The following is a 71,155-nucleotide window of genomic DNA, read 5'->3' as shown; positions in this document are numbered from 1 at the left end:
ACACGAAAAATCTCTAAGCACACGCATACATATCCATACAATACAATACAAGACTTGAATGTTCATCTCTTCTACAACACTTACCTAACTTTTCAAAGCAAACCCACAAAATCCCTTTTCCCCAATCCATAGGGTTTTACCAAAAATCCAATTTGAACCATTGAATTTAGCCCCAAAACGATAAAGTTCAATCCTTTTTAGTGAAACAATCGCAAATTACTTTGTGGGGTTATGGATGATGATGTTGTGCAGCGAGTATTGCAAGAAGGTGGCCGCGATTACTACCAACAACAGCCTTCTACTTCATCTTCTTCACCTTCCATTCTTCAATCGCTTCCTCTTCATGTGGTATGCTTTCCCTTTTCGTATCTTGAATGATCGTGCTGATAAGCTCGGACCCTTGTGTATTTGTTTTGGTATTTGAAAGTAGTTTTTTTAAATTTTGAAATGTTGCAGTCATTTGATCATGGATATTACTTGTTGGTAAAATCTATTCAAGAGCTTCGTTCTAAGAAAGATGGTCTTGTAACTGTTGGCATTGGTGGACCAAGTGGGTCGGGTAAAACGAGGTAAGCTTTGTTTATAGTCAGTCCTCTGTTTGCTTGTCATTGAGAATGGTAGACGCGGAGTGGAGATTTTATCTATTGCTTGGCATAATCATGTGAATTCAATCATTTCTGAAGCTTAGCGGAGAAAGTAGCATCTGTACTTGGTTGTATTGTTGTGTCAATGGAGAATTATCGTACTGGAGTGGATGATGGGAACGATATGGATTTAATTGACTTTGATCTTCTTGTCAACAATCTTGAGGTATGGTTTTTGTTCCATTTTCCATCTTTGTTTATTGAGGTTGGATTATGTATAAAAGCTCTTTGCTTTGAGGCCCAAAAAGGGTTTAACTTTTTTTTTTCTGGTTTAGGATGATATAATTTTTTTGTAAAGTTCAGTTGTCTGTAGATTTCAGTCCCAACAACCTTGGAATATACGATCTCCTCAACAAATTGTTCAATTGGCCTAATAATTTTGAACAGTTCACTTCATAAAAAAAAATACTGTAAATATTTTTAGAATAGTTTAATCTCCTCAAATTTGTGTTGTGGTCCTTTATCTGATCGTTTGGGCAGGACTTGATAAGTGGCCGTGATACATTTATCCCAGTGTTTGATTTCCAAGGGAGAAGACACATTGGTACCAAAGCAATAAAAAGCAGCTCATCAGGAGTGGTGAGAATGCTTACTATTTGTTTCCCAGTCCTTTTTATATTTGTATGTTGATGATCATTGTTTCTATAGGTAGTAGTTGATGGTGCTTATGCTTTGCACGCTAAACTACGGTCTTTGCTAGATATACGAGTTGCTGTGGTAAAATCTAATGTCATTTCATGCTGCATTCTGTTTAACCATGGAGCAACTACTTCTATATGACTTAATCAAATAGAGTATACTGTGTACCTGTCACTAGGTTGGCGGTGTTCACTTCAGTCTTCTTTCTAAAGTGAAGTACGATATAGGAGAATCTTGCCCGCTGGATTCCCTAATCGACAGTATTTTCCCTCTGTTCAGGAAGCATATTGAACCAGACCTTCATCATGCTCAGGTAAATTTGAAGTCTTCCATGCTAATTGTTCTTCTTGCAAAATCCTATTCTTGATTCCCTATGTATTTATGCAGATTAGAATTAACAACAGTTTTGTGTCATCATTTAGAGAGCCAATCTACAAGCTCAAATGCAAAAGTGAGGTATGTAAGGTTCACTTCTAATTTCTAAATGTTGCTCTATGGAATTTAATGGTATGAGCTCTTACTTCCATGAGGGAGATTGTCTAGTCCACACTCCTGAATATGTATGTCATGCTGACATGATCGTTGACATTTTGTGTCCTCAATGTTGCTGGCCCTGTACAACATTTTCTTGAGCCTAGGGTCTTATTGGAAACAACTTCTTACCCCACAAAGGTAGGGGTAAGGTTTGTGTACGCCCCGCCCTTCCCAGACTCCACTCGTGGGATCACACTGGGCATGCTGTTGTTGCATTGTTGCTGGCCCTGATACAATTGGAAATCTTGTTAAGCATTTATTGATGGTGTTGAATGGTAGTTTACCCCCTTTCCAATGATAACACTTTTTCCGTAGCTGATTTGTGCTTTTTACCATGGCTGTGCACATGGTCTTATGTGTAGATTATACATTTGATCATTCAAAGCTATGTGTTCAGTTAATAGGCTTCTTTCTGAATCACTAATGTGATAATCTTCTACATCCTCTGTGCTGTATTGTCATCTGGCTTATGTTCTTTATGTAGCATTCAAAAATAATGACTCTACAAAAAAAAAAAAAAGTTTTTTTACAACATATGGCCTTTTAGAACTTTAGTTGACAACATCAGTTTCAAAAAAAAAAAACTGTTTCAAATAACTTCTATTGACATCAAGTTACTCACTCATTAAATGTATAACCTATCCAACTTAGGGGATTAATCTGATAATTCAGGAGGCAGTGTTTGGTTTGTAATATATACCTCCAGTTCGGGAGACTACTATCTCCCAAATAAAGGGCATGCTTCTTAGGATCATTCATTTTTCGACCTGTATTTTTAATATGAAGACGTGTATCCTTGTTTGATGGTGTAATCCAAGAAAGATTCCTGCTTAAGTTGTTTGAACTTTTCATAGTTCCTTAGAGTACTCTACCTTTATATACTGGCTGCGTTTATAATATAAGAAACATAAATCTGGCACTAATTAAATTCCTCTAGAGCAGCAAATCGAAGATGAGCATGCATCTCATGTATTTCATGGAAAGGAAGCACAAGTCGATAAGTGAGTTCTAGGCTCTAGGTTCTTCCTAGCACTGTGGCTGAATTATTTCCTCCATAGTGCTTGTACTTTTCTTTGTAATGATTAGTCACATCTGACTTTCTGGAGCTGTGTTCATAGTTTTATTGAGATGTACCTAAGACCTCCATCTGCCAGTGAAGAAGCACGCATTAATGATTGGATTAAGGTACGACAGTCAGGTATCAGATACTATCTATCTCTGGGCGATCAACGGATAGTTGACAAAAATTTCATCATTCGTCCCAAAGCCGAATTTGAGGTAAGTGGTTTATTCTGATATTCGAGTAATGATCTATGCCTCAATTTTAAACTAGTTGAGATTAGTTATACAAATCATCTATATGTGTTGTATTCTATCTAGATTCATTTTATTCCAATAATAAACAATTTGTTTTTTTCAGAAAACATGAGGTTCTCTAAGTAAGAGGTTCTCTAAATCTCTCACTTATACTTACACAAATATACAAGTCTATTTACAATAAAAAGGTCCTTATTTTTGAATAAAGAGACTTATAGAAAACACCAGACCTAGTGTAAGTGTAAAAAGAACAAGCAACAACAACAACAACATACCCAGTGAAATTCCACTAAGTGGGGTCTTGGGAGGGTAGAGTGTACGCAAACCTTACCACTGCTTTGTGGAGGTAGAGAGGCTGTCTCTGAAAGACCCTCGGCTTAATTGCATCAAACCCAAGTAAAAGAAGTAGAAAACAATGAAGAACGCATAGCCATATATAAGAAAAGCAGTGTAAAGTCTACAAGAAAGAAACAAGCCTTAATCAAAATTGTTGGTATTATCTGAGCTTAGTCCACACTGATTTTGAGATATTTTAGGCCGTTTCAGATTTTCTACATGATCTTTTTGATAGTCGAGAAATCCCCGAGGCCAGTGTGTTCAAAACTCATAGGATAATGGGCCAGCCTCTTAACCTCTTTACCATTCTTCACTTAAATACTTGACTTTTGTTTGCCGCAAGGTTTGACCTTCGATGTGCAGCTAACCCACATATCACAGACTGATCAATTATACCAAATCCCCGGCGGCAACTCCCCGTGTGATTTTAGGTTTACTTCATCAATATTCACCGCGGTCAATCATCATAATATCACACACCTGTTTACCGTTGCTTATAAAGTTCTTATTTAGATCAAATTATGAGGGTGTCTGGATTGACGTATCTTAAGTGCTTTTGGCTTTTAAGCACTTTATCTTTTTTTTGTAGTGTTTGGGAAAGATAAAAAGTGTTTTTACTTTTAGGCCAAAAAGTACAAAAAATAAGCTAAAAGCTAAAAGTTGGGTAGTCCCAACTTATGTCTTTTAGCTTACAAACTATTTTTTATAAGCCAATCCAAACATCCTCTATCTCAGGTGACCTCTAGTTTTATCCTCTAATTTGTACTACATGGACCTCTAATTGTGGATTTCACTGGGTATGTTGTTGTTAAATATTTGCAATAGCTCGAGGAGGAACCTTTTCTAACTTGTGGCCCAAGGAAACTGTAGTCACCACTTGCAATTAAACGCAACTAAGGAGTGATCATATACTAGACTTATTCAACTGCAGCAAAGCTTTCATGAAAAATAAAGGTCTGCAGAACTGAACTGTCTGGTTCATGGATATGTTGTTGAGCGGACTGTGGTAAAGGATTTAGTTTTAGTTTCTCATTGCATTAGAGTGATCCTAATGAACTTTAATGAACTCAAGATACATCTCTTTCAAAATTAATTGTCTGTCATTACCCTTCTCCATCGGATGATCTAGGTTCATTAGTTGCCTTAATATTTCATGTTAATGTTTCTTTGTGTAATCCTTTCTGTTTATTGCCTAAAAGCATTTGTCATTGTTCTTACTCTTACTATATTGAAATTTTTGTAGGTTGGACGGATGACTCTGGGTGGATTACTGACTTTGGGATACAATGTAGTAGTAAGTTACAAAAGGGCATCAACATCAGTTGTTGAGGGCAACTTCTCACTTTCACTGGAAACCATCGATACGCTTGGCGAGACATATCTAGTTTTGAGGGGAATAAATCGAAAAGTATGTATTGTTTTACCTCATTCTCTGAAGTGCCTGCTTCTAGGATGGTTAACCCATTGTATTCTTCTTCTTTGTTTTCATACTGTCTTTTTAGATGGTTGGAGCTGAAGCATCAAGGATGGGTGTTAATGGACCTTGGATTACTAAATCATATCTAGAGATGGTTCTGGAGAGGAAAGGTCATCTCTTGGATGCAGTTTCATTGTTGTTTTGTTTCTCCCACTGGTTTAAGAGTAGCCCATTGATTTATCAGTTCAAAATTTAATCGTTTGAACTCTTGGTCAGTTATAGTAATGAATCTGGCAGAAAATCTGGCTTTTTTACTAAGATAGTTAAACGTGAATTCCAGAGTGCTTGTGAATGTATAAGAGATTTTTGAGTTTGATTATGGTGGTTAAGCTGTTGGGTTTCCATCTTTTCAAACATTATGTTATAGATAGGACTCCATAGTTTTGGGTTTTGGTGTAGCTTTTATTAGCAATGACAAATCTAACAGCGTGTATGCATTTTTTTTAGGGATTTTCTTAGGAAAGTAATGGTGGGTGAGGGCATGCCACCTTCTAATCTTTTGACTGTTGCTTGCTTGTGGTGGCATCAAGAGCTCTTTGATATTGACTTTATACACAGAATTTCTTTTAAATCCGTACCTTGTGCAACCAGAGAATGTGAATGACATGACTCTTCTTTAGAAGTAGGGGGTGATGACATGTATCCTCTACTGTGCCCTTGGCATGCAAGGGTCTATGGAGCGCTAGAAAATTTATATTTCTCCAAGGAAAATGGTGAAAAAGGAAAATTCATTGCAACAATTGGATAGTATAAGCAAATCCTAAGAAGCTGTCATTCCTGATATCATCACAGGCTAGAATATCATGGATAGGGCTAGTGCGTGTTGCCTAATTATGATTCCTGGGATCCACAAACTTAAACATGTCAAAAGTTTACCTTCATTGCATCTTCTTGATGCCTATTTTATAAAATTTCTTTATCAAAAAAAAAAGGTTTGCCTTCATTGGTTATTGACTAACTTTAGGGTGACTGTGTGACTCTTGTACATAATTGGTGATGTGACTTCAACAAGCAGATATTTGTGTTCTGATAAATTATTTTGCATTCGTAGGGGTACCACGTCTGAATACACCACCATTGTCTAATGCACCTAATGCTGTTTTAGCCAGCAACCAAGAGAGGCTGTTCACAGCTCCAAAGCCACTTCGTGTGAGTTCAAACTCAGCTAACCGGCTAGAAGATTTATCCCAGCCTTGGACGCGTTCCCCCACGAAGTCCAAAATGGAACCTGTGTTAGCAACATGGCAATTTGTCTCACTGGATCCAGCACTTGCTCATGGCTTTGTTATTGGTATGTTTGTCTTACTGGCAGGAAGCAGTGACCTACATGTCATCTATTGTCCATTTGTTTCAATTCCGCTTATAAAACAGCAACAGATCCTACTTCTTCCAGGGATGCCATGCAGCTTGCTCCCATGCCTGATTCATATGATTTAGACAGAGGATTACTTCTTTCTGTTCAAGCAATCCAGGTTCATTTTATGGGATTAGCCATTTTTAACATTTTCATCGAATCCTGAGAACATCTGCTCATTCTTTTCACAAACAGAAATTTAGTTTTATTACTGGTTTCTTTTGCAGGCTTTGCTGGAAAACAAGGGTCTTCCAGTTATAGTTGGAATTGGTATAATGAACAACAAAGTTCTCTCCTTTCCCCCTCTCCCAAAATATACTGAAACTCATCCTAACTGAAGTTACCGTGATTTCTAATTATCCAGAACTGTTGCACTAACAAATTTTCTCCAAGGATAAGGATTTTTTGTTGTTCAAAAAATACTTGTTAGCTATACTGAAAGAAGGAAAAAAGTGTAATTACCCCTATACAGATTTTGGAACTTCATTTTACCTCCCTGTTTCATACTTAAACTGCAACTGCACATTCTATTTCCATAAATCATCATCAAACTATCTAAATATTTTTTAGATAGAATTATACGAATTGGACAAAAAATAGCTAGAATGTATCCTCAAATAGAAGAGAATTGCTTTTGGAGGGTATTCGGGCTTTTATCTTAGTTTTTGCATATAAAATGTATTCAATGTATACATGTAAGAGGGTGAAGCAACTGATGGTTTTCAATACAGAAGGTGTCTCTTAACTAATTTCCATACCACAAGGAGGCAATATGCTAATTTTAGAAACCCAAAAGGAATAACATGCTTCTTTTCCCTAATTAAAACGTATCAATGTTTTAGTTTGATCATGAAAAAATATAGTTATTTAACATTGAACTTTGACTAAAATGGTAATTTGATTTCTAATATTGGTCCTAGTAAATATAGTTTTTGCTATACTGCTACTGGATCCTTTGGTTAGAAATAAATGTTGAGAAGTTTTATCTTCAGTCAAAATTGTCATTCGCTATCTAAAATAAAAAAGTCAATATGTTTTATATTGAGTAGCATCTTATTTAGCCTCCCTTTTTTCCCCTCTTTTGTTGCCATTATAGGAGGTCCGAGTGGATCTGGGAAAACAAGTTTGGCTCGTAAGATGGCAAATATTGTTGGCTGTGAAGTTGTTTCCCTTGAAAGCTATTATAAGTCTGAACATGTAAAGGACTTTAAGTATGATGATTTTAGCTCACTTGATCTCGGTTTGCTGTCAAAGGTACAGCATAATCCTTCCTTCTCTTCTGCTCTGTAATCTTTTCTTGAAATTGATGCTCCGTTTGTTACTTTGAATGAAGATGGAAGGCGAATAAGGTTACCAACAGAGTCCTTTTTTCTTTTCTTTTTTCCCCTACCAAAGTCCTTCAAATAGATCAGTAAATTATGTTATTAAGAAATTCTCAGTTCCTGAACTTGTTTTTGTCATTTGTAGAATATCAGTGACATCAGAAATTGCCGAAGAACGAAAGTACCTATCTTTGACCTTGAAACAGGCGCTCGTAGTGGCTTCAAGGAGCTTGAAGTTTCTGAAGAATGTGGAGTGGTATGATATGCAACAATCCCCCCCCCCCCACACCCCCCAAAAAAAAGTAGAAGAAAGAAATAAGAAGAACAAGACATGAAAAATGAATGAGTGGTGGTGTTATGCATGAATTTTTTCTTACTTCTACTAAGTCTTTGTACGATCTAAATAAGAAAAAAGAGGGTATAGGTCAAATTAGGTGAGTAAAATTGATTTCCTTCTAAAAGTTGTGAAGTTTACTGTGGGTTTAGCTATTAGCTTTTGCTGTTTAACCTTCTATAGTAATTAGGCAAGCTAGGTTTTTCTTCTTGTTTTTGTGTTGGAACCAATTTTTGGAGGTCTCCAGCATGTCCTTACTGCTGATGAATACAACATTACCTTTCTCCAAAAGAAAAAAAAAAGTAATTTGGCAAGCTGAGTAAGATCTGCTTAATTTGGCTAGGTCATCTTTGAAGGTGTTTATGCTTTGCACCCCGACATCAGAAAATCACTGGATTTGTGGATTGCTGTTGTAAGTATGATGAAGTTATACATGATAATATTGAATTTGCTTCACTTTTTTGTGAAGGCATTCAGCTAAGAAATTTATCACCAATGATTTTATTGCCTGTTTTGGAACAGGTTGGAGGTGTTCATTCACATCTTCTCTCTCGAGTTCAAAGAGACAAGAGTAGAGTTGGCTGCTTTATGTCCCAAAATGAAATCATGACAACTGTGTTTCCAATGTTCCAGCAGTACATTGAGCCACATCTTGTTCATGCACATGTTAGTCTATTCTGGAAATACGTTTACTTTTGACATTTTTTACATAGTATTCACTAGATAGTTTAAATTTGGACATAGTTGGGCTTTGGAATTTAATCATCATCTAAATCAAGAAGAATTTGCTACTAGAAATTTGAGTAATTGTTCTTTTGTCATCAACTCTTAATAATGTTAATTTTGCATGGCTACAATGTGGAAGTTTATGTAATTACTTCATTTTTTTTTGGTGCTTTATGTATGACTTTATACTTCATAATAAGTAACAGTGCATGAGATAAGTCTTATACAATATCATGTGATTGAAGTGGCTTTTGACATAAAGTGGCAATAGAAATCCGATTATCTGTTATTTAGTAAATTGCTAGCAATATTCATGGTGCTCTGCCTTTATTGTTCTGCAGCTAAAAATCAGGAATGATTTTGATCCTGTGCTCTCCCCTGAGAGTTCATTGTTTGTGCTGAAAAGCAATAAACAGGTCTGTTGCTTCCTTTCGGCTACTAGGAAGGACCCAGAATAATTTCATTTTATTACTTTAACTAGCAAACTGTTTACAGGTGGCATATCAAGACATTTTGAGAATTCTTGATCCTACCAAGATATGTAGTTCCGTCCAGAATTTTATTGATATATACTTGAGGCTTCCTGGAATACCTGCCAATGGCCAGTTAACAGAGAGTGATTCCATTAGAGTCAGAATATGTGAAGGAAGGTTTGCATTGCTAATACGTGAGGTGTGTGGTTTGAAATGCATACAAATGTAATTATCAAAATTCAAAGGACATGCTGTACAGTTTCTTTTTCTGAAAATTATGTGCAAATGCTTGACCATACTGGCTTATGTTTTCTACTGCTACATATGAAGCCTATAAGAGAAGGAAATTATATTATTCAGCCGAAAGTGGACTTCGATATCAGCATTAGTACTGTTGCAGGACTCCTTAATCTTGGGTATGTGGAATATTTGAGAATGGAAGCTAGTTTTTATTGGGCCATTTCTTGCTCATGCATCCCTTCATTTCCATGTTTCATAATTTCATTTGCTTTCCGCAGATAATGAGTATACTTTTGTTGTATCAATAGTTCAGGGCATTTTAATCTATCTTTTTCTCACCAATAGTTGGTCCTAGCTTTATTCTACCATTTTCTCCTCTTACGATAATGAGTAAATAAATTACTTGTTCTCAGAAATAGGACACAATCTGATTGCAACCTACTTACTGGATAAGCCCTCAAAATTGCATGGAGAAAGCAAGAAAAAAAGAACAAGATACAGATTGCCAAAAGGACAACAAACCCAGGCTCACTTTTCTCAAAATGACCCTAGGAAATATTGAATGTCTCTGCAATCCGCTGCTCTATCCATTTTCTTCCATCTAACACTTCTTTGTTTCCAAATAAAGGTAACCATGTTTTCACACAAAAAACTCATCATTCGAACTGTTGAGATGGGATCTTACAACCCACGGTGGGTATCTTCAAAAAAAATAAAAACATAATGGTTGCCCTACAAAATCAACTAAAGGTTCTACTTCCTCCACCATATCTTGATTTAGCTATGATTTAGATCATTGAAGCCTTCCACTTACCACCAATTTTCAAACTTGAAATAGGATCTCTACTATTCCCAGTTTCCACATTCTAGCATAATAGGGCTATGATCAGATATGCATGATATTCTTAAAAGTTTCTTCTCATTCCATGGAATAGAGAAACCTATGCAAGCTGCACTGTGATGATTAACCCTCCTTCCATTTGACACTTCTTAGTCCATATTGTCCCAATTTATATGACCCGCTTTCCTTTTTAGTTAGTCCCAAAAAGAATGACACATTTCTATATTGAGTAATAATTCAACACTAATTCAAATGTGAATTGGCTCTTATTATGCAGTTTTATCTTTTGTAGGTTATTTCCTAGTCAGTCTATTTTTAATCAAATTCTTATGCTTCACAACTTCTGATTTCAGGTATCAAGCAGTCGTGTATATTGAAGCTTCAGCTTATATCTACCAAGATGGAAAGGTACTCCCAGTTTTGTGGATACTTTTTATCATACTGAAACACACTAAAGACTTGTCTATTGTCTTCTGTGAGAAATAAGTGAAAAGGAAGATGTATCCATGACTTAAATGATCATGGAATATAAGACATCTGTAGGTGTGAGATATAATTTATATCTTAAACTGACGAAAGACCAGCTTAGTAATAACACTTGGGCTAACTCAAACATTTTGTCATAACTGGGTTTAGATCATGGAATACAAGGCAAATAATCTTCTTGAGAACTTCTTGAATCAGTTTCAGCTTTAGATCTTTGTGGAGTTTATTTTGTCATAACTGGGTTTTCAAAGCTCAATATGTATTTGAATGCTTATCCAATAAGTAGATGGATGATCAGTGATTGCTTTTAGCCTGTAGCATATAGTAGACAGTTACGATCCATATGTGACTACTGATATGAGTTCTTTTAGTTGCTATTGAAGGTCTTCAGTAGTCTTCCTAAGTGTTTCACAGTAATTTTGTTGAACCTGATTTACCTTTTATCCGATGTGCTTCAGGACTGATTCCTGATAATTTAGGTTCCCTGCTAATATGCTGCACTCTATCTCCTTCACAATTAGTTTCAACATTAAACCCTTTAATATATTCCGTGTTATATATAGTTGATCTTACCTATTAAGGTACACTTTTTCATATTCGACTTTGTTTCTGGGAAGTAAAGGGTTCTTCTTTTCAGATTCTTATAGAGGTTGATCATCTACAAGATGTTCCTAGTCCTTACATACAGATTAAAGGGATCAATAAAGAGGTTGTGGCAGCCGCTGGCTCAACACTCAAACTAGATGGTTCATATACCACAAAGGTTTCGACTTCTGGCTTCTTTTTTTTCTTTTCTGATTTGACATTGCTATTACTATCAGACGGATGTTCTATCTGACGTCAGAAACAGTCCAAACTGATAGCTTAATTTTCTAAACTTCTTCACAGAGTTATCTTCAACTAGTTCTAGAAAGGTTGCCTGCACTAAGGGGAAATTCAAGTGGTATCCATTCTCAGCAGGCAGCAAGGCTGCATGAACTTGTGGAATATATACAATCTCAGGTAATCTTATTTGGTGGGCTGGCATACCTCAATTTTTTGGTTTCTCTTGATTGATGCATTGATATTAGATAAATGTAGAAGGAAGCTTCAGAAGCACTGAAGCTTGGTTTTGCTTATACGCGTGATAATCTATGCCCTTTCCTGTTATGGTGTAGTAACTTGGAAGTGGCCGAGGCCAATATTTACTTTGATCATTTGTTTCTGAGTTTCTCATTGTTCATGCATTTGCTGAGACACATTTTGTGTTTAACTATGCCGTTAGTGTTACTTTCCACTCTTACAAATCAAAATGGAAATCGTCAAGTTAGCATTTGATACAAATATAGGATTTCGTCAACAACTCACAAGATTTGACTTAACCTTTTGATCTGAAAACTTGATTAGGCTGTTGGATTAATGATGGTAGGGCCACTGATTGACTTGGACGATGGTCTGGACATGGTTGTTGCCTTGTTGGAAATGGTTTTTCTTAATTAAAGAAGAATGGTTGTTGAAATTGGTTTGCACTAGAAAGTCTGCTGATAGTTCGGTCTTCCTCCAAGCTTGAAAATCTTCAAGGCTATCCATGAGGTTTCATTTTCTTGTTTTGTTTTGTTTTATTATTTCTCTTTTTTCTTCAAACTATATAAAGATCCTTCTTGGTGAACTGTTCCTTTTTCTTTTAATATGAAAATTAATATCTTTGGTCCTTCGACTATGGTTTCTTTATGCTTTAAACCTTGAGCATTGTTTGTTTCATTTTTGTTCCTCCAACTAAAACAATTTGTTCATTTTTTATGCTTTAAACCTTGAGCATTGTTTGTTTCATATCTGTTCTTCCAACTGAAACAACTTGTCCAGATTTGTCCTTTTACTCAATTTTTGGGTTAAAACCCCAACTCAGTCCTTTACTTAAAGCTATAAACTTCCTAATCCCTCATTTGGTTTGGTTTGGTTTGGTTTGTGATTAGCTGATGCTTTTTCACTATTTTGAGGTATGATGGGGTTTTATGCAATGCTACTATTGTTTGGTTCTTATACTCCCTCTTTACCAACTATGATGGTGCAATCACTCTTTTGGTAATCAACAGTAAATATGAGTTTTCTAACATTTTAAATATTGAAATTGTGTTACATACTTTTTAGTACCTTTAATGCCTGTATATTGATCCTCGTTCTTCAAAAAAATAAGGTGCATTGACCCAATTAATAGCAAAATAAGGTGTTCAAGTTAATTTAAATTATTTTAGAAATTGATGTCCCAATTGATAGCAAAATAAGGTGTATTGACCCTCAGTACTTCGAATATCATCACCTTTAGGAAAGAGGGAGTACACATTAGGGTACATTATGCACTAAGAAAAGTTGAGAATTGCCTTTAGATGTAGGTATCATTTGTGCGGCCACATGTCTTGTTTTCCAATCTACCTTGGAGAGAAAAAATCACAAGTGGGTTGAACTTTGCCAAATGTCTAGTACCTAGAAAGGTCCTTTGGTGGGTGTTGGAGAAAAAAGTTCATAAATATAAAATTCCGTAAAGGACATGAGGGAGTCATCATTAGCTTGAGAATGGTAGTAGGGTATACAAAAGCGGTTCCCATAACCACCTTGGGTTGACACCACAGATCAGCATTGTGTGAGTGCTTCTTAACCTTGGATGGATGAGCCAACTAACATAATACAACATGAGACTAACGGGATTGCAATGCCCAAAGAAACAATTCAGATAGCTAGGTTTGTTGTTCCAAGAGAATGGAATAACAAATGAAGATGTATGAAATGAATGTCTTGACTCAAGAGTGAAGGATAAAATCCCAGGCATAATGTGTAAACTGGACATAGAGAAGGCATATGACCATGTTAACTGGGAGTATTTGCTTGGAATTCTACATAGTATGGGTTTTGGGAGGAAGTGGATAAGATGGATAAGGTTCTGCATTAGCACTGTCAAGTTCTCAATACTAATAAATGGTTCTCCTGAAGGTTTCTTTCCGGCAAGCAGAGGCTTGAGACAAGGTGATTCACACTCACCTTTCTTATTTTTGCTAGTCATGGAAGGCCTGAACAGTATGATTAAAACAGCGCATATAAATGATTGGATAAGGGGTTTTAATGTGGTCAAAGAGGTGAATACTAGATTGGAAATCACCCATCTGCAATATGCAGATGACACTTTGATTTTTTGTGATGCAGAAGATAGCCAACTAAAAATTTTGAGGATAGTTCTCATACTATTTGAGTCAGTATCAGGGTTGCACATTAATTGGAGAAAGAGTCACATCTTTCCAATCAATGACGTGCCTAGAATACAAAATCTGGTGGATATTTTGGGTGTAGAAATAGGACAGTTACCAACAACATACTTGGATATGCCTTTGGGTGCCAATAGCAAATCCAAAGAGATATGGAATGGAGTAGTGGAAAGATGTGAGAAAAGATTGTCTAGGTGGAAGTCTCAATATTTATCAAGAGGTGGTAGATTAGTGTTAATTAACTCAGTCCTGGATGCATTACCAACTTACTTAATGCCAGTTTTTCCCCTTCCAGCAAAGGTGGAAGAAAGAATTGATGCTCTGAGAAGGAATTTTTGGTGGCACGGTGAGAAGGAATATAAAGGTTTCCACCTAGTCGAATGGAAGACACTGCTACTATCCAAGAAGCAGGGAGGACTGGCAATCAAAAATCTTAGGAAGCAGAACAAAAGTCTTCTCATAAAGTGGTTGTGGAGATTTTCTTTATAAGAACAATCTTTGTGGGGTAGGGTGATCCAGGCCAAATATGGGAATGAAGGACCCTGGAAGACTAAGGAAGTGACATCCACATATGGAACCAGTTTGTGGAGATCAATTAGAAACTTATGGCATGGTTTCTATGCAAAAACTGAATGTAATGTGAACAATGGGAGGAAGATAACTGGTTAGGGAATGGAAGCCTCAAACGCTTGTTCCTAGATATTCATCACTTGAACCAACAACAAGAGTCGACTCTTTATGAAGTTTGGTCTGAACATGGATGGAACCTTACCTACAGAAGACTGATGCAAGACTGGGAGGTGGAAAGATTAGCTGAATTTTATGGAACACTTGAGCAGTTCTTAGGATTCAAGGAAGGAGAAGACACTCTTAAATGGAAATGTCATAATAAAGGTTTATTCACTGTTAGTTCTGCATATAGAAATATGAATCAGATGGGATCCCAAGTTAACTTTCTGCCTTGGAAGCTTATATGGAAGGTTAAAATACCATATAAAGTGGTAGTTTTTACTTGGTTGGTGGTGAAAGAGGCTGTACTTACACAAGAGAATCTTATGAAGAGGGGAATACAAATGTGCCCAAGATGTTGTTTTTGTGAGCAGGTTACAGAGACAATTAATCATCTGTTCTTACATTGTAAAGTGGTTGGCCAGCTGTGGAATTTGTTTACTAGCTTCAGAGGTATAAGTTGGACTATTCCAGGGAGAATAGGACAGGCTCTAGAAAACTGGAATATGGAGGGCAGTGGCAGCACAGACAAGAGTAGATGGAAAATTGTCCCAGCTGTTATTTGGTGGACCATATGGAAAGAAAGGAATTCTAGGAATTTTGATAACAAGAGCAGCCCTCTGCATAAGATTAAAATGAACTGCATTATCACTTTTTGCTATTGGTGTAGTTCAGAGTATATAGATGACCCAGTGGCTATTGTAGACATTCTAGGGTCCTTATAAAGGTGAAAGGAGGATCTAGGGATAGTTATCTTTTTTCTTCTTTCTTTTCTTTATCTTTTGTTTATGCCCGACACACATGTATGGAGGGAGGATATGATGTAAATTTTTGGATACCAGCTTTGAGCTGATGATTGATATACAAATGTTACCTTTATCAAAAAAAATAAAATCAAAATAGGATGGTTAAAATGGAGAAATGCTACCCAGGTGTTGCGTCATAGAAAAATGTCTACCAACAACGTTATATGGTGAGTATTGGAAGGCTAAGGTCCAATACATCCACAAGATGAGTGTTGCAGAGTGTGGATGCTATATGCGGTCATACAAGATTAGAGAAGATTAGAAATGATTATATTTGCTAGAAAGATCGAGTAGAACATATCGAGGATAACATGAAAGGTCGCTTGAGATAATATGGTCATGTCTTGCGTCGACCACCAAATGCACCGATATGTAGATGTAAAATCATGGTGAGTGAAGGTATTGAATAGAGACAAGGTAGGCGTGAATCATTTTGAAGGAAGTTGTCTCACAGGACCTGCAAATTGCAATTTCTTGGGATCTGTACAAATTTAGTGAAAGATAAGGCACAAGGAAGAATAAGATGTATATAGGAGATCTCTACTTTATGTCATGCTTTGCTAGGAGTTGTTTAGCGTTCCAGAGATTTATATGCCTGTAGAAAATATAAAGAATTTTTAGTTTTTTTTTTTTTAATTTTAATAAATATTTGCCGAAGGAGTCGCTAGTTTTAACAACAAAAGCCATATGGATGACAGCCTGACAATTTCAGTAAAGAAGCTCTTTCTCGTGCTTCCATTAATTCATGAATCATATATGCCTTCATGTGATACACCACCTATTTCCCTCATCTACTAGTTTGACATTATGGTATGCTTTTACAGTGTTATAGTATATAGATTGAGCTCACTCACATAATACTCCGACGTTGTGGTATGTTTCTACACGGTTATAACATCTAGGTTGAGCTTACTGTCGGAAATCAAGTGTAGTGATTAGTCAGTCTCTTAAGTGTTTTGTGTATTGCAAACAGGGAAGCAGTTCATCTTCAGAGTCCTCACCCAGTAGAGAGATTTCACCTTTGGATGGTGTAATTGAAGACATGCAGTCGAGAATTAAAAGGCTTGAACGATGGCAAATGATTAATACGGTACCTATTTCCCTCGTTTTCTTGACTGCCCCCCTCCCTCCCTCTCTGTAAAACTTTTAGTTCTGACTTAAATTCTATTATGTAATCACAGGTTCTATGGACATTTTTTATGTCTGCTTTTGTTGGTTATTCACTCTACCAGAGGAAGAGACAATAGTAAAGGTTATAGAGTTGATTCAGCAAAGCTACTGCTTGACACCATCAGTGACTGACTCATTTGAACATTAATTAAAGAACAATCTCATATCTTTTTGTGATCGTCACATTTTTATTGGGTGACTGATCTCCTTCTAATCGACTTTCGATTTAATGCCCTCTAAATGTATAATTTGTGACTCCATCTTTGTAAATACTAATCTGTAACTGATCAACAAATCCCAGTCATACATAGTATAAGAATCAATCTTGCAAAAGTTTTCTAATCAAAAGTGATTTTTTTTGTGTCCTTGCCACTTGTATGTGTTTTAATGTATGATTCCAGCTAACTTGCATTCATTGACTTCCTTTATTTATAGGGTAGTCTCTAATTCCTTGCTATACCATGTACAAGTTTTAAACGTCATGTCGAATGAAATAGAACCTAAAAATATTTATATACATCAATACATACCCAATGGAATCCCATAAGTGTAGCTTGGAGAGGGTAGAATGTTCACTAACCTTTACCACTACCTCGTAGAGGTAGAGAGGTTGTTTCCGGAAAAGAAAAAGTTGTACTTTTGGATACATTACAATAGCTTTGGTGCCAATGTACCCCAGTCTTAGAGAAGTTTGAATTCACCATAACCAACAAGAAGAATAACTATTCCTTTCAAGTAAAATATGAGGTTGTTTAAACAAATTATTTGTATTGATATGAATAATGCTTTCTTAGCTAATGTTTTGGTTGTACAATTCAAGTATTGTAGTGAATCTAAAAGGTGATTGATAGAACCAAATAGAATTACAAAGCTTATACAATAGAAGAAAAATATCAAACATGTTCTGGTATTTGATACTTTACAGTTGAGGAAAGTGAAGCTACTGCTTCATCAACTGTTAAGAAAAGGACACCTGGTCTCATCAAATTTTTGGTTTCATCAGCCCTTTGTAGTTTTTCCATTACTTCTCCTATTGGATTCACCAACACAAACTGCAATAGAATAGAAAAAAGAAAAGTGTTAAAGAGTAGTTTGATTTCATCTGGAAAGTAAAACAGGTAAAAAGTCGTAAGTAGATAGTACCATACTTTTTACTTTTAACTTATTTTTAAACTTTTTTAGTACTTTCCTGAAACTAAAAAACTACTTAGAAGTCAAAAACATCTAAACATAAGTTAATCCAAACGGGCACTTAGTGGTACTTGCCTCAAGTCCTTTCGTTTCCAATGCCATACTTAAATCCTTGAACAATGAGATTCCACTTGTATCAATAGCACTCACAGCTGCAAATAAGTTTTTGTTATAAGAAAGAGGACAGTTGAAGGAACTGTTTCCTGATTGAAGGAAGGAAGAACTTACGAGACAAATCGAGGACCACAACTCTAAGCCCAGATTGTTTCTTGGCTCCCTCCTCCTCGTAGTCTTGTATCCATCTTGAAATCCTTTTAATGGCAAATACATAAGTACGGAAGGAAGAAAAATGTAATACGATGCAATGCAATGTAATGCGATGCAGGGCAGGGCAGTTGTAGTACTAACCTTTCTTTAAGATAAGTAACATTGGCAAAGTTGATTGGAGCTTCAATACTTAAAATGAGAAAACCAGCAACACTCATAGCTTCTTTATAATGATCAACATTTCTATATATTCCAGTACCAGGTATATTCCCTAACATCACTGTTTTTGGCCTTGTAATTTGCATTAACACCTTTAAAATTGATATGCCAATCTGAAAGAGAGGAAAAAACAGAACAAAATAAGGCTAACAACACTCGTAAAAAGTAAGTAATGAACGAAACAATGAAAGGAAGAAACTTTACTGCAATGGCAAGACCATCTTGAACAGAAATGAATATGACACCGAAGAATGCACATAACAAGACAAGGAAATCAAATTTATCGATTTTCCAGATTTGAAAAGCAGCAGGGATGTCGATAAGTCCAATAACAGCAGTAACGATGATGGCTCCGAGCACAACATTAGGAGTGTATTGGAATAGAGGCATGAGGAAAAGTAGTGTAACCATCACTGTCACTGCCATTACTATGTTAGACATTGCTGTTTTACTTCCTGCATTGTGATTCACTGCTGACCGCGAGAATGAACCTGATCACAAGTAACGTTTGTTACAATATATACATACATACACACAACAATTTCGATGAAAAAGGTCGAGCATGATCATGTAAATGTACGTACCGGTTGTGACATAGCTGGAAGTAGTAGAACCAACCATGTTCATAAGCCCAATAGCAATCATTTCTTTGTTTCCATCAACTTGATAGTTCTTTAAAGCAGCAAAAGTCCTTCCCACTGCAATTCCTTCCTATATATATATTTTTTTACAAACACATCAAGTTTCGCCACGATACTCTCTCTATTCCATTTTATGTTTACACCATTTGACTTGACACGGTATTTAAGAAAAAAAGGACGACTTTTATATCTTTTGGTCTAAAACAATTGTTAGATATTTGTGTGTCTGAACATCCTACTGCGTGACATTCTTTTCGAGACAGACTAAAAAGGAAAGAGTAACGGTACACAATTTGAGTGTTCAACTTACAGTTAGTGAAAGAATGCCAGTGACAATTCCAGTTTTGATTACAAGTCCCAAGTAGCTTCCACTAAAATGTAACATGTTCCATGATGGAGGATTTAATCCTTGGTGCAATTTTCCAATCTACCAATAAATGAAGATATTGATTAAACAAATATATATATAGGTAAATAAATAAATTGTTTGGTTTTTTAGAAACTTACAATGCTAATGCCATGATTTTGACCTTTGATTGAAAAGACAATTAGGGTAGATATAATGACAGATAAAAGAGGGGCACCTGCTGACACCCAAAATAACTTCGGCTTTCTCATACCCTGTTTTCAAAAGCGTTACAACTTTGAAATCGCAGTTAATATGATATGTTTCAGATCACAAGATTTAAATGACGATACTTACAATGTGTCTGGTCAATAAGAGGAACACCAAGAAGCAAAATCCCATTAATATAGTTTGCCATGACCACTGCACATACAATATTACATCAGTCAAGCCCCTCAAACTAGTACTTTTCCCATTTCAATTCAAGTGTGTTACTTTCTTTTTTTGTCTGTCCTAAAAAAGAACGTCTCTTTTTTAATTAATAAGTTTCCCAATTTCAGTATCTTATATGACAAGTTAAGATTTAAATGACTTTCATTGTTTCTTAAGTTAAGTGCTCAGTCAAACTAAGACCATAGGACGGACGGAGGGAGTAATAAATATGTAAGTGAAGTGAAGCACCTACTATCTTTTCCCTTTAAAATCTTTTTGGACTCAAAGGGTCAACCCCTTTGACTTCAAACAGTACAGTAAAATTTTTATATTCACAATGAAACTACTCTTTCCATCTCAATTTAACTACCTTTTTTTATCTCTTTCTATATTTAGTAAATTTTTCAATCTCAATATCCTGATTGTTAAGTTTAAGACCACAAAATCTAAAAGACCACGCACATTAATAAGTCAACACCACAAATTCAAAAACAAATCTTTATTTCTTAAATTCCGTATCTAATCAAACTACTTCATTTTAGAATCTTGATTTCACGTGATTGCATTAAAAGCCAAGTCAGCATGTGAGGATTCTTTTACTAAAGACGCACACAAATACAATTCTATGAAAATTTGTGCCAAAAAGCTGAAAGACTAAAAGACAAATTTAGTTTTATATAATCCCAAGACAGGCAAATTAATACAATTATCAGTTACATTGACTATTAAACTATAGATTAAAAGGGGGTTAAAAGATAGAGTAGTAATTAACCTCATTAATTGTGTGGAAAACAGAACTTAAAACAGGGATAATTGCCATTTGCTTGGTAAAATTAGTGATGCCAAGAAGACCCTTGAGTTGTTGTAATGACACTATAATAGCAGCTCCAGCCATGAATCCAATCAATGTTGCTTTTGAAAGAAAATCAATAATAAACCCAAGTCTGCAAAATTCATAAAAAAAAATATTTCAGCAAAACAAAAAGAAGAATTTCAAGTATTAAAAAAAAGTACTTCATTTGTCCCTATAACACATTTCGAATTTCGAGATTTCATTTTAAGAAATCTAAAGATTCTATCAGCAAATTCTCGATCAAACTTAAATTGTTTTGACCCTCAAAAAAACGAAATGTGTCACATAAATTGAGACAGAGCCACGGGGAGTATATGATTTTACCTTAAAAAGCCTAAAGAAGCTTGAAATAGTCCAGCAAAAAAAGTAGATGAAAAAGCAAGTTGAAGGAACAAGATTGGATCTTTAGTTGGAGACACCACTTCTCTCAACATAGATCCTAATACAAGTGATGCAATTGAAACTGGTCCTACTGCTAAATCCCTTGAACTTCCAAGAACAGCATAAACAAGAGGAGGCACAAAGCTCGAATCTACAATATCAGTAAAATCACATAAGTGAGGTCTGAAGAACGCATAGTTACAAGTGGGGTCTATGGTCTGGTAGAATGTACAAAGACCATACACCCCTCTCTCTGCTCGAGTACAACATATCAAAATAACAAAAAATAACAGAACAGTACTCACAAAGACCAACAATTGGAGGTAAATTAGCCAATTTTGCATAGCTAATCCCCTGCAACTCAAAAAAAAAAAAAAAACAGAATGTTAACACATGTATCAACTTTAAAACAGAGAAATCATCAAAAAATGGAATGAACCTGAGGAATTGCAAGACTAGCAATGGTGAGTCCAGATACAATATCAGATTTAAACATGTTGAATCCATAATTAGGACACCATTCAAGTATAGGAAAAAAATACTGAGCACCAAGAATCAGTTTTTGTTTCATTGTCTGTCCTTTAAATTGTCTTAAAGGATCATCAGGGAAGAAAGTTTCTTTAAGCCTGTTTTTGAGTTTCAACAAAGTGCTTCTATGTGGTGGTGATACAACTTTATGCACCTCAAAACTACCTGTTGTTATATCTATAACTCTATTTTCTTCCATTTTTTGACACAACAACAACACAAACTAGTACTAGTACTGGTTAATTTATATATATAGTAGTGTTGAAACAGACTTAGAAAATTGAATGAAATGTAAAAGTGTGGAAAATGGGGAAATGAAAATTTTCATTAAATGGAAGGGTACACTTATCTAAGAAGGTTATGAAATTTATATAAAAGAGTCAGAGTGAGAATACTAAGGTCGGTATGGCGGCAAAACTACTCTCATTCATTTCTGTTGTTCCATCTGTCTTAATTTATGTGGTATAGTTGGACTTAACGTGAAATGAAGAAAGATTGACTTATGAAATATATGCTACAAACAAGTCATAGATGATTGTGTGACTATATATGAAATTTATGGTAAACAAGTCTGATGGGAGTATGTCATTAGGGATAAAATGGATAGTTAAAATTAAATTATTACTAAATATAGAAATATGTCAATTTTTTTAAAATTGACTGAAAAGAAAAATGAGTCAATTTCATTTTTTATTTTGTTACCTAGTATTTTTCTAGAGTCAATTTTATTAATTTTCAAACCTAAATTAAGTTATATTAATTTAATATTTTGAACTAAAAATTTAGATATTCAAAAATTATAAGACAATATTATAAATTATATTTTTTTTATAACAATATAATTAAAAAGATATATTTTTAAATATTAGTCAAAATTCATTTAATTTGATTCTAAAAATTTTTATGACAAGTAATGTCCTACTCAACTTCTTCGACTCCTTTGAACTATAGATTTTACTAATCTTAAAAGTGGTAATAAAATCTTTTGACTCAATTGGATTATAAATTATTTTTAGGAAAAAAAACTCAAACCCAAAAAAACCACAAATCCAGAGCATCAAATATATGCAAATAATACAAGTATGATTCATATTTAGCTAATTAAAATAAATTAATAGTTTAATAAATTGGATGAATTCTTGAATTCTTTTTATCCATTTTACCGCATTAGTTGATCTCAAGTTCGAATAATTACAGACAAATACATCAAATAATTTGTTCACATATGTTTAAATTTTGGTAAACAAAATCATACTCTATATACCGATATTAAATAACATGTATTTGATAAAATAATCGAAACGGTAGCAAATTATTTATAACACCACCTTGATAACAAAAATAAAATGCAAATATCCTAATTATTCCTAACCAACTTTTTGGAGTTTAAAGTTGTTTCACATTATTAGAACCCATAAGTCAAAGATGATTAAAGCTAATTATAGGCTCAAATAAGATACTAGTTATTCTAACTTTTTGATCAGTCACGAGTTAGGAAACTAAGAGACATCATTTTGAATATAAGACAACTTATACACCAAATTGGCACATTCTCTATACTTTAATTTGTTATTCAATAATAATTAGTACTAACTTTATCCTAAATATAAGAGAAAAGCAAAGTTAGGTGTCCAAATTTGAAAGTAGCAATGGTTTCATTAGGATAAAGATGCCTGAATGTGAATGTATATATCAAAATATATGTGATTAAGATATGGAGGTATGAGTTTAAATACACCTTTGAATACTAGCTAAACCCCCTATTCACTTGAATACTAAGATAAGTGCATTAAAAAATAAGATTTGAATACTATATAATTAAGATTTGCTTTTTTTTCAAACATCTGAATATATAAAATTTGTCTTTATTCAAAACATAATAATGAAAAAATTTAAATAAAATATTAAATTGACATGATATTATATCAATAAAATATTTTAGAATTTTTATATGACAGTTGGTGGTGGTGATGACTAACCAGAGCCGGACGCACCCCTATAGATGAGGGTGCACGTGCATCCATTAACTTCGAAAAAAATCATGTGTATATATGTATATCTATCTAGAGAAAATTATATCCATAAGGAGCATAGGAGTGTCATTGTGCTATTGGTAAAAGTTCGAGGAACCACTCACAAGACCTAGGTTCAAGTCCAACTTGAGTGCTATTTCACTATTTTTATTTTAAGTTTATTTTAGAGCTCATATTTGAGCCAAGGTAATATTGGTGCACCCGAAGTCTTCAAATCTTAGGTTCGACTCTGTGACTAACGATGGTGATTGTGTGTTGATTTGGAATGGTGTTGACTAATGATGATAGTTTAGATAATATCTAATGGGGTATTGGTTGATAGTAGTGATCAACCATAGTTGTTGTCATTTTGGTGATGATTGCAAATGATTGATAATGGTCATGAGTAATGATTGATTTTGGTGATTGACGATAGTAATGGTAGTTGTGGTTGGGCTGAGGGTGGTGATTGTGGATGGTAGGATGGTGATAAACTATTATTGTGGGTGATGTGTGAAAACAATTAGAATAACGATAAACTGTCATCTTTGTAGAAATTCTTAAATAAGTATGTTAATAATATTAAAATTTTGTTATATATCTAATCATTCAAACTTATTCAGACCAATTAAATTATTGTAAAAACAAAAACAAATGTATTTAATCATTAATATTCAAATCTTAAAAATAAACCGACTTAATAATTAAAATTAAGATCTTCATTATCACACATAATTAAAATTAAAATCTTCATTTAACACGTATAATTAAAATTAAAATCTTCATTTAACACGCAATGTGAAGGGAATAAGCTAATTAATTAATGGAGCAAAAAGATAAATAGAGAGTGGATCACATGGGCACAGATTGATGTTCTGCAATTATTAAGATAAATATTTTCATACATTATACTCTATATATAAATAAATTGTTTTTCATCAAAAAATTATACTCTATATATAAATAAAATATTATATTTTATACATATAATAAACTTTCAAAATATCCTTGATTATGACCCTACTTAAATTTGTCACTAAATAGTGAATCCACCTGGACTTTGGTTTTTTCCAATCAATAATATTGGAGTTTTTGTTAAAGTAGCAATTTTATTTCCTCTCGTGATACCTCGCAGCTTGTTTTGTACTCTGTTTTTCCCTTCTGATCACTTTGATCACTTTTTAAATTAATCCTTTAAGATTTGAATCATTATGTGTACACACATTATATTATTATATTTGGTTGTTGCCAATTCAATTTGATTTGATTCGATTATTAAGCATATATAAAAATAAAAGAAATAATCCATTTAATAAAAAGAAGAAGAAAAAATTCATTCAAAAGGAAATTAATTGTTTATGTGTCATTCTGAATCTTATAATTCTTGTACCAAAACTCCATAACTTTATTTAATTGATTTAATTCAAATTTTCAATTCGGATCAATTTTTACCTACCTATGAACCCCCTAATACATTGCACAAGTATTTAATTTGGAATGAAATCGAATCTGACAGTATATATATACTTTTTGTTGGACTATTGGAATAATAATGTACCTTTGTCCAATTGTGTATGTTTTGTTTCAGTTTAATCATAATTAATATTCTTCTATCTAGTCTAGCACATATTTCATAATTTAAATATTCTACACATGTCTTTCCCTAATTCATGAATAAAACCATATATATACATGGTGATCTACACTTTCTAATTATTATTTTTCAATTTATCTTATATATAATATACGCTAATATTCATGGGCCATTCCCACTTTTTACTGGTCTAAGGTACATGTTATGTCTTTCTTCCCTTTTTGTTGGCTTAATTTGACGCCAAAAAAGGTCAATAGTTCCACTATATGTCATTCTTATCCATAAAAATATAAAGTTGCTTTCATTTTTTAGACATAGACCCCAAAGTAGGAGAATTGGTTTATTACATCACTTAAATTATTTTCACTAAAGTTATGTATTATGACTTTTTTTTATAAGAGATTTTTATTTTTACACATTAGTAATCTGAAAAACTCAAGTTTTGACAAGAGAAAGTTGTTCGTATGATAAGCATCCTTTACTTCCAACCTAAAGTTGTGAGTTCGAGTCACCAAGAGAGTAAAAAGATAGGAGTTCCTGATTAGGGGTTAAAAAGGAAAAAAATAACGTTTTTTTTAATTCAATTTGTAAGTGACTAAGAGATTTTATTTTTGTGAAGCTTATTATAAGGTTCAATCATTACTTAGTACTAACCTAAAACTCAACAAAGTAATTATTGAAGGCATGGAACAAAAGATAAAATTAATGGTGTCAAACCACAAAAAATAACACTAAAGTAAAATAATGATTAGTAATATGTAGTGGTTGAAACTAATAAATAAAAGTAAGGTTGGTAAAGTAGAATTTTGAAAATGATATGATGAAGATGATGATAAACCTAACTAATAAGGAAAATCCTTATCCTGATCTTATGTTATCTTCAATAAAATTGATTGTATAGCTAGTGCACCTTTCGGTTTCAAAATGTGGCTTCTGTTCAATGCAGATTCTTTGTGTATATCTTGAGAGAGGAAATAGGGGAAAAAAGATTGTACTTGGTATAGAGAGCAATGAGCATGTTTGTTATATAACACATGTTGTAATTAAGTTATTTAAGTAGCTCAAGCAGATAACTTGTAAGTAGTTTCTGAAAAATCTTGTATAGTTTCGTCAGACTTTAATGAAGCATACAGATTGCAAGTAACTTAAGTAGGTAGGCTATAAGTAGTTCAAGCAACTTCTAGAAAACCTTGCAACAATTTCACCAGGCTTGCAATCAAGTAGGCAATTGCAAGTAGTTTAAGCAGACAATTTGAAAGTAATTTTTGGAAAACCTTGTAGCAGCTCACTCGGGCTTGCAATCAAGTAGGCAATTGCAAGTAGCTCAAGTAGACAATTCGTAAGGACCTTTTGAAAAACCTTATAGCAGCTTACTCGAGCTTGCAATCAAGCAGACAACTTGCAAGTAGCTCAAGTAGACAATTCGTAAGGACCTTTTGAAAAACCTTATAGCAGCTTACTCGAGCTTGCAATCAAGCAGACAACTTGCAAGTAGCTCAAGCAACTTCTAAAAAGTCGTGCAACAGAGGCAACTTGCAATCAAGCAGACAATTACAAGTAGCTCAAGCAGACAACTTGTAAGAAACTTCCTCAAGCTTGTAATCAAGTAGGCAGTTTGCAAGTATTTCAAACATACATACTGTAAGTAGCTGAGGAAACTTCTAAAAGGCATTGCAACAGTTTCTCAAGTAGCTCAAGCAGACAACTTGTAAGGAACTTTAGAAAAACCTAGTAGTTGCTTCGTGGAAATTTTCACAATAACTTATAATTTTTTCTACAAATAAAGTCAGTTCACTTTATTTACATATCAATTCAAAGTTGAATAATATATCAATCTTTCTATATTTATCTCTCAAAATATATTTACTTTGTAATTTTTAATTAATTTTATACACATGGGATGTTGTATATAAGTATTATTCAATTTCTATAGTGGATTTTGTTTTCTTAAAAGGGAAAAAGAAGAAAAATATTCCTTCTAACAGGTATATGTGTGTGTGTTCTCATGGCCAAGACAATGGGACATGCAACAACTAATTATTATTCAACAAAAGATATTTGTTTAATACTAAGGTACGTATGCATATATATAGGTTCTTAACGAACGTGAATTGTGATGCAGTGGTGAAATTGTTTCATCATTAATCAGAAGTTTTAGATTCATGTCCTGAATATGAAGAAAATCATGCTGGGAGTGTCATCCTCAAATGGGCCCTGTCATGCGCAATTCAAATTTAATCAAAACTCTAATGCAGACACCAAACACCGAATGAGAAAAAAAAGGTCTTAGAGTAGAGAAAATCCCACAAGGTTTGTGTGGTAAGAAAAGAATAGTAGTAGACGTCCTACATGATTAATAAATAATTGACGTAATATATGATATTATAGTAATTGATTTAATTAGAAAAAGGGTTATTGTGGTAGTCAATTTTGAGAATAAATTCTTCCAAATATATATGATATTGTTCTTGACAGACTTTTCACCAACTTAATTAGTTGTTTCATGACCTTTTTGCCCAATTAAATGATCATTTTAGCTAATTAGTTAGGCAAAATTAGATGACAATGGAAATTGAAAGCTAACCAAGTAAAGTTAGATAAGTTTATAAAGAAAAAACAAAATTAGGCAATTTGAATGATCAATTATTATAAATTGAGCGATCGTTCAAGACGAATATTGTTGAAGGGCTATTTTGGAATATTAGAAAGAGAATTACTATTTGTAGGGAAAAAACAAACAATACCTACGTGGGCGGGTCAAAGCCCACATGATTTCTAGTCATGCCCGATAACCCGCTCACCTTCATTGACCACTTTTTGCTTTTTATTTATATATATAAAAAAAATATTTAAAAACTTAAATAAAATCATTCTACATTTGATAAAAGTTTTATCAGAAAAATATACATTTGTTAGTTTAATACAAATATTGTGTGTAAACCTAAAAAGGCATTTGGTTATCGATTTTATCTCGTAATTTGAAATAATGTAATGAATGTCTGTGACATACAATTTTATCTCATGAGACGAAATAATTCCAAATTCTCCAAAAGTTTGATTTGGACATTTCAGAACTAGATACAACTTCAGGTTACTGAGGACATGATCTTAGATAGAAAGGTGTGGAGGACATCAGATACTCATTTAAGTAGAATGTTAGTAGGTAGTGAAGTGTTGTCTTGCTTACTGAGTGTTTACCACTACAAGAAAAGTGTGAATTACATGGAGATTTTCCTAGGATTAGTATAAAAATCCGTAGGAAACATATTTTCCTGCAAATTTTCATACTAATCCCCAGGAAAATCTCCATGTAATTCACAGTTTTCTTATAGTGTATACACTTGTTGTTCTTTGTCGTTGTACTAGTTAGATTAATTAATGTAGTTCTTGCTCGTGATATCACTCATAGACTATTGTTTATTGTGTTTCGATTATGACACTATTTTGTGTTCTCATTCCATTTCATTGCCTCCCTTGTTAATTAGTTGTTATATTTTCTTATTATTTATATTTGAATTCGCTACAGTTAACCAAGGATAGGCCTGCTTAATTACATTCTATCATTTCCAAACCCCACTTATAAAATTCCACTTAATATATTATTTAGAGAAAATAGAACTTAAAAATCCAAATTGCATATCCAAACTAAACTTTATTTTCATTTCATAACTTCAAGTTATGATTTCATCTTACACGGCTAAATGTACCTTTTAATATTCTTGTCAAGTATATGTATCCTATATGATGAAGAGAGTCGATTCTAGTATATTTTGTAGAAGGGCCAGACCCAAAAGCAAAGTAGGTGTGATAATTATATTAGTGCAAGTGGTAGGTCCTTTTTTAATAACGTCACCTATATTATATAATATAAGGTCCAAAAGCAAAGGAACTAGAAACATCCATATATAGGCGCACTATAGTTATGGCTTTTCATTCATCTTTTTAGATTGCATGTTATCATATCTCTATCTATATAATAAAGAACGTGGAACTGGTAAGGGCTTAGGAGGTTCAACTAAGGTTATTTTTGATGTGTTTAAACTGTTTTTGACTTCTTCGTATGTTTACTTTTTTATATTTTGAACTTCTTAATGAAAATTCTAACTCTGCAGTTACTGTGTATATATAGTAGCTACGTAGCTATGTATCTTTCCATATATAACAGCTACATACTACATATATAAAGGCAGCTAGCAAAAAGGAAGTTATTTTTGACACATTGAAAATGATATTAATTAGGTCCACTACTCAACTAAATGGTTTATTTTTTATATTTAGACGCAAGAAAAGAAAAAGGATGCATGGCCTATTACCAACAAGTGGAATTTTAATTTGTGCTACATGTGGCAAAGAAGAATGCATGGAAAAAGTACGTTATATATTTCTTTAATTGATTTGTAGTCTAACACTTAAGTAAACTCGAACCAATCTAATTATATATTTATTTTAATAGTAATAACAATGTCCTCCTGTCCTTCGAGATGTCTCAGTTGGTGTGGAGGCTGGTTATCCACACCGATGATGCGGGATCGATTCCCCTCAATGTCTTTTGAGTTGAGCTTGTCACATATAGGACCTGCCTAGTGCGATTAAAAGTGTGTTACCTGGGGTTCCAAAAAATAATGTCCTCCAAATTAAACACCTATGGTATATATTAAAATAATTAAATTGATCTTTTCATCTTACCATATGATGGCCTATAATTAAAAAGTCATGACATAAATAATATCTCAAATCCCACTATGATATATTTTCCCCTAATAATTCCTACTTATTCAAATCTTTCTAGAAACCTACTATCATATCCCTCCTTTCTCCAAATTATAATGATATATAGGTTTGATTCGATAATCAAATTATTTATTTATAAAATTCCATATATAGTATGAAATCACAATCATGGTTTAAAGTGTTAATTAAAAATTAATATATAGCTAGATACTTCATCATGGATTCAAAACCATCACCTAATTAGTTTGGTAACTCAAGTTTAAGATCATATATAATTGAATTCTCCAGAAAGATAACTTTCTTGGGAATATGATATTAATATAATTTAGTGTATGTAGGTGTCAAATGAGCAGGTACATGAATAGGTTGAGAAAATAATGGACTTCGTCTGAGATCGATATACAAGATTCAGAATATAATCAAGATGTATAAGCTAAATGATTCATAACTCAATCCTTCTTGATATTTAATTTTCTTTAGGTTTTTTTCAAAATTTGTTAGCTTAGCCAAACAAGTTATTTACAAAAAGCTTTTGTATCGAGACAAAATATATATAATGAAAAATAAAAGAAAGAACAATGAAATATAGGATACACGATTTAATTGAATTTAACACATACATATATAAGCTTTGTTTATCTTTCTAGTCGAACATATACGCCAATATATATAATTGAGGTGACATAATGATAATATTAAGAGCTTGGTTTCAAGTTGATCTACAATTTAAGATAAGATGGTGCATGATCAATGATCATATAGTAAGAGAGTCAAGTCAAAATTTTCACTAAGCCAATTCAAGATATGAAAATTGAGTTCACATAATAAAAAATAATTTTAATCATGTATAAACAATACAATTTTTTGTTGAAGGATGAACCACTCGATCATATCTGGCTCTCCGTCTTGCTTTGTGATCATATATATGTCCATACTTTCTTGAGGATTTTTGAAAGTGAGTTCTAATCTAGTGAGCCCACCATAAAAAAAGGTGTTGGCTTTTGGAGCTAGATGCCAAGTTTCTATACACCATTCTTATTGCCATATTGACCAATTGCCAAATTTTGGCTGTTTTTTGTTGGAGTTTATCACAAAACAAGTCATATGCTATATGCCATTTGATTTTCTCTTTTCACTTTTATTCGGGACTAAAAGAGACGCATGGGTTCACAAGTAGAAGTTGAGCCCCCCCAAAAAAAATAGAGTGATTTCTCACCTATCATGTCAGGGCTAAAGTAAATCGCTTGAGTATAGATTCTTTATGTTTGGCAATATCGTGAATCCAAGTACATACATCTATTAATACACGGCAAATTGATGTTTGACTTAAAAGGTGTGGCTATGGTGCTAAAACCTTTCACAAAACAAAGAAAGCTAAATTTACTTTATCAACACAAAAGTACATGAGCTTTTCAAATTAACAAACACTTTTTTTTGTCTAGAACATAAAAGATGCATGCACCTTAGATGCTCAACATGTTCTTAGGCTTCAAAAATATTGTAGAATATGCCAAATTAAAATATTATCAAACCTAACACATAGACTCAAACCTTCTCTCACAAAATTGATCATCTCTAAGTTGTTTTTGCAATTCCTTGAGTTGAGAGTCTCAAAATTGTTTTGTTTCTATAAGCCACTTGATTTGGAAGTTAAAGATTTTGGGACCAAGTAGTAGTTCGTCGATAAAGTTAATTTTTTCTCAGTTATCATCCAAAATCTCTCTAAATTAATCATTGTCATATCAATTGATTCTCTCACTCCACTCTCAAAAACACGACTTGAAGATCATTGTTACTCAACCATCATTTCACCCTAATAATACTCGAAGAAAGAACACACAATTTTCACGCAAAACGACGATCTCTCTCACACCTTTATCTTTATCATTTTCCGATATCACCATTTAGTCATGCAAATGAATAAGAAGCTAAATATTTTGTAACAAGGTTTGGTTTAACATTGTGAGGTTGATGTGGAGCTCTAACTGAGGTGAAAATTTTAACTTGGTGTAATGCTCATTATTTGAGTTTCTTTGGGGGTGATTTGAGCAAATTTGAACAAATCTTGTAATGATAAAGAGTATATGTAACCATAAACATTAAAGAAAGGCAGATTTGCATGATTTCACAAAGTACATGGAAATCTGAACTCTAGACAGAGTATAAAAGAGGACTACAGGCATGTGTAAACACCTCAACGAACTCATGTGGACACTCCTCAGCCCGAGGATAATCTCTCAAATACATGTGTTGATGTTGTTGACCCGCATTTCTTTTCTTTGTTGATTCCTCTCAATGAAATTTTCCATGTTGCAATAACAGATTTGGACCTTCGTCGATAGTTGATTCAAGAACTGAACAAGGGCTCTGGATCTACATTTCTTCTAATCCTGAACAGTTTCAAAAAACAAAAGTAACATGTAAGTTGGATCAAAAGTAGTAACTTAATACATCTTCAGCTACAAATCATTCATCAAACACTGTAAACATGCCTTCTCTTGACCCTTTTTCCTTGGCAACGTAACATATTTTTATTGGCAATGTAACTTAGCTTATTGTTTGGTAAGAATTCTATGAATCAAAGCTACATCTCAGAAATTAGTGCTCATTTATATAAACTATCACCCTACGTACATCCTTTTCCACCCCCGTCCTGTCATTATCCAAGGGAGGAAAATACTCAATTTTCGGAATCTAACAAGTTATACTGGAGGTTGCCTGATACTAAGACATATCATTGAACACAAATCGAATGACTTCTCACATCTAAGAAACTACGTGCGATCCAACCCAGATGCAGATCTAATACAGAAAAAAATAAATCAGGTAAACATTTCTGGACAATCGTAACTTTACAACTAGAAGACTCTAAGAGTATCTAACTATATCATTAAAGACTAGTTTTAAGTATAGTTTTCAAAAGTCAGAAGAGGAGACCTGTGCACTTCGGTACCAGTTTAAGAGGTTAAAAGGATAAAACAAATTAAATAGGTTCCCACTAGATGATAAAACAAATCAACGTGCCATGCAATGGACTCGAAGTGGAGATGTAGCTATTATAAAGGACTATGCGGATCTGGGGGACAGATCGGACCGAATTGGATCTTATTGTATGCAATCTTACCTTGCAAATATCGCGTAGTTCTCAGTAATTTAGAACCACGAAATATAATGTGTTAATACCTATACTAAGCTGTATTATTGAGAACAACTCGAATTTCCTAACAATCTACAAGTCACCCTGAACACACTGCATGAACCTTAGCAGCTTCCGTATTAGACATTAGAGGTCTTTCCTGATAATTACAGTCAGTACAACTCTGCTGCTTTGCCTCCCAGTAAACTATGGCATAAAAAACAGCAAATTAAACAGCAAAACCCTGGCCACTCACCAATTGTCTTCTGCCCATTTGCAGCCATTAGTATCCACCACATGTAAACTGTATGCATGTCGTGACTTTGAAGACTGGTTCTCAAAACTGCAACCATACATTATGAAGATTGAATGGATAAAAATCATCCCAAACGAACCAAATACAAATGGTAGCATAACTGACAGTTCTATATGGTCCAAGAGAAGTTCTGAAAGTGACTGACCTCTGGTGAATAAGATCTCCGTGAATGACTACCAAAGATCCAGCTTTTACTTCAAGTGAAACGAAATCTTCCTGGTAATAGCATGGAGATGGCTTATCAAAATGAACCCCACTTTCATCTCTAAGGAATCTCCTCACAAGGCCATCTAAAGAAATAGAACATTTTGTATGTTACATGAAGGAGTTCAATGATTTAAAGGTAGCAAGACGAAGAAGAGTTGGGAGAAACAATACTTTTGTGGGACCCTGGTATAGTCCATAGACAGCCATTTACAATTGTTGCGTCCTCTAAAGCTAGCCACAAGCCAGTGCATGTTGTTGGTTCAGTGTACAGAAAAGAGTTATCTTGGTGCGGCACCACTTCACCCCCAATACCGGGTTGCTGAAAACCAGAGTTTTACATGTCACTCATAGAAGGATGGATAATAGTAATTACAACTCCATCATGGTTTTTGTTTCTTTTCTGTTATTTGTTCAATTGCAAAGAGTGTGGTGACTCTACGTATATCTTCTACGATGTCATCATACAATTAGAGACAAGTGAAAAAGCATTTTCAAGGGACACAAGAGGATATGCAGGGCTAAAGAACATTTAGTAGTTCACTTCATCATAGTGGGCTTTGAATTTTTTAAAGTGACAAGACGTGAACATGGTATGGATGCATCCTTGGATAACACGAGCAAAGTAATGCGACATGAGCAAAAATATATTATTTCAAAAACTAATATGCTATTGAGTACATGATTCATCCAACTAATATAAAAATTAGATAGGACTGATGGGTTACTCAAGTATGGGTTTTGGGATCCAATGCAAACAACAATCATCGAAGCTCTACTGCTTCGTACGATTATTTAATTTTCTTCACTGTTTTACTTAGCTCGCTTACAAACATATTTAACTGCTAATACACAAACCTAACGAGTTATATCGACACGTGTCCTTGACCTCATAACAAATCTAACCATACCGTTTCCCTGGTAAACATATACCTCGTTTGTATGGAGGACCTAACACCCTGGGAAGCTTTTCTTTTAGACAATTTCATTGACCTTGTTAAATAAAAGAATCGAGATTTTTCTCGTACATTAAGTCCAGAAATAATATCACTTTTCAACTGAGATACATTCTAGCCTTACTAAGACACCAACCTTCTAGAATGACACACACCTATCTGACTGGTGATCTTGAACAACCAAGGATTGGACATGATTTAGCTGAGGACCGTACAAAGATATAGGGCAGAGAAACCCCATTACTAGATAAAACAATACCAGAATTTACCTTAAATATGTACATTGATTGAATGACTACTGGCCTCTTATAACCCAAGGACCGCAACATGCTTGAGACTTTGTCTGAGCTAGAGAACTTATTAAATACAGCATCTTTTTCATGAAGAGCTGCAACAGCACAGGTACGAGAAATCTAAGAACAACCTTGTTAAGGTAGAGACTAAAAAGGTTACTCGAAAAATGAAACAACTCTGTTGACAACAAGTAATCAACAGAACCATACCATGTCCAACTTTATTTATTGAGAGTTGCTTTGGCTGCTTTAGGTTTCTATCTTCATCAAATGCTTTCTCTGCCAAGACCATAAATATCAATAAAGCATACTAAGCAAATACTTAAAACAAAATTAGCCTATGAAAGGAATTGAAAATTATAGACATAGAACTAAATATCATCTAAATAACGCCAAAACTGTCTCTCCATGGAGACAAAAAATTAACATCTTTACAGTTTTTGATCCTTTGAAAGCCAATAATAAACTGATAACTGCCTCCTCAGCTATAATTGAAAATCAAGAACCAAGAGAAAAGACTGACATGCAAACTCAAAGCCATTAATACATCCATTCACTCGTTCTTTTGCAATTTTAATTGAACTTGTTCGTAAATACTACCGTTTACAACAAATTTTAAACGGATAAATAATACATTGCAATCACAAACAAAACATGAAGAAACATAATTTCATTGATAAAACAATATGGATATTTATCCCTTGATTCTTATCTCCTAAGATTACTCTATGATGAGGGTCGTAGCATATTTCTCGAACTATGATGATAGGGAGAGTCTATCCACATCTTGATCTCTGTGAATATTCCAGAATATATTATACTTCGTATAGGCATGAACTAGAGATTAGAGTAGAGTAGAATCCAAGAATACTATCTGAAATTGAATTGGTCTCTCTTATCGAGTCCCACAAAATTTTGATGTCTACAACTCCTAATAAGTTAAAAGACAAAAGACAGTACAAAAAAACAAGAAGAAATTAAACACAAGCATACCTTCCCAGAAGAATGAAATCTTCTCAGCACTTTCAAAGAAGTGATCATTAGTCGTTTCTTGCTGAAACCCAAATGCCACAAAACACACACAAAATCAAAAAAAGACAAAAACGGGAAACATGGGTTTATCTCAAAACCAAATAAACTAAGCTAATGAATTCAAAAATCAAACTACAGAGTATAAAAATTGAATCTTTACTTGATTCTTGGTAGAAAAAACAGAAGCATCTGAAGAGCAATCAAACTCATCAAGCAACTGTTCCATTCTCTTCCTCATAGACTGGATCTCTTCTTGGCTTGCAAATGATTCTAACACCAAATACCCATTAGAATCAAAGAACTGAAGCTGCTCTGAACTGAGGTTTCCTTCAATAACCACCATGTTTGACCTTCTGAGCTTTGGTTGGTGCTGTAAAAGGGTTGCAGATTTTCTGTATATTTTCTTTTGATAATTTATAGAACTAATGTGCAAATTATTTTAAAGTTTGGTACTAAAATGTTAACTCAGAAAATAGTTTATATTTGTTTTTGTGTTTAGGTGCATGTTCATGTTCTTACCCAAAAATCTCATGATCTTATCTTCCAACGTAATGGTGATGACAAAAATCAACGGTGGGAGTACTATTTATGCACAAATCTAATGTTAATGTATACATTAAAATTCATTACATTATTAATATTATGTATTAGTAATAAATAAATATCTTAATACGTGTATATCGTTTGATAGAGTGTATAAGAATAATGTCAAATAAAGTGCATATCATTTGGTAGAATGTATAAGAATAATACTAAATATATAGTGTATTACACCATTAGTAATGTTGGCATTAATCATAGAGAGATTATATTTTATGCGTTGTTTGATTTGGTGTATCAAAAATAACATGTATTGCATATTTTTCTAATTATTACTATTATTCATAAAAATATCCTCCACATGGTGGAAAAGATGTAGAATTTTTTTTTTTAGAGACAATTATGTCTTTAATCATGTAAATGCATGCATTAATAACTCTTGCATTAACATTCAATATTGTGACCTAGTGATCAGTAAAGTTGTTGAAAACCCTTACATTGTACATGTTGCGGATGGGAGGTGTCATATAATAGATATCACATGGAATAAGTTGAGAGTTGTGCAAAAATTGACCCAACACCACGATCATAAAAATAAACTCGCATTGCTAATATCATGATTTTTCATATATTAATAATATACACTTTAATGCACAATAGAGTAAACATTTAGTTATACATAAGTTGAAAAATTACTGAACAAGATACTACTAGTACAAGGTAAGACATATTATATTTTGGGAAAACTACATAAATGGGCCATAAAACCCAAAATAATTACATGTTCATATCCAAATCCAAAGTAATTCAAAAAATATCATTCTCTCAAAAAATAAAACAAATTATAGCCCATACCCTCATTCATTAAGAATTATAATATATATATATATATATATATATAGAGAGAGAGAGAGAGAGAGAGAGAGAGCGGGAGAGTTAAACAAAATTAGTTGGGGGTAACTAGTGTAATTATTTAGTGGGGTATGAATGTAAGGGGTATATGTTCGTAATTATTTTGTTTTTATGGGATATTTGCTTAATTTCCCGCTTATATTTTCTAGTACAGACTATCAAATGATCACATACATAAACGACATGATATACCTCTTAATTTTACCATTTGTAACTAATATGCCCCTTGTTATGAATGTGACTCATAAATATCTTTAACAAAGGGCATATAAACTCTATATGACAATGTTTCAGATCCTTTTTGCCTTTTAATATATCAAATAAAATATTACTACTAATATATAAAACTAATGCATACATTATTTCGGAGAAGTGCACTATTCCAGCATGCCCCACCAGCCCATACTCAGAGCACGTGCATCCATCTTTTTTTTTCCAGGTCACGTGCGCACTTTCTTCTCATAACGTTTTTTCTCTTTTGTTAAACCATTTTTAACACTTTGCCCTCTTCGCTTCTTCTTCAACTCTCTCTATACCTTCCCTCCCTCCCCCCGCCCTCTCTCTACCCGGAGCATCAAATCTTGAAATCCATTGAAGAGAGAGGAACAAAGGGTCGGAGCAAAAACAAAAAAAATCTCTTTTGAAAATTCAATAAAATTGGGTTTTTTGGGTAGTGATTCTCGAAAAACCCTTTTAGATCAATCAATTCTGAGAAATTTGAGCTTTCTTTTGTTGTTTTTGGTGTGCAATATGAACTGAAGCAGTAAGAGATTGAAACAGAGAGCTATGCACGCTTATAATAGACTACCGAGTAGTGGACACAGTAGCCCATCAACGCCGTCATCGCCACGTTCACGGTCGCCTCGTTTACGTAGCAGTAGTAATAGTGGTGGTGGAGGTGGAGGTAGTGGTGGTGGAAGGGTTAAACCCAGTGCCCGTTTTACTTCGGGTCAACAGCCACCGAGAACCCTAGCAAATTGTATAACTGGGGCTATTCTATCTGTTCTGGTTCGTCGTCAGGGGATTTTCCTATTTGCTCCTTTGCTTTATATTGCTGGGATATTGTTTTATATGGGGACAGTACCGTTTGATGTTGTTCCTATTATCAGGCACCGTCCTGCTCCTGGGTCTGTTTACCGGAGCCCTCAACTCTATGATAAGCTTCGACCTGAAATGAACTCTGATAATTCCACTGCTGATGCGGTTAGATTATTTACTTTGCCTTCTATGGTTTGGGTGGAACTGACAAACAAAGTCTTTTCTTTTGTCTTACTGACTTTTGGGTTTTTGGGGATCACTGAGTTAGTTCCATCGCAAATTTTATTCAATTAGTATTGTTCCAGTTTGAGTTTTTTTGTTTAGTCCAGATCTGTAATCCTGAGTGTATTTGGTTCTGCTCTGTTGTATATCAATGCCATTGATCATGATTGTTTTACTGTTTCCCTACGGATTTTTTTTTCCTTTTCCTTATGTCTTCATCTTTGTTACATCATTGGTTACTTCAAGTGCTTGCTGAGCAGTACATCTGAGTATTCTGTAGAAAGTGTATATGATAGCTGCTAGTTGGGGTGCTATGTAATTGGATGGGATCTTTTAATTGTTAACTTGTTTTCTTACTGAAAGAGGTTGAAGTGTCATTTTCCTTGTCCGAAGATTCAAAAGATTGATGTATGAGGTGCATATAGCAAAAAGTAGGATAATCAGTGATATGTATGGAAAACAAGGACTCTGACATGTTGCATGAATTTATAATGAAAAAACTATGTTGTTGCATGTGAAGGTAGAATCCTGGCACTTGGATGGAGGTGTTAACCTGGTTTCAAATGTCACGAGCTCTTGGGGATAGGAGAAGAGTAGAAATGCTGCTAGGGGTTGAGACTCTAGGGATATGCACAATGATTTATTTGAACTCAGTTAGTGTTCCCAATTCCAATTTCCACCTACAGTGGTTGAGTGAAAGTCCTCTTAACAGTGTGTCTGTGATACGTGTTTAGAAATGTTAAGATAATATATATGACTGTTGAGTTCTCCTTAAAAACTTTTTAATTGTTCAAGACCCTTTCTCTGCTTCCAGCATGACATCAAAACATTACTGAGAATTGTGAGAATCAAGTAAGTAGTCTTTTGACCTTGAATAGTCTGAAGGGCATAAGTTTGTTTGTGATCATTTGAGGCAATCAGAAATCCCACTGAAGTCTGCACAAACCCAAGTGACTAGTGTTGTTGCTGTCGAGTCCCTATGTTTTGAGAAACATCGAGTTTTCTTTTTAATCGTGAAATATTTGATGATAAATTTAGGATCTTATAAAGGATTTTTCAGGCCAAATATGTTGTATGTGTTGGAGTATTGGCTGATCAAGAACTTGCATGCTGGAGTATTGGCGAGTCCCTATGTTTTGAGAAACATTGAGTTTTCTGTTTAATCGTGAAATATTTTATGATAAATTTAGGTTCTTATAAAGGAGTTTTTAGGCCAAATATGTTGTATGTGTCGGAGTATTGACTGATCAAGAACTTGCACGTCCAGAAGATAAAAGTAGCCAAAATGAGAATGTTGAGATGAATGTGTGGCCATAATAGGAAAGATAGAATTAGAAGCACGGATATTCGGGATTAGGTGGGGGTGCCCTCCGTGTAGGATAAGATGAGGGAAACAAGACTGAAATAGTTCATGCATATAAAAGATGCACAAATGCCCAGTTAAGGAGGTGTCAGAGGTTTGCTATGGTGGGTCTGTGGAGAGGTAGAGGTAAACCGAAGAAGTATTAGGGAGAGGTGATTATCGAGAAATATATGAAGAAGGTCAAGGATTATGGTAGAAGGTTAGTAGGTGGTCGTGGTTAGTATAACCATTATTTTTCTCCTATTTTCTTATTTTTTGATTTTATTAGTACTGGTTGTTTCCTTTGCTTCAGTGATTATATTATTTGTTGTTACTACTGTTCTTTTTTCCATTATTTTCAACATGACATCTTCTCTACTGTTTTATACCTAGTTTGATATGCTTTACTTGGGTGAGGGTCTATTGGAAACAACCTCTCTACCTTCACAAGGTAGGGGTAAGACTGTGTACACACCACCCTCTCATACCCCACTTGTGGGATTTCATTGGGTATATTGTTGTTGTTGTTGTTGTTGTTAAATTTAGGTTCTTGTTGCCCCCTTGAATTTTTCCGATTTCTTTGTGTCAGTAAGTGTGTTACTTTGTAACTTGATCTTGTTTTATGATTTCTGATATTTTAGTTCAAATTCTCCTAAAGATGGTGATCTTCTAAAATCTTATTAAGTAGAGGTGCAAATTTCCTGTAGATATCAACAATTTGGAAAAACTCCTATAGAGGTGGTGAATGGAGACCATGCATTAACAAATCCTCAGGAGGTACAAAATTTGGAGAATCAAACTTATCTTTTATCCTTGTTAGTATGCTATATACTGCCTCTCTTTCTCTCTCTTAATTATTAGTCATATAGTAAGTGCAACTCTCTGGTTGCGTTCAGGTTATATTGGAGGTTTCCCAATGCATTAACTTATAGTAATTTGAATTTCAATATAACTAATGCAGTTATATGCTTGAAAGTTTATGTTCATTATACGTGTTGAGGTTTAGAGTACAAAATATTCTTCTCTTATTAGTTTAGAAACTAATAAACTCTGTATTCAGTTAAGTTTTCTTATTTAAATGAATTATCTTTTTATCATATAGTCTAAATTTTTCTTGTTTCCAATGGACTAATATCTTATATAAGCACCCTCTTGTTTCATGATCAGTCCGGCAAGCTTTTCCCTCTTGATATCTCTTTTCATATGGTACCACAACTCTATGGTTTTGATAAAGACCTAAGCAACTTCTTTTTATTAGTTGGTAGCATTATTTTTTTTGAGGCAATATTAGTTGGCAGCATTACAACATTTGTCTGGTCAAAGCTTTTACTTTCTCTTTTCATAATTTTTTTGAGCTTGTCTCTTTCCGGCAGTGTTATTAAAAGCGAAAAGCGCAAAAAAGCTCTAAGGTCCGTGGGGGCTTTAAGCGCAAAGTGCAAATAAAGCGTGGGCTTTAATGAAAAAAGGCGCAAAGGGAGAAAAAAATAAAATGTGTATGTTTAGTCCAAAACTAATAATTATAAACATGAATGACAAATATATGACCAAAGAAATTGAATTTTTTTAATGATAAAGTGAAATATCAATTGTTTAGTGTCACTTCTTCATAAGAGGCTCATTGACAAGGAAAAGTTTGTCTTAGAACTTTGATGACGGCACTGAAGCGCACATTAAGCGAGGCGAAGCGCTCAACGCATTTTGAGCCTCGCTTTAGGGCTTAAGCGCGCTTAAAGCGCGCCTTTGATAACACTGCTTTCCGGTGAACGTTCTAGTGGCACCACCCTTTTGTAAAATATGGTGATGATTTTATTAATGTCGGGGGAATCCTCGTATCAACAAGTACACCAAAATATGACTCTACAAAAGTCACCCACTCATCTATACAAATAAGAATCTCATGTGTGGACCAAAAAGGAACTAGAGGTCTCGCTTTCGTGTGGATACATAAGAAATTAAATATGAAAATTGGCATGACACAACTCTTGGAGAATATGATGCGCTCGACTTGCTTCTCTTGATCTCCACCCACTGCCAATAGAGGTGGGTCAATATCAATATCCATATATTAATATGGATGCAGTCTATCAAAAACAACCTCTCCACCCAAAAGGGAGGGGTAAGGTACGCGTACCTTCTACCCTCCCCAACCCAAATTCCACTTGTGGGATTATACAGGGCAGGTTAATATGGATACCCACTTGCAGAGTGCGGTAAGGACTCATTGTATGCATTTAGTTTCTGTTGGGCTTGTCATTAATAGACAATCTCTCGTACAATTTAAGGAGAAAATGTCAAATAGGGTAGTCATCCTTTAGAACTTTTCTACTTGCATATCTTATCAAAAGCCAAACCCCTAATGTTAATCTCATGTTTCAAACCCTAATGTACGTCCAAGATAGGATTTATATTAACTCATGAGGAGTTCAATTCAAAATCATGAAATTGGGATCAGATTCTTGTATATACTTCCATTTCCTTAAGTCCTTAAAGCGGGAGGCGAGTGCCTTTCACATCACTGGATTAGATCTTACCTTAATCATGAGAAACTGTTGGAATTAGGGCTAGGTTTCTTCAGTTCTCCTCAATGATTGTTGTCAATTGCTATAGCTCTTTTTTTGCAGTGCTCTAATATGAGTAAGAGCTCAACTTTTGTACCCAAAGTGTAAATGTAAAACATAGTGAAAGGACCTCAACACCATTAAATGTTTTCTTCTTTTCAAAGCTCACTCTGACCATGGTGACTGGTTCTCAGTTTCAACATTCTTGAATCTGAAGCTGCATAGACACTACAACTACGATGGATACCGATCCGTTCCATCAAGGTTTGGGACGTGACAAACAATTTGTGTATAATTTATTAAGATTCAAAATCCTATATTGCTAGATTGGCGATTTTGAGGTTCTTGGTCTACTGACAACAACAACATCAACAACATACCCAATGAAATCTCACAAGTGAGGTCTGGGGAGGGTAGAATATACGCAAACCTTACCACTACCCCGTGGAGGTAGAGAGACTGTTTCCAAAGACCCTCGGCTCAAATGTACTATTCCAGATATAAAGAAGAAATATAACACGTCACAAGAAAACAATGCAAAGTCTACCCAATGGCACACAACAACAAAAAAATAGTGCAGCAATCGAAACACAATAAACAACATACTAGATAGATTATTGAAAACAATAATAAATACTGATGGAGTGATGGATATCAAAACAAGAACTACAGTAATACGCTATTGCTCTACAGAGTTTGGAAATAATATGCAACGATATTCTGTTTATTTCTCTCTTTTTTTTCTTTTTAATTTTGACGAGGTTTGGTGATCAATGAACTAAGATTGTCTCACATATCTTCAGAAATTCCTGAATCAAATGGTTACCTTTATATTGAGGCAAATGGTGGTCTGAATCAGCAAAGGACATCGGTATGTCCTTCAGTTCCAAAGATAATTGTTATTGAAATGCTGAAGTTTTGTTTGGATGACGATGATAGTTTAAGATCACTAATGTTGCTTTTGTGCGTCCAGATATGCAATGCTGTTGCTGTGGCAGGTTTTCTTAATGCGACCCTGGTCATCCCACACTTCCATTTTCATAGCATTTGGAGGGATCCAAGGTTGGCTGCTGTTTCATCTTCTTTGTTTGCTTTGAGTAATTCAGTACCTTCCTTAGCGGGAGATTTATATACTGTATACTCAGAAATTTGGTAGAAGCATACATAGTTTTTAGTTGTTGCTATCATTACCTAGACTAGTTTTTTCTAATGAAAAGCTCTTGAGATGCTTTACCTGCTCTTATAGCATTAAATTGGCTTCTCTTTAATAGAAATGTGTACTACCTCTTTTTTTTGGGTAAAGTAATCAAATCATATTAGAAAAGCATCAAGAAGATGCAAATGTTACAAGAGAGCGAAAGAAGCTGCTTCAAACAAAACATGAAGCAAACTTATCTGTAAAACAGCCACAAAAAAATTCCCTGAATATTCTACTACGGTAAAGACAGAGAACTAACAAAATCTAAAAAGTTATCCACACGGTTAACAGGGGAGAGAAAGTGCCAGCTGAATAAACATCCAAACATCTAGCCTTGATGGTGCTAATAGGAGTCGAGATTCCATCAAATCATAATTGAATATATCACAAATGACCACAATAAGATGTTAGTAGCCCTAGAATTTGAACAGATTCGGAGGTTTGGTGAATCTGTACCTTAGGTTCATGGTCATTTCCTTTTGAGATATTGATGAAGCAAACTAAAATCTGATTTACTTCACGCAACCTAGTACCATTCTTGTCAATCTGGTGGTGGATTGTCGTGAAATTATTTATGGTATAGTGGGTGTTCGTTTTAATCATGGCTGTTCTCTTGATCAATCTTGTTTAATATCCATCTCTACACCTTCCTTTCATTTCAAACCATAAAAATGCTCGGCATTTGTTCTCTGCAGCAAGTTCGGAGAGATTTATGATGAAGATTTTTTTGTTAAAACCCTAGCCAATGATGTGCGAGTGGTGGACAAGATTCCTGATTATATTATGCAAAGGTTTGGTTACAATATGAGCAATGTTTACAACTTCAAGATCAAAGCTTGGTCCTCCATCAGTTACTACAGGGATACAGTTCATCCAAAGCTGCTTGAAGAAAAGTAAGTTTTTGGACTTTTTTTTTTGGCACCACTATTGGCTCTTGGGCCGAACTGCCTTTAGTTAGAATATTAGTGTCATATATATATATATATATATAAAACTAGAAGTGCTTACTTTCTAAAACAAGTACTTATGTTGAAGAGTAAAGTTGTTTGATCAAGTTCTTGGAAAAAAATAAGTGCTTTTGTGAGTATCTGAAGTGTTTGCTATGGAGATGAAGTTGAAAAAAATTAGTTTCTAACCTAAGCAAAAGAAGTTCTAATATTTTCTTGGGTTAAAACACCATTTCAAAATTATTTTCTCCAAACTTGCTAAACAACAGTCAAAACATTAAACTCATGTATTGTTGACAGCACATCTATGATTGAAATATAATAAACCGGCCTCTCTATTTTGTGATTCTCTTACATTTAATTAAATAAAATTGAAGAAATAAATAAAATTTCTCACAATAAATTCATATATCATTGGAAAGTACTAGTTGTAAAAGGAATCTTTACATGCTCATTTCGTTGTTTGACAGTGAAAAGTATTTTTTCCCGGAAAGATTGGCAAAACACAAACTGCTTCTTTAATAGTAAAAGTTCTTCTCAAATTATTTCACCAAACACAAGCTGCTACTATTCAAAAATACTTTCTCTGAAACCTGATCGGGCAAAAAGTCACTTTTAAAGATAAGCAGACTTCGGATTTTTAGAGCTCTCATGTAAATATGGTTTCAGTAGTACCTAAGTATTGTTTTGGTTCTTTGTTTATATATACAGTTACCAATTTCGAAAAGAAAAAAAAAGTGAACATTGAAAGCTTGGCTAACAAGGTCTAGAATTGTGAATGCCTAGACTTCCAATAGCTAAGTCTGTTATCGTGTTTCATCATCCAAAAAAAGAGTCTATTACCATGTTTGGTCAATTGGATATATTCCTTGCCAGTTCTTTGATGCTTAATTGGTAGGTTCGTTCTTCATATTTGAAGCATTTTGTTTTGTTATTTATCGCCACAGTTTTGCTAAGTGTGTCTAATCATTCACCAGGCTCATCAGAATATCCCCATTTGCAAACCGTTTATCATTTGATGCTCCTCCAGCAGTTCAGCGGCTTAGGTGCCTGGCAAATTATGAAGCTCTTAGATTTTCAAATCCCATTTTGAGTTTGGGGGAAACATTGGTGTCAAGAATGAAAGAACGAAGTGCCAACAATAGTGGAAAGTATATTTCTGTGCATCTCCGCTATGAGGAGGTTAGTTTCATGTGTGTAAACTGATTTTGTATGTGCTCCATAGCTTAGTTTTCCAAGGGTATTGAGCCTTGATCATATTCTCTTGCAGGATATGGTGGCTTTCTCTTGTTGCATGTATGATGGTGGTGAAGAAGAAAAAAGGGACATGGATGCTGCAAGAGAGAGAGGATGGAAGGGAAAATTTACAAAACCTGGTCGTGTGATTCGTCCTGGAGCAATCAGGATTAATGGCAAGTGTCCCTTGACTCCTTTAGAGGTAATATATTGTCATTTTTATTCCTTTTCAAGAGCCTTGACTTAATGTTAATGGAACATGTCATGTTTCGGATAAGTTGTATGACTGTACTTTCTTGGCTTGATCAGAGCATTCTGATCCTTCGTGAGACTTCCTTCCTAAAGAACAAGTTTTGTTTAGAAAGCATATGGTTTAGAATAGAACATATGGTTTAAATACTTTCTGGAGATGGCACTTCTTTGTACCTGACCTTAATTTCAATTCCTCGAATACCGTACCTTTGTCTGAGATTTAGTGTATACTTATGCTGGGCATGAGGATCCTTATGAGATGATGAGAGTGTAAAATTGGACAATTTCATTTGTTTTACTAGTATTGAATTTCTTGACTTACCCTAGTTCACCAAGAAGGGACTACTAAGTAACTCGTGAGACTTGAGTAGCATAATTGGTGGTGATTTTTGAAAATTTCTTCTCCTTGTTCAATCATGTGTGAAAAGATTGCCGTGGCAATGTGAGTGGAGTATCCTTCTTCTTTGTCTTCTTTAGTCAATATCCACTGTCATAGTTCAGTTGCAAGGATTGTGACTAGTGTTTAGTAATCTAAGAACCATATGTTATTTTCATAAGATCTATTGCAGTTCTACATCCTGCTTATGTAGGCTTTACCTTTCAAGCATTGCTACTGTATATCAACAATTATTTGTTTTTTCTTTTCCTTGATGCTTTATCATTTTTGTGTCTATTGTTGGGTGCCTCTACAAAGACATGGCTGTGTGGGAATTTAGTGATTGAGAGAGTAAAGAAGCGGCTAGGAGTATGGAAAAAAAGATGCTTGTGGAAAGAAGGAAAAAATGGTCTGCATATTGGAAAAAAGATGTGTGGGAATATGGCATTCTGCAACTGCATATTGGCTCTCGAGTCCTTCTCAATTCCTTTCAACTCCAAATCTTTTGTACACTCTGTACATGCTAAGATATCAACTTTCAACACTACATGATTTATCATAGTTCGGGTCGAACCACACGAAATTTAGTATTCCAAGTCCAACCCGAATTTTCAGAGTGTTACATGGAAGCATGGTTAGTTTCTGTGAGTATATGAGAACAAGTTGACGAAAGTCTATTCTAACACATACAGAATGTCTTGCCAAAGTGAGATGACAGTTCAACAAATTTGTAGGTCTCATTGGGATTTGAGATTTTGGAGCAATCTACATGATAGGGAGGGGGAAGAATTTCATAATATGGTTGAGTTTTTAGTGTGGGCAAGATATATTGAACGATAAATTGGATGTATGTAAATGGTGAGAGAGTAGAGATGGTCTATTCACTCTTTAATTTTATTACAAGAGTTTACCAAGGAGAGGAATGTAACTTTCCTCATTGCTCTATACGGGTTTCCAGGGCATTGAAGCAACTGGCTACTCATAGAGAAATTTTCTTTAAAAAGAGATTTCCTCATATAGTCAACCTAATGAGTTTAATACAAGCTGTAGGCTGGGTTGTATCTGCAAGTGGTTTTTCTTGGCTTAGTTGAAAGCAAGGGGAATGATCTGTTGTTCTTTTTTGAAGGAAAGGAGAAATGTTTAAATCAAGGGGAATTTTTTTGACAGTGGAAAGCCTTAGAAATAGGAGGGTCATCTATGTTAGTTGGTGTTTCATGTGCAAATGTTAAGGCAAAAATATAGATCATCTTCTATTGTATTGTCAAGTGGCAAATCAATTGTGGAGGGTGGTTCTTAACTGATTTGAGCTGCAATGGGTGATGCAAACTAGTGAAGGAGATGCTGCATAGCTGAGGGTATATAAGAAGGGGAGAGAGAAGTCAAAGGGCACGGAAGGTTGCCCCTTTAGCAATTATGTGGGTTATTTGGAAAGAGAAAAATATGAGAGCTCTTGAACGGGTTGAGCAAAATTTTATAAATTTGCAAAATAGTCTTCTGTTTCTAGTTTTCTTTTGGTGTACTCATGAGATCCCTATTTGTATAGAAGATTGGCCAATGAGATCCCTATTTGTTTAGAAGATTGGGTTTCTTTCATTAATAACCATGTTTGATGTAGGTTCTCGTTTCTAAGTATTTGGCTTGTATAGGGTTTCCCTCTTATTGTTAATAAAATTATTTACCCTAAAATAATTTCCTTGCTAATTTTCTGCACACTTTTTATCAGGTTGGTTTGATGTTAAGAGGCATGGGATTTGACAAGGTTACATCCATCTATTTAGCATCTGGAAAAATATACGACTCTGAGCGACATATGAAACCACTATTAGAAATGTTTCCTCTTTTACAAACTAAAGAAATGCTGGCATCCCCAGAAGAATTAGGCCCATTTCAGGTTTAAATTGTTTGATTTTCCTTCCAGGCATTTTAGTTCCCCCCTCTCACCCCTCCTCTTTGGCTACTGTCTGACTCAAGTTATTGCTTATAGAATTACTCTTCCAGGATGGCTGCCATAGACTATACCGTTTGCCTTCATAGTGAAGTATTCGTGACAACTCAGGGAGGCAATTTCCCCCACTTTCTGTTGGGGCATAGAAGATACTTATATGGCGGGCACTCCAGGACCATCAGGCCAGACAAGAGGAAGTTAGCTTTGTTATATGATAATCCCAATATCGGGTAAGGTTTTGGTTAACTTTCTGCCATCTTTTTTTCTGTTTACGTGAGACCTTTCTAGTGTGCCTGTATATAAACTGAAAGAAGCTCCCCTATCCAAAAAAAATAAAAAAGGACAAAAGAAACTGAAAGAAGCAGTTATGGGGATCGAAAACCCCTTTGGTAAGTCTATGCAGTCTTGTATGTTGGCTTTGCATTGCTTTTGACCGTGTATGTTTTCCATGCGCTCATCTTACAGGTGGAAGAGCTTCAAGCGGCAAATGCTTAGTATACGAGCACATAGTGATTCAAAAGGAATTGAGATTAAAAGACCAAATGACTCAATATATTCATTCCCTTGCCCAGATTGCATGTGTCGGACTAACAGGACTGAGGATTCTAGATCCTCCTCAGTAACGTGACCTATGTGCCTGTCAATAGGTGGTGTTCTTATTCTCGTAGTACGCATGAACTTCCGCTGCTATCCTGTGTGCATGTCAGCAGGTGCTGTTCTTGCTCTTGTAGTACATATGAACTTCAGCTGCTAACTGTGTGATTCTTTCATTTTTTTTCCTTCCACTATGGAGAGGGGCTTACTGGATCTTGGAGCTGCTTCTGGGATTTGTGTGACCGATCAATTTGATCATCTCCCGGGCACACGTTTGAGGGTACACTTTTGTACTTGATGGTGCGAGGAAGAATGGGGAAGTCATTTCCATCAGTGATGTAACCCCGATCATTGATTTCCCATAGCAGATTCATATTCTTCCAGCTGCTGTATCTAACAAGTCGTGAGTTGACACGAAATATATTTGCACATTAGTTTCATGAGAGAGGATTTTGCACATAAGTGAAGTAGGAGTCCTAGATTATAGGAACAGGATGAGAAGAGTGTAGGGTTATCAGAAATCAGGGTTCCAAAGTCTTACTTTGGATAACCTTTCTTGCCAATGTTAGATGATCTCTCCATTGTTGATATTTATTTGTCTCAGTTTCACTAGATTTATCATCTCATTTCAGAGCTCACTACAAATGTGTGGAATTTTCCTTGATTAATTGTGGGCGTAATACATAAATATGCCCTTTAACTTGACTTTAATTCACATTTATGTCCTCCAACTTTGGGTAAACTTGTATAAAAATTGAATAAATAGACATATGCATCCTACGTGACAATAGACTCGTGTGTTTCTTTATTCAACTTTATACAAGTTTAAGTGTCTATTTGTGCACATCCAAAATTGAAGGACATAATTGTGAAATAAGATTAAGTTAAAGGGCACATTTATGTATTATGCCATTAATTGTGTCTGACGAAAGCATTTACCATAGTATGTGCCAAATGCTACTTATAAATGGCTGTGCTTGATTTGGAAACAAAGTTGGTCACACAAATTTCGGAAAATTTATAGACTAATACCCATGAAAAATTAAGATAATTTTGAATTCCTATTTTGTGATTTATACCGTTCAAAAAGTGACGTTTGCCTTTAAAAAATAATGAGTGTCATTTAATAGGTTATCAGTTGTCACCAATGGACCCAAAAATCTTCGAGCTCACACAACGTCGGTCACACATATTTTGAAAAATTCAAGTATTAGTATACACAAAAATTCAAAATGATCCCAAATTTCTGTTTTGAGATGCATATACTCCAAAAAAGTAACTTCCTATTTCGTAAAGTTTGAGCCAACAACGATTTGGGCATTGATATAAATGAAAAAAATTACATAAATGCACATTTTATTTTACCATAATCTCTAAAATTTTCTATAGTTTTAAAAAAGTTACAAAAATCTCTTCTCGGATACATCCCTATCCACTCTCAGATACATCCTTCCCCTCTTGGATACATCTCCTTATCCCCTGTCAGATACATTCTTCCCATTAAGTAATGTATCATCCGTAATCTGTGAGCTATGTATTCACAGATTTCTTGAGGACTTGATGTATCCAAGATCCTATAAATATAAAGGGTTTTAATAATTTGGAAAAGAATATGTTTGATAGAATATAATTAACTCTTAATACTATGATATTTTATGTAATTTTTACGATATAAATTGCTCAAAATGTAACCCATTATTCATGAAGGAGCCCAAATCTAACCTGTGAAGATGTATAGGCCCAATTTGCAGCTGAAGGTAATGTCGACAAGTCTTGTACCTTGAAATACGATTTATAGAACTTGTTTTCCACACTTTCGTTAGGGAAGTCATTTTTTCTACTTTTAGAAATTTATTTTCCTAGAGAAGACATTTTCCAAAGATTTTGACCAACAAATATAAAAAAATTGAAAAACATTTCTTGAAAAAGTTTTCCTTCATACCGAACACACCCTTAATCCATTAAAGTTGGCGGCTTATAAGTTTGGGTATGTCATTAATCCGCTAATATATTACCTTAATTTACTTTAAATCATAAATTAACTTAGTTTATTTTAATCCACTCAAATTTTGTCTATTTAATAGTTGAGTTGTTTGGGCTAAATTCATTTATACAAAACTTTATCAAAATATTAATAAATTTTTTATATAGCCATATAAAAAAAAGGTATTTCTTTTTATGAGTTTTTTTTTTTTTTTTTTGATAATTGAACAAATTATATTAAAAAAACTAAAATTAAAAATTCAGGAAATTACACCCAATAACTTTAAAAATGGTGGTCTTGAATTTTTAACCCTTGCTTATCTTGTGGTCCTTCAAAGTCAAAATTAATTTATGAGGCAAAACTCGATAAATTTAAAGTTCTTTTCAATATCCATAAAGCAAGAAATGTCAAAAATTGAAAAATGTTCATTTTTGTAAAATACACATCAAAAACATGAGTTGACCAACCATTGGGCAGGGATTAGATAGTGACCATTTCATTATTTTAGCTTATTATGACCCGTCTAAATTCGATCCGATCATTTATTTGCCGCACTTAGCCTCTTGTATTTTGTCCCAAACATTCTTTCTAGGAAAAATTACTTAAATACACAACACTTCTTTACTTATTCTCAATATTTCCCTACTCTTTTACTAAAATACAAAAATCCCTTATTTTCCCCCAATTCAACTTAACCGGATACTTTATTAATTTAAGTATCCGTCCGTTATTAATTAAAGTATCCGCGCTGCTATATTTTGCATCCGCATGTTAATTAAGTATCCGTGATGCTAACAACTTAATAATTTAAGTATCGCCCGTTATTAATTAAAGTATCCGCGCTGCTATATTATGCATCCGCCCGTTAATTAAGTATCCGTGCTGCTAACAACTTAATAATTTAAGTATCCGCCCGTTATTAATTAAAGTATCCGCGCTGTTATATTAAGTATCCACACTGCTATATTATGTATCCGAAAAACACTAAAAAAAGGGATTTTTGGTAATTAATAAAAGAGTAGGGAAAGGAAGTAATTTCTTTCTTATACTATGTCATTTGCCTAATTTTTACTTCTTTCTATCCCATGCTTTTATAAAGGATAAATCAGTGCCTTGTCCCTTTTTAATTCTCTAAGTAGTGTAAATTGACATGAGTTTGAGTGCATATTGACATGTTAATATTGAAATTCAGACTATACTATAACAAATAAAGAATTTTGTGGCAATTATTTAATGATAATAATATAATTATCGTTATATTATATTTAGTGAAAATAATTATTATAATCAACACTTTATACAAATGTCGCTGAAGACTTTAGCGATTCTGGATGTAATAACATAACTCAATTGCAGCTAAATGTTTTTGCAGCAACAAATATGATAGCTAAAAGAAAAATATATTGTCACTAAATGTCTTTTTTGTTGTAATATTATAAATCTCTCGTCCCAAATTACTTGTCATATTTTTTTCTCGACAGTCAAATTACATAAACCTTGACCAATATTTTAAGATATATTTTTTCATCATATTAAAATTAGAGAAATTGCAACTTATAGAGATATTTTTCATTTAGTTGTCAATATCTATATTTTAAGTTTAAAATTTAAAATACTTTTAATAATTAATCATATTAATTTTCGAAAAGTGAAATATGACAAGTATTTTGACGACTGATGGAGTAAAGTGCAAGTTTTACATGCTTTAACGTACCTAAAAGATTTGTTTGTATAGTTCAATTTGGGCAAATGTGGATTGGAACATTTTTATCATTGACTTTGGCAATGCCGTGGTGGAAATGAAATAGAACATTAGTTGTCACGATATAATGAATTTTTTAAAATATATTTTACAATTTTCACACTTGTTATAACAAGTTATTTTATTTTAAGTTACGATAAAGAATCAAGCTAAGAAATGAGTATTATACAAGTTATATTAAAAATATCATGCATGCATCTCTTAAAGTATCAACATGAGACTCTTAATAAATATCACGAATACAACTTTGACATATCAAATCATAAAGCCAACTTAATCTAAGAGTTAGTTAAGGAGGTGAGGATTTCATAAGTCAGAAGAGACTACCTACCACATAAAGCACCAATATGAAATTCTTCACAATTACAAATCGATGAGCGATTGATTAGAATTACTTGTTATTATTCTCTTTGAAATGATCTGAAGCCTTTTCCAAATTTTGAATTGTCGAAACAAGAACTTCATGTGAGAGTTGAAGCTCCAAAAGGAGAATTGGGGATTTTTCTGATAGGAGTGTACATTTTCTTACATATATTATCTATACATAGAAATTAAACTCATATAAAAATTAAAGAACTTGAAGTTATTTTATATTGATAATGTAATGAATTTCTCACAAAATCAATGTAGTATGAAATTTTCACGTAATCCATTAATGTAATTTAGTTTGTTACAATAGATTACTTATGTAGTTATGTTTATTAATTCTAGGCTATGAACAACGCAAGTATTGAATAGAGTTGTCTACGTATTATTTTTTTAATTAAGTGATTTGATTGTAGAAATATTTATATACCCTCTGCATAAAATTTAATTTAATTTAATTTAAACTCGAAAATAATGCAATTTCATTACATGTGAAAGTATCACAAAAAAAGACGTGAAAGAAAGTTGTCTATAGGCCTAAATGGTCTTGGTGCAGGTATGTGTTGCTATTGTCTACTCTTCCTTGTGTTCACATACAATTCCTTAAATTTTCTAATTTCTTTCGGTGAAAAATTACACTATAGATATAAACTTAATTTAGTTATTTATGTATAATTATTAAGTTATGAATCCCACTTTAGTTCTGGGCCGAAGGGTTTAGTGGTTACCTCATTATTATGGATTTGATTGTTGCTACAGACATTTTTTTACCTTTTTGAACTTACTTGCCGAAAGTTACGACTCTACCTCTGCCTCTAGATAAGGTTGCAAATTGTATACATATATGTATAGCTTATATATTTTCTTTTTAAAAAAGTGCATAATTCAAATGGATACAATAAAATTGTACACTTTGTAGATTTTACGCTCTAAAATTAAGATATAACCTTTTGATAGATTAACACAAGATATAACCTTTTGACAGATTAACACAGATATAATAGACGTTTGACTATATATTTTAATTAAAAATACTTTATTTAAAATTATTAATTTAATTTAAATATCTTGTGTGAGTAAATTCTTTACCAATATACGATATCAGTGTGAACTGAAACTCAATTGTAAGAATTATGGGAGAGGTATGGAGATTGGAGAGCATATATAATGTCTATTAATGATATAGATATAATGAACAATTAATTAATGAGGGAAGTACAAGTCTGAAATCGACGGTGGCCAATAATTCAATTAATCAAGACTTTAAAAAATATAATATATCACACATTGCATTCATATGAACCGTTATATTTTATTTAATGAACCTTATATAATAATGAGCTCGATAATTACTTCCTTAATTTTAAATTATATGTTTGTTACACGTCTCTTGCAAAATAATAGTAGTTAGAAGGCTTTTCTTCATTATTTCACCCTCATTTATATTTTAAAGAGATATTATAGTTTATTTCACCAAATTTTTAGAAGATAAAAAATGCTTATTTTAAAAAAATCAGGTATTTAATCGAGTTTATAATAAAAAATAAATGTTTTGGAAAATAGTAAAAATTGTTTTTATAAGCTTAAACGTGGTTTTTACTGTAAAATTATTTTCTGAAAACCCTTTTGAGAAAAATAAATATACGTAGAAAGTACATTTTAAATTTAACCAAGCACTAATTGTTGCTCTAAAATGTTTTTTTAAATTTATCAGTCAAACACAAACTACTTCTCACAAAAAAGTATTTTTTTGAAATCACTATTGAAAAAGCCCCTTTTAAAAATAAAATGATTTTAAAAACTTGATCAAACCGGATAATCTCTTTATTCAATATTTATTCTACTAAAATATTTATAATCTTCAAGAACAACTACTAGTAAAAATAAAAAAAGTTATCTTAAACTTTTAAAATAATAAATAATTATTTTTAAAAATCACGAAAAATAATCTAAGCCAGAGCGTATTCTAGTATCTTAATACAAAGAACTTACTTTATTGACAACTTTCCATCTTTCCAAGATTTGAGAAAAGATTCTCTAAAAGGAATAAAAGTAAAAATGTTTCCTTAAAATAAGTCCAAATCAACATATTAAAATAACATTATTATTATTATTATACAAAATATACTTTAGAATATACCAAAAATCAATAATTGGCATCTTATCAATTGTGTCAACATCATAAACACTAATAAAGGATACAAAATCCAAATCATATTTAATATCAAGCTCCTCAATTTCACACTTTAAAAAGTTAGACTGTTCACATCTTTCATTTATTATTCTTTTCCTATAAATAAAACCCCCAAATCACTTTATCAAATCACTACCAATACAAAAATTAATATTTTTTTGTACAAGCAAAAAAAAAAAATGGCTTCTAATTCAGCCTTTTCTCTGTTCTTGGTTTTCTTGATTATTACACAATGTTTATCAGTCCTCAATGCTGCTACAGATTTTGACTTTTTCTACTTTGTTCAACAGGTACACATCTAATTTGTTCAGTTGATTCATTTTTATTTTTTTTAAGTCCGGAGAGGTTAAAATGTACGCAGATTATTGTATCCCTATTTTTGTGGGGTCGAGAGACTGTGTCGGATATAATTTTTTTTTTTTTATAATCAATATATGTTTTTTTTTTCTGTTTATGTAGTGGCCAGGATCATACTGTGACACTAAACAAAGTTGTTGTTACCCTACAACTGGAAAACCAGCAGCAGATTTTGGAATTCATGGACTTTGGCCTAATAATAATGATGGGACTTATCCATCAAATTGTGATCCAAACAGTCCTTATGACCAATCTCAGGTATCCAATTTTCTAGAAACATATTCTTATTCTAATTGATATCACCAGAGGCGAATCCAAAATTTGAATATTTAGGATTAGTCATTAGGTTTTTAGTGTTGAACTCGTTATGTTTTTGAATTACGGGTTCAGAGTTTAATTTTTTGTTAAAAATTTATCTTTTTTCCACTACTATTTTTTCTATTATTCGCGTTTAAACTACAAGGTTCAATTGAACTCATAGAATTCTGGGGGCGGGTCTTATAGGAAGGCAAGGGGTTTAAAGTACAAGGTTCACAAGTATGACTAAAATGATATTTTTGTTGTTGTTATATATGAATTGTTGAATCTCGTTGGCATAAGAAAAGATTCTAGTGTTTTAATTGAGTCTCCTTCGTCAAAAAATTAAACGGCATATATATGACGAAAATGAATTCTCTTGGTTATATATGAATGGTTGAATTCCTTGATATAAGAAAAGACTCTAGTGTAATTATATACGAGGTTCAAGATTTTCTTTAGATCATAAGTTCAACTCATAGGTGTGATGGTTCAATATATTTTTGAATTTCTTTCGATAAATTTCTAATTTCGTTACTATGTTCTCACAAGTTCTTGAATTGACTCGACAGGTTTCTGACTTAATTAGTAGAATGCAGCAAAATTGGCCAACACTAGCATGCCCAAGTGGTAGTGGCTCAACATTTTGGTCACATGAATGGGAAAAACATGGCACTTGTGCTGAATCTGTTTTCACAAACCAACATGCTTATTTCAAGAAGACTCTTGATCTCAAGAATCAAGTTGATCTTTTGTCAATTCTTCAAGGTGCTAACATTCACCCTGATGGCGGATCTTATGACTTGGTCAACATTAGAAATGCAATTAAAAGCGCGATTGGATACACTCCTTGGATCCAATGTAATGTAGACCAATCGGGTAATAGTCAGTTATATCAGGTTTACATTTGTGTTGATAGCTCGGGTTCAAATCTCATCGAGTGCCCTATTTTCCCTGGAGGGAAATGTGGCACAAACATTGAGTTCCCAACATTTTAAACTAGTGTTTGTTCTTTTAGCCTTATTTCATATGCCTAAATTTGTTGTCTTTCCTTTGTACTATTTCTTGTTTAATTAGTAATATAATACATGTTCTAATCATTGGAAAAAGGTAATGCCTTGTTTGGAGCAATAACATATTGAAAATTGTCGTTTGTTCTTAGTACTCAACACTAAAATATATTATTATTAAATTTTAAATATATTTTGTTTCAAATGGGACAACTAAATAGACAAAAGGTCATAATTTAAATCGTTATACACGAAGTTGGGGACGTAGATAGTAAGGTGATAAATTTTCGTTTGTCATGAAAATTAAATTGTATAAATAAGACATATAGTAACTTTTGGGGTTAAATTAAGTAGATTAATACCGTTACAACTACTCTAGTAAAGTGACATTCTTTTATTCGTGGCAACTAGAACAAGAACAATGGTGCCGTGTACGTTGTTGTCATTAGTCATTACCTTAGAAACGTTATATAGTAAATAATGTAACTGAAAAATAATATGGAAAGTATGTTGGGACAGATTATTTGACCGGACACGTGGCAAATGAAGAGAGGATTCAGTAAAACGAGAAGTCAATTAATGTCAATCAGATCAAAAACTTGTTTGACTTTAAAAAATTAGCTCTCAAAAATCTGCTTCATTGCATTGGATATCAAAGGTCCGGAGTGATCCGTCTATATAGACTTGGAGGTGTGCCTCCGATAGATGATAATGCAAATTACAACCAAATTTTGAGATATTCATAATTTCATTTTGTAACCATAATTTCTGTAACGTTTGAAATAGATAAGAATAACGAAAACAGTTAGACCTAGCTCATTCTAAATTTCCCTTACTCACCGTCATTTTGGACATTTGAATACACCTTATTACACATTTTATACATATTTTATTGTTCAATTGTTGATAGCTTTTTAATTTTTGCGATTTTGATCGAAAAGCTTAATAATAATCTTATCATTCCCTCCTTACTCTTATTTCAATTTGATCATCTCTTTTGCTATTTCCATTACGTTATGTTCATTACATTAACAATATGAAAAAGATTAACTGATTTTGAATTGATTACGTTGTTTGTGACCTCACAATATAATAAAATGAACTTTAGGTTATACGGACTTCTCTTGCTCGTTTTGGAAAACGATTTGTTTCTCTTTTCCTTTTTAATTCTTTCTAACATATTTCCCAAACTAAATATAAATACTTTTTTTATGGGTGTTTGATATTCGTATTGAAATTCGACTACATACTTTTTTTTGTCAAAATGCATTTCAATAACAATAATAATAGCAATAATAATAATAATAGCAATAATAAAAGAAGTTAATGTTAAAGAAGAAAATCCTGTGTGGTCGCAAAATGTACAAGTGTAGACTCAATTAAAGTCCATTAATTTGATACATCTATTTAGTAGTTTTCCTGAAACAAATTTATTGCATGTTTGACAACGTTTTTAAAATTAAATTATTTTTAAAATTGTTTTTTTATAAAAGTTTTTATTAAAATCATATTTTTACGAGAAACAACTTGTATTTAAACAATAAATTTAAAAGTGTTATAATCCATTGCATTGTATGGATTATCCATTAGATTTCTTCAAGAATTAATTGGATTCATGTATGGGTGCTTCCAAGGTGATAAGAACCTTAGGGGATAACTACGTATCTACTACTTTGGTGACCTTTTGGGAGTGATATCTCAACACTATAAATAGAGATATCACTCACCATTTGAAATACACTTGAATAAGAAGAAAAGTCATCTTTTTTATCTCTATATCTTGTTTTCTTCTCTTTATTATATTATTCTGAGCTTATATTTTATAACAAAAAGACATTATTAAGAAATAATTAATATTCGTCTAAACTTTTAAAAGTGTTTCTTAGTATTTTTTTTTTCCCTCAAATGTGTTTTTAGCAAATAAACTACACATTTTTTAGTTTCTGCTTCTGCTACTTTTCCGAAGTACTTATTTTTTAAAATAAATAAAAATTTGGTTAAACACTTTAAATTTAGCCTCGCAAAAATTTACCCAAGTAGATTATTACTTCCAACAATATATTTAATATGTATAGATCGGAAATATTTTATCCCTAATGTAAAATTTTGGAACAGATCGAATTAGTTGAGCTTAAAGAGGATACGGACCACCGGATGATAAAAATAAAAGAGAGAGAAAGAGTGTGTGTTTTAAATATGAATTTTGCTTGTTTGTTCCTTTACTTCTGCAGGTCGCGAGACGGCAACCTTTTCTTTACTATATATATATGCATGTTAGCTAATAGAGTCTTTATATATAGTAGGTGGACGAAGATTTTATGGTCAAACGCGCTAAAGCATTTGTGAACAAACATTTGATCTAGTCGCCTAGGTGTGTTTTGCTAATCATTAGGTGATAGTTTAGGTAAAATGTTCAAATTCTCAATAGTTTAGGGTATGAAGCTCAAAATTGAGATAATTTAAATGTGTTTGTTAATCTTAATTCTTATTTTAACATTAGGTGAATTCAAAATTTGAAAATTATAAATTCATATAACGATCTCAAGCTAATCAGTATAAAATGATAAGTGAGTTCATTATCAATTTATATATATTTAGTGGGGCTTAATACATATATTTGCTTACCTGATAGCTGTTGCTGGTGGAAGTGACAGATATCCCGTGAAATTGGTTGAGGTGGACAAAAATTGACCCGAACACCACGGTCATAAAAAAAATACAAATATTTGCTTCTAAATAAAATAAAATTCATGTCAATCTATAGTGTATAATTAACAACGTTAATTTATTAAAGTAATTTACTTAATAAATACCTTTTAAAGAGAAGCACAAGTTAACTTAGGCCAGGTAAAATGAAACAAAGGAGTATATGATGAATTGATTGAATCTCACATGCATCGGTTTAAGATTATTTTTTTTCCATTGATCTAATTTTTAAGGTGTGAGTTATAAGGTTCAAAATTAAATTTGACATAATATAAGAGTCAAATCCAATTCAATGGGCCTTCAGATAAGGGGGTGGGGTGGAATGCCCTAGTATCAGTTGAAGGGGTGTTTGTGTGTGAAAATACCTCTAAACTACCATAAATGTGTACGCACTAGATCGGACAGTGAAATTTCAAATATAGAATATTCATGAATAAAATAAATCTCACAGTTGTTAGGAATGAACTCTCTAGACGATCATCTCTTCTTGAACTAGCTTAGATAAATCTTTTCTTATTGAATTAGACCCAAAACCTAATTTACCATATTTATAAAAATGGTATAGTTAAGTTTCAATAATGGTGGAGAATCATTTCTAACATATATTAAAGCAATTTATTAACCCAAAGGGATCGAAGACATGTTCCTATACTTTGCTATTTAATTTGTTAATTATAAAAAGTCATAAAAGAATAATCTGCAGAATTAATGAAACACTGCTTGTTAATTAAATTGAAAATTATAGAATTGACTTTAAATGAGATATACACAACCAAGTTGTTGGGTAGATTGGATCGGGCCTATCACCTAATTTTGATCTATATTTATTCTGTTCATTTAACAAAAACTTATACTTAATTAAGTCTTTGAAGAATTAATAAAAATTGACCCAATAAGAAATTAAGTAAAATAATTGAATTTTTTGTCCAAAAATGTCAGAAAAATGGAGTTTTATCAAGGCATGTCACGATAAGCTTCTCAAAACTGTCTAATAATATTATTTAATGAGCCACTTTGGTGGCGGCTAAGTAATTGATTGAGCAAGGAATTTTTCAAATCGAGTTTCTATTTTCTATATTATTTACACTCATTTTTCAATTGAGCTCATCACATTGAAATGATATTTACAAATAATTACTTTAAAATGAGATTTATCTTAAGAAGGTTTTTACTTCGTTAATTCAAGATTAACTTTTACAAAATGAAAGATAAAAAAATCTTCCTAACTACTAAGTTCTTAACAATAATTAATTATAGATTTGGCAGTTTATGACATTAATAAAAATTACTGCACTTTGATTCAGCAAATAAATTTCATTGGTTGAGAGCCTCTATAGTCTAAAGTTAACCTGGGTATCCTTATCTTCTTTTGTGTACGCAAATAAATAAATCAATGAATGGTTTTTTCCTTTTTAACCCTCTAACATATGAAATTCATTGACCTAATTAATTCAGATTTACATCATAAAATTCATTTTAAAGATAAAGTGCTCCGTTGATTCATTTTAAGGATAAAATGCTTCCGTTGATGATCAATCACATAACCTATTAAACAATTAAAAGATTTGCTCCGTCCTATTCGGAGAATGACCCATATGATACGACATAATTAATCAATTATCCTCGAAATTCATATAAGATTTTGATTGGATTGAATTAAGTTTCTTAAATTATGTTTCTTATCTCTCCCCTCCCCCTTTGAGCTTGTTCACTTATAGGGTGATCCTTACTCTTACATTCAAGTATTTGCTCGTCATTTAGGCTCAGGAGTAAAATTTATGCTCATCGCTCTAACGAGAACTTCTAAATATTCAAATTCGAACCCAAAACCTCAATTTTAAGAAACACTTTAATATTCATTGGCTATGTATGAATTTGAAATTTTCTTGCTTGATGAAAAATCACAAGCTATTATTCACTAATGTTCAAACGTAGCTCAAGCTGTACGTTTCTTTACTTAACTTCCAATTGAACTTAATTCCCAACTAGAAAAAAATAGTTAAATTTCTTCTTTTTTTTCAATTGAAATATTCCTTTTAGATATATACTTATATTTATATTTACAGGTTGATTGATTTACAACTTAATTAGGAATCGGTCTGACCCCTTCGTTCAAATTAACAATCAGCTTAATTCAAAAAAATTATTCCAAGATAATTATCAACTTAGAAATCCAAGACTAAAATTAATAATGACACGATATTTAACTTTTTTTATTATTATTATTTCCACTAACTTTGTAAAGTGTAAACTATACCTTGTCTTTATTACTTTTCTTAATGAACATCAAAAGGTTTAAAAGAAAGTTAAAATAGGATAAAGGGATTAATCTTTTTATTTTATTTTATTTTTTACAAGAGAATGGGTGTGCGCACATATATAGGTGTAAGAGGAGCAGATTGAGTGAATTTGAAAGGGTCAAAATGGATTGAGTTAATAAATAAATTGATTATTATATTAAATGCCCCCAAAATTACATAGGTTGAAATGACCTAAAAAGTGGGTCAAAATTTAAATGGAATGGGTGTGCGCACATATAGTTTTTCAGTAGCTAATAAAATTATTATTTTTCTTTATTATAACTATATAGTATAACATACAAAACACATCTTTTCAAAATATTTTGATAAAAACTTTTTTGGGCAAGATATCAACCCAAGTTCTAATGGACTAAGCTAATAAATAAGTGTGCGAGTAAATTATCACTTTAACGAGTTATAATTTCATGACTAATTTTATCACCTCTATGTACAACCGCATAGGGTAAACTCCAATTTAATATAGTGGCTCGTAAACAATACTAAAAAAGATAAAATACACTAGACAAATCCAAGCGATAAGCTCGATTGAGAAATTAATCATAGAGATCGTAATTAATTAGGTTTAAATTGTTCATGAATATAGAGAAGTATAAGCTGATAAATTAATGCGTAAACCCCAAATCTTAAGCACATGAAGATAAATATTGACAACTAGGACATTAACACATGTACTTTAATGTAGTACACGCAACAGTATTTTAAATAATAGTATTATTTTTCTTACACAATTAATTAGTTGGCATATACTTATCAGCATATTCCTTCACGACATGTCTTAATTTTGCCTATAAATTGAGACATAACTATATCAAACTAAAAATACCAAATATATTTTCTCTCTATTTTACTCACCCAAAAAGAAAATTCAAAAGTTTATTGTAGGAGAAATTATTATTATTATTATTAAACTAGAAAATGATGAAATCTCAAAAATCATTTTTGATTAAGATTATTGTTGTACAATGTTTGTTAGTTCTTTGTGTTGCAGCACAAGACTTTGATTTCTTCTACTTTGTTCAACAGGTATGTCCTCTTAACTCTATTTTGTATACATATCGAGCAGTGGTGGAAGCAGGAATTGTAACAAGATTCAAATTAAAAACGTTGAACTTGTAACATAAAGTATTTTTTAGAATATCTTTGCCACTACAATAATAACATCACTTATAGCATTATATAACAAATTTTTACGTTATCAAATCATCTTAAAATTTCGTTATGATATTATAGTGGCCAGCGTCTTATTGTGACACGAGGCGTAGTTGCTGCTATCCTACTACTGGAAAACCAGATGAAGATTTTAGTATCCATGGTCTATGGCCAAACTACGAAAATGGAAAATGGCCACAAAATTGTGATAAGGAAAGCTCTTTGGATGAATCTGAGGTATATTCACATTAATTTTCAAACTTTAGCTTTGAAGTAGTCTATCTATAGTAAACAATAAATTATTATAATTAGGCATATGTCAATATCATTTTCAACTTGTACAAATGGGGTCTTTTATATATTGTTAAAGTCTTCCCTAATGAGTATATAAAAAAGCGTATAATCTATGTATATCTGCTAGAAAAAGAAATAGTGAATTTATTAATTGGCTATTTGTGCGACGATTCCATTATTTTTAGACTTGTTCTTATGGTATATCCCCCATTCCGTTTATTTAACGAAAGAGTATATGATGCTTTTTAATAAACTAAAAAGAAAATTGTGTCAAATCTGAAAATGATTAATCAACTATATATGTTGTTTTTATAGTACTTTTCACGTAATTTTTAAATATGTAGATTTATTTTAAGAAAACATGAAGAATCATATATGTTAGTTTATTTTTAAATATGTAAATTTTATTTTAAGAAAACATGAAGAATCATATATTAGGCTTAAACATGAAGAATCATACGTAGGTACTTTGACCTATCGGATTAGTTAAAATAATTAACACATACAAAGATGACATTTCAGAATAAGTCTTAATTTTCTTTTTGGTTCCACGGGTGTTCGGTATTCATAATGGAGTCTGACTAAATTCGAATTAGTGTCAGGAAATCCCTAATAAAGACAACTATGTACCTAGCGAGACTCGAATATGAGACCTTTTGTAAAGGATGAAAGAGTACTTACCATTCCACCAGTATAACCCTTATTGGTAGAATTAGTCTTAATTAATCCTTCATCACGAAAAGGATTAAAGAACTGCTAGGGGTAACTTCTAAGTTAATTCTTTCAACTTTTAGATTAATTACAAAAGGATTGATACCTGCTAAAATGAAACTGAGTTAATTAATTCAACTTTAGGTACAAAGGTTCTTTTGTTTATCTTTAATATTTACTTATACAGTACTCCCTTCGTCTCATATTAATTGTCTCACAATACTTATAATTTTATAAAAATTAAAATAAAATTAATTATTTTTATCCCATTTTATCTTTAATAATATGTGTTCTTGAAAATAAATATTAATTAGAGTGCAATTAATATGAGAGAAAAAAAAGGTTAAAGTAGTAAATATATTTTTTTATTTATGATTCTTTAAGGAGCCTAGAAAAAAACATGATAACTAATATGAGACGGAAAAATAATATGCATGCATGTCGTCAAGGTGGTAGTGTTCTACTGAATAATTGAATTAGATGAATTTTTATTATTATTTTCTCTTTTGACAAAAAGTATAATATGTTAGTCCTACTTTTTGGTGCCATGTTTCCTTGCTTAGACTTCTTGTTTTTAGGTATGGATTTATACATCCACTTACATAATTTTGCTTCTACGAAATGTTTTTCTTTCCTCGTATTAATTATATTTCTACTTCAAGATTATGTAACTAATTTAAAATTTTAAGTCTATATAACTTAAATATTTTATAAATAATAATTCTCGACTTGAGACTTGTTGCTTAGAACCCATGTTTAATTCCTTGCTTAGTTGTTCTTGTTTTTAGGTTGTTGGACATGATGGGATATTGCATTTGCTTCTACGAATGTTCTTTCTAAGTGGTCATTTTGGGTTCGAAAAGTATTTTTTAATTTTTTCATGTTTGTTAGATTAAAAAAATTGAAAAAATATTTTCTTTAAGAAAATAAGTTTCATAAAAATGAGGAAAATATTTTATTAGTGGAAGTGGGGATCGCAAACAAATTTCACATGTGACATTTTACTTTGATTGTGTCCTCTCCATCCTCTAACATGCGTCATTTTCAACCCCATCTCCACCTCCCCACACCCACCTCCCATTATACTTATCTAGATTATATACAAATATTTTAGGAGTAATATTTTGCCGAAATCATGTACATACATTGGTAAGTTTGTCATGAAAATATTTTTCTTCGTACCGAACACACCCTTTGACTTATTGAGTTGTATATATGAATGTTTCTAATCCAATAATTCCCAATAAAACCATGCTTAATTACCAAGTAAAAAATTCATGCAATAAGCTAATTATTTTATTTTATTTTGTATGTTGTATATATGCAGTTCTCAGATCTTATAAGCACAATGGAAAAGAATTGGCCATCACTTGCTTGCCCAAGTAGTGATGGTTTGAAATTTTGGAGTCATGAATGGCTAAAACATGGCACTTGTTCAGCTCTTAACCAACATGCCTATTTCCAAACTGCACTTGACTTCAAGACCAAATCTAACCTTCTTCAAAATCTTAACAATGCAGGTAAATATACATAATATGTATTATAGAGTTTAGCTTCTATACGTTGACGTCTAAAATAATCTGTATACTGTTAGGTCACTTAAAGATAACTATAGGCAATCTTCTAATATAAGATAACTTGAACTTATAGCTTTCTATACGATGTATAAACACACCCATTGTGTGTGAGAGAGAGATATTAGCAATGTTCATAATAAATTAGAATTATGTTGCTTTTATTAAGTTAATAGTCTATCAGAAATAACATTTTTACTTTACAAAGATAGGGATAAAGTCTGCATATACACTTCACTTTCTTCAGACTCACTTATGAAATTACACTGAATTGTTGTTATATTTTCTAACATAATTTTGTGTTGATTAATTAGGGATTAAACCAAGGAATGGAGAACATTATAGTGTAGAAAGCATTAAAGAGGCAATTGAAAAAGGAGTTGGACACACCCCATTCATAGAGTGCAATGTGGATTCACAAGGGAACCATCAATTATACCAAGTTTACCTTTGTGTGGATTCTTCTGCATCAAAATTCATTGATTGCCCAATTTTCCCACATGGAGGAAAATGTGGTGCCAAAATTGAATTCCCTTCTTTCTCCTCAAATGATGACCATGATGAATTTTAATTAGTTTTTTAACTAATTAATTCATCATGATCATATTCGATCTTGATCTTCTATATATGTTGTATTTTTAATTGAAACCTTTTCATATTTGTACTAATAAAATTTCATTCCAAGGTAACAACATGTCAAAATATATTTAGTGAAAAAAGGTCAATATGGACTCTAATTTGTTTGTTTTGTTTTTGGCTCAAAATTATCCTATCGTTAATGATGTAATTCACTTTCGCATATTAATTTTACCTCTAAACTATTCGAAATAGGATAACTTTATCCGAAGTTTTCAAGAGAATCAAGAAATTGCATTTTAAAATATTGATAAACTTACCTAAATTTCATTAGTTTAGGAGTTAATTTACTTAGATACATTCTAGTTTGTACTATTGCAAATCTTACCAAATTTTGGTGCGTCCAGATATATGTATCGTGATATACATGGATCAAAATTAGGTATAATTTGTTCTAGATACACTGTATCCAAGTGGAATTCACATGTATATGGGATACAAAACAAATCTCGCTCACCTCCTTCCAATCTCAGCCGTCACTCTCCTATATATTTGGTATTCTAGATACATGCGAATCACACTAGATATGTGATTCGCATGTATCTGGGATACATGATTATCTCGCTTGCCTCCCTCCCGAACTCGCTCGCCTTTCTCCTTATTTTAGTGTATTTGGTAGCAAAAATACATGTATCTAGGTGTATATTCCTCAATATATGATAGCAAATTCTTAATTAATAATAAGATACGTAATTATTTAATATATATAATATGAATATATATCTAATAAGGTAGTTTTCCCATGACGTTATCTGAAATTTCATCGAAGACTATCAAGCAATTACATTTTAAACATTTTGTTGGAGTGACTTGAGAGAAGCCCATATGAATTTTCCCAGCATTTAGCCCAACAATCAGCTCAGCTCAGGCAGCCCACATCTTTGTTTTCCTTATTTTGGTTACATTGTATTTATTCATTTTTATCAATTTTATCTAAAAATATAAATATTGCTAGATCGTTCTAAATGTGTATCAAAGGGGAAAGTAGTGTGGCGGAATCTCTAGTATTAAGTGTTTTAGTGAGATCTATTTTTTACTGGGGAAATATAGTCAAACCTTCCTTTTATTCTTTGGAAACGAGTGGACAACAAGAATTAGAATTAACCTATATAACATTTGTTCCCATATAATCGACATTTTAGAAGCAAAGCCTCTCAATCCTGCCTCCTCGTGTGAAAATGCTTTTCGTGATCTCTATCTCTATCTCTCCAGCTCTTTCTCTCTTTAATAGGTTTGAGGTAGTTCAAGTCCCATGCCATTTTTTTCAATAACTTAAATTAAATTCTTATTTAAGTTCCCTTCAAAAAAAAATTATATTATTCTAACCTTTCAAAATTAGCATCTAATTACCCAATAAGTTGAGTAAAAATAGAATTCATATATACAAATGATTAAAAAAAAAAAAAAAGGTATACAGTGTAACACATACCTTGAGCAAGTCAATTTTATTTTAGACACAAATATATATATTATCAAAGTATATGTAAATATTTAATTTAATATGGACAATTTTGTGATGAAAAACGATGTTAATACGTGTACGTTCAATTTAATGTTGGTAATTTTATAATATACATGTGGTTCACGTATATACATAAATATAATGAAATTTGTCAATCGAATATAAAGTAAATTTGTTATATACGTTCGATTCAAGTAAATACTTTTGATGAATTTAATACAATATAGACAAAATATATTGTAAATATTTGATTCTAATATAAAGTAATATATACATTCGGTTCAAGTATATACTTTTGATGAATTTAATACAATATAAACAAAATATATTGTAAATATTTGATTCATGTATACACTAGTAACTTAGGTGTACATTATTTTGATTCGCAGAAAAAGAAATAAAAGAAGAAAAAGACCAATTTCACTAAGTTTAGATAGAGAAAATACTTATTTAGCTGGTTAAGTTGTGAATATTATTAGGCCCAACAAATTAGAGACAAAAAAACATGTATAAATTATAGGAACCACATATTATAAGTACTAAATAACATCCTATCCCTTCTAGTTTTCTATTTACCAAAAATCCCTTAAAAATGATGTTTGCGGGATACATAGCATTGTGCACGTGATACATTCCACATAGCGGGATACATAGCGTTGTGCACGGGATACATTAGGTTTGATACATTCCACATAGCGGGATATATAGCATTCTGCACGGGATACATAGCGTTGTGCACAGGATACGTAGTGTTGTGCACGGGATACATAGCGTTTGATACATTCCACATAGCGGGATACATAGCGTTGTGCACGGGATACATGCGGGATACATAGGTAAATAAGGGATTTTTGAAAATTTTGAAATAAGTAGGGATAAATGGATATTAAGGTAAGTAAATGAGTGTAGTTAAGTAATTTGTCCAAAAAACATTTATTGATATATAATATATAAAATCCATATTTTCTTCCCCTCTAGATCTAATCAATTTTGGCAGAGTTTCTATTGACCTTTTTTTCATTTTTCACTATGCTCGCTCCTCCATTTTTCATTTGTCAATTTTCCCTTATTTTCCAAAATTCTAAATAATTGTCCAATATAACCTATGCCTCCAATAATCCATCCAAACTTTTCATTTTGATAAGATATTTCTCGAATGATATATATAATGTATTTTAAATTTTTTTCATACTTCTTAACCATTATAAATCTAATCTTCATCTAAAGAGATTATTCAAGCATCTTTTAAGAAGAATGTATTTGTTTTAATATACATTTTAAGTCCACTCATGTGATATTGAAAGTGAATATAGCACAAAAGGAGCAAAACACATCTTTGGGAAGAAATTTCTTTAATGAAATTTTGTGGTTGAATTATAATGGTATTTATGTATAATGCTCTAATTTAACAAAGAAAAAATTAACCTGGTTATACATATTGTTGACAATATCTTTGGAGTGACAATGATTGACCTATAAACCACCTAATAAAATAGAGACTCTCCCATGTAAGGATCTTGACATTTATGTTCAATTATAGCATATTGTTAGATTAGTTTTATAAACCTCTATAGTCTATATAAATATTCTACAAATCACAAAAAATTGAAATTAAACGCATTTTGAATAGTAGAACCTTGGCCTAATATATCCAATTAACTTCCATTTTAATTTTCCCATTGGTGTTCTTGATATGTATTATATTCCCATAGAAGATATTGTATTTCTTGTTAAATCTATTATTTATTATCAATCCTAGAATTTTTTTGTTCGTTTTTTAATTTTATTTTGGGGGTGGGAAAAGGAAGAGGAGAGATGGAGAGGGAATTACAAGCTAGGGAATCGAACCGTTACTAACAAAATGAAAAAAATCAGATAGTTAATCAATTGAACGATTAAAATGGATTAATATGCATTGAGGGCAATTGAAAAGAAACAAATGAACTCTCTAATTCTCAAAGTAGAGTAAAAAATTGATCATTTGACCTTTCAATCTTCTTCTATTTAATTTTATCTCTAATATTCCTTATTATATATATTTGTCACACATTAACCATATATTCATGTTCATCTGGAAAAAGCTTATTTAATTTATTATAATTAGATACAGTAGTTTCCAAACTATGCTAGTTTATCATTGAAAATCTTTACAACACCTAAAATAATGGACGTAAGAGAAAGTGCCTAAATAGTTTTACGGATAAACAATACGAATTTCATTAGTTTAGAAGTAAATTACTTTTCTTCATGTGAGTTTCAATTATCACGAAACTTATCTGACTTTAGATTTCATATACATGTATCTGACAAGTATATAATGTTAAAAGAGCAACTTTCACATATAGCAAACATAAAAATCATATTTGTATGTTATAGCTATAGTTTGCATAATTGCGCTCCATAGCAAATTTTTTGTTTGCTATGGAGCTTTTGATTTGTATAATTCGCTAGATACATCCAGTTTTATACAAATTGTTCAGTTTTGTATAAATTAATTTACACATTGTAATTTGTATAATAAGATCTGTATTTGTATAATTATATATGACGAAAATATATGTATTTGTATTTGTATATACACTTTTCTCTCTCTTTATACAAACACAAACACATTTTATATATTTTATACCGAAATGTATAAAATGGCTAACTGTATACCGAATCAGATGGCAAAAGGGGATGTTTGCTGCGAACTACAATTAAAATAAACTATGGCTATAGCATTTAATTTGAATTAATAGTTTGTTATTTCATACAATTTTTCCATGTTAAGATTAGATATAATTTGTTCCACTTATACTATATTCAAGTTGATTCGCATGTATCTTACTCTCTTGATCACCTCTCTCCCTGTGTATCTGTATTTCAGAATGTATCTGGTAATCCAAATAGATGTATCTAATGTGATTCACATGAATTTGGATATATAGACTATCTTGTTCGCTACTCTCCCTATTTCAGCGTATCTGGTGGCAAAAATGCATGTATCTAGGTGTATATAACTTAAAATTTCTTATATAAAATTAATAATTAATAAGACAATATATAATTATTTTAAATTATAAAAAGAATTAGTAAACATGATATAAATATATGTCTAATAAAATACTATCTTACTTTTATATTAGGATTTAAAAATAAATTTGCAGTATGAAAAAGTACCGAGTAATTTTAGGAATTTGGGGTGAAAGGGTGCTTGATTTACGGCTTTAGATTTTGTTGGGCCCATTAGTTTATTAAAAATGAAACGTTTCAATGCGAATTCAAATTAGTTGAATTACGAAAATAAATAATGAGCATAGGTGAAAAACCAACCAAAAAAAATTAAATAGGAGATTAATCCATCATAATGCGTTTCACTGATGCATTTGAATTAGCT

The 71,155-nt window shown here is 32.6% G+C and overlaps 6 protein-coding genes across 10 annotated transcripts in view; 4 read left to right on the top strand and 2 right to left on the bottom strand.

The window, feature by feature from the left end:
* The window catches only part of LOC125821465 (uncharacterized), a 16,991-nt gene extending 39 nt beyond the window's left edge, over window positions 1-16,952 (top strand). Inside the window, exons 1-26 of one of the 3 annotated variants that reach the window (XM_049500877.1) lie at window positions 1-348; window positions 457-569; window positions 684-810; window positions 1,125-1,223; window positions 1,293-1,361; window positions 1,462-1,596; window positions 1,671-1,739; window positions 2,760-2,818; window positions 2,936-3,095; window positions 4,714-4,878; window positions 4,973-5,057; window positions 5,999-6,238; window positions 6,325-6,419; window positions 6,529-6,571; window positions 7,398-7,555; window positions 7,769-7,879; window positions 8,301-8,369; window positions 8,480-8,623; window positions 9,025-9,099; window positions 9,179-9,355; window positions 9,487-9,572; window positions 10,591-10,645; window positions 11,361-11,486; window positions 11,612-11,725; window positions 16,465-16,581; window positions 16,673-16,952. The exon at window positions 1-348 is cut by the window's left edge and continues 39 nt beyond it. In XM_049500877.1, coding sequence (XP_049356834.1) covers window positions 232-348; window positions 457-569; window positions 684-810; window positions 1,125-1,223; window positions 1,293-1,361; window positions 1,462-1,596; window positions 1,671-1,739; window positions 2,760-2,818; window positions 2,936-3,095; window positions 4,714-4,878; window positions 4,973-5,057; window positions 5,999-6,238; window positions 6,325-6,419; window positions 6,529-6,571; window positions 7,398-7,555; window positions 7,769-7,879; window positions 8,301-8,369; window positions 8,480-8,623; window positions 9,025-9,099; window positions 9,179-9,355; window positions 9,487-9,572; window positions 10,591-10,645; window positions 11,361-11,486; window positions 11,612-11,725; window positions 16,465-16,581; window positions 16,673-16,738 — 2,874 coding nt within the window. In that variant the 5' untranslated portion in view covers window positions 1-231 and the 3' untranslated portion in view covers window positions 16,739-16,952. Of the gene's footprint in view, window positions 349-456; window positions 570-683; window positions 811-1,124; window positions 1,224-1,292; window positions 1,362-1,461; window positions 1,597-1,670; window positions 1,740-2,759; window positions 2,819-2,935; window positions 3,096-4,713; window positions 4,879-4,972; window positions 5,058-5,998; window positions 6,239-6,324; window positions 6,420-6,528; window positions 6,572-7,397; window positions 7,556-7,768; window positions 7,880-8,300; window positions 8,370-8,479; window positions 8,624-9,024; window positions 9,100-9,178; window positions 9,356-9,486; window positions 9,573-10,590; window positions 10,646-11,360; window positions 11,487-11,611; window positions 11,726-16,464; window positions 16,582-16,672 lie in introns of those variants that run through there. The other 2 variants (XM_049500878.1, XR_007442595.1) reach the window with 2 other exon arrangements.
* Window positions 16,953-17,409: 457 nt separating this feature from the next.
* LOC125821468 (probable sulfate transporter 3.3) lies at window positions 17,410-21,850 on the bottom strand. Its single transcript, XM_049500883.1, has 13 exons — window positions 21,431-21,850; window positions 21,297-21,345; window positions 20,935-21,142; window positions 20,530-20,701; window positions 19,683-19,748; window positions 19,487-19,600; window positions 19,290-19,406; window positions 18,923-19,049; window positions 18,543-18,829; window positions 18,261-18,451; window positions 18,081-18,163; window positions 17,928-18,004; window positions 17,410-17,713 (listed from the first exon to the last, which is right to left on the bottom strand). Exons 1-13 carry the CDS (start codon window positions 21,716-21,718, stop codon window positions 17,555-17,557), a joined length of 1,938 nt encoding a protein of 645 aa, XP_049356840.1. The 5' UTR covers window positions 21,719-21,850; the 3' UTR covers window positions 17,410-17,554.
* A 10,014-nt stretch (window positions 21,851-31,864) lies between these two features.
* On the bottom strand, window positions 31,865-36,201 carry LOC125821482 (phytanoyl-CoA dioxygenase). The gene is made up of 8 exons (XM_049500900.1): window positions 35,954-36,201; window positions 35,755-35,815; window positions 34,972-35,040; window positions 34,738-34,856; window positions 33,687-33,834; window positions 33,454-33,598; window positions 33,249-33,335; window positions 31,865-32,246 (listed from the first exon to the last, which is right to left on the bottom strand). Exons 1-8 carry the CDS (start codon window positions 36,134-36,136, stop codon window positions 32,204-32,206), a joined length of 855 nt encoding a protein of 284 aa, XP_049356857.1. The 5' UTR covers window positions 36,137-36,201; the 3' UTR covers window positions 31,865-32,203.
* Window positions 36,202-37,742: 1,541 nt separating this feature from the next.
* Window positions 37,743-49,579, top strand: LOC125821470 (protein ESMERALDA 1). Of its 3 annotated transcripts, XM_049500886.1 has the most exons (11): window positions 37,744-38,448; window positions 40,555-40,624; window positions 43,209-43,276; window positions 43,379-43,467; window positions 44,299-44,496; window positions 45,528-45,732; window positions 45,821-45,988; window positions 48,138-48,305; window positions 48,399-48,589; window positions 48,825-49,006; window positions 49,153-49,579. In XM_049500886.1, exons 1-10 carry the CDS (start codon window positions 38,032-38,034, stop codon window positions 48,985-48,987), a joined length of 1,737 nt encoding a protein of 578 aa, XP_049356843.1. In that variant the 5' UTR covers window positions 37,744-38,031; the 3' UTR covers window positions 48,988-49,006; window positions 49,153-49,579. The 3 variants fall into 3 exon arrangements, 2 of the variants coding, with proteins under 2 accessions (XP_049356843.1, XP_049356842.1); XR_007442596.1 differs by lacking the exon at window positions 49,153-49,579 and having other exon boundaries at window positions 37,743-38,448; window positions 48,413-48,589; XM_049500885.1 differs by having other exon boundaries at window positions 37,745-38,448; window positions 48,825-49,579.
* A 5,817-nt stretch (window positions 49,580-55,396) lies between these two features.
* Window positions 55,397-57,070, top strand: LOC125821486 (extracellular ribonuclease LE). The gene is made up of 3 exons (XM_049500904.1): window positions 55,397-55,549; window positions 55,719-55,874; window positions 56,486-57,070. The coding sequence occupies exons 1-3, from the start codon at window positions 55,439-55,441 to the stop codon at window positions 56,909-56,911; spliced, it is 693 nt and encodes a 230-aa protein (XP_049356861.1). The 5' UTR covers window positions 55,397-55,438; the 3' UTR covers window positions 56,912-57,070.
* A 5,704-nt stretch (window positions 57,071-62,774) lies between these two features.
* On the top strand, window positions 62,775-66,391 carry LOC125821485 (intracellular ribonuclease LX). The gene is made up of 4 exons (XM_049500903.1): window positions 62,775-62,973; window positions 63,181-63,336; window positions 65,432-65,624; window positions 65,993-66,391. Exons 1-4 carry the CDS (start codon window positions 62,866-62,868, stop codon window positions 66,247-66,249), a joined length of 714 nt encoding a protein of 237 aa, XP_049356860.1. The 5' UTR covers window positions 62,775-62,865; the 3' UTR covers window positions 66,250-66,391.
* Window positions 66,392-71,155: the final 4,764 nt, after the last annotated feature.

Source organism: Solanum verrucosum, unplaced genomic scaffold (genome assembly GCF_900185275.1).
Source record: "Solanum verrucosum unplaced genomic scaffold, falcon-dt-bn FXZP01000217.1, whole genome shotgun sequence".
NCBI lineage: Eukaryota > Viridiplantae > Streptophyta > Magnoliopsida > Solanales > Solanaceae > Solanum > Solanum verrucosum.
The sequence above is the reverse complement of the archived record's forward strand: the minus strand, read 5'-3'. Positions and strand labels throughout refer to the sequence as shown.

Coding starts and splice junctions, on each gene's coding strand:
- LOC125821468 (XM_049500883.1), bottom strand. CDS start 21,718: ATGGAAGAAAATAGAGTTATAGATATAACAACAGGTAGTTTTGAGGTG. Junction 19,407..19,486: donor AAAATCATGGCATTAGCATT/GTAAGTTTCTAA, acceptor ATTTATTGGTAG/ATTGGAAAATTGCACCAAGG. Junction 19,050..19,289: donor CTGGCATTCTTTCACTAACT/GTAAGTTGAACA, acceptor ATATATATATAG/GAAGGAATTGCAGTGGGAAG.
- LOC125821482 (XM_049500900.1), bottom strand. CDS start 36,136: ATGGTGGTTATTGAAGGAAACCTCAGTTCAGAGCAGCTTCAGTTCTTT. Junction 35,041..35,754: donor GATTTCATTCTTCTGGGAAG/GTATGCTTGTGT, acceptor TGGTCTTGGCAG/AGAAAGCATTTGATGAAGAT. Junction 34,857..34,971: donor AATAAATAAAGTTGGACATG/GTATGGTTCTGT, acceptor GTGCTGTTGCAG/CTCTTCATGAAAAAGATGCT.
- LOC125821470 (XM_049500886.1), top strand. CDS start 38,032: ATGCACGCTTATAATAGACTACCGAGTAGTGGACACAGTAGCCCATCA. Junction 43,277..43,378: donor TGAATCAGCAAAGGACATCG/GTATGTCCTTCA, acceptor TTGTGCGTCCAG/ATATGCAATGCTGTTGCTGT. Junction 45,989..48,137: donor GTCCCTTGACTCCTTTAGAG/GTAATATATTGT, acceptor ACTTTTTATCAG/GTTGGTTTGATGTTAAGAGG.
- LOC125821486 (XM_049500904.1), top strand. CDS start 55,439: ATGGCTTCTAATTCAGCCTTTTCTCTGTTCTTGGTTTTCTTGATTATT. Junction 55,550..55,718: donor TTTTCTACTTTGTTCAACAG/GTACACATCTAA, acceptor CTGTTTATGTAG/TGGCCAGGATCATACTGTGA. Junction 55,875..56,485: donor GTCCTTATGACCAATCTCAG/GTATCCAATTTT, acceptor TTGACTCGACAG/GTTTCTGACTTAATTAGTAG.
- LOC125821485 (XM_049500903.1), top strand. CDS start 62,866: ATGATGAAATCTCAAAAATCATTTTTGATTAAGATTATTGTTGTACAA. Junction 63,337..65,431: donor GCTCTTTGGATGAATCTGAG/GTATATTCACAT, acceptor GTATATATGCAG/TTCTCAGATCTTATAAGCAC. Junction 65,625..65,992: donor TCAAAATCTTAACAATGCAG/GTAAATATACAT, acceptor TTGATTAATTAG/GGATTAAACCAAGGAATGGA.